The 71,070-nt window shown below is 43.9% G+C and overlaps 5 protein-coding genes, 1 long non-coding RNA gene, 1 other non-coding gene and 2 pseudogenes across 7 annotated transcripts; 5 read left to right on the plus strand and 4 right to left on the minus strand.

The window, feature by feature from the left end:
• Window positions 1–4,059: 4,059 nt before the first annotated feature.
• Window positions 4,060–12,528, minus strand: LOC117190955 (putative inorganic phosphate cotransporter). The gene is made up of 4 exons (XM_033395948.1): window positions 12,249–12,528; window positions 5,902–6,098; window positions 4,766–5,842; window positions 4,060–4,705 (listed from the first exon to the last, which is right to left on the minus strand). Exons 1-4 carry the CDS (start codon window positions 12,295–12,297, stop codon window positions 4,526–4,528), a joined length of 1,503 nt encoding a protein of 500 aa, XP_033251839.1. The 5' UTR covers window positions 12,298–12,528; the 3' UTR covers window positions 4,060–4,525.
• Window positions 12,529–15,131: 2,603 nt separating this feature from the next.
• LOC117191941 lies at window positions 15,132–16,041 on the plus strand. The gene is made up of 3 exons (XR_004474117.1): window positions 15,132–15,301; window positions 15,435–15,614; window positions 15,672–16,041. It is a non-coding gene; the product is annotated as an uncharacterized LOC117191941 (long non-coding RNA).
• A 10,530-nt stretch (window positions 16,042–26,571) lies between these two features.
• Window positions 26,572–31,546, plus strand: LOC108160161. The gene is made up of 5 exons (XM_017293980.2): window positions 26,572–26,979; window positions 27,063–27,251; window positions 27,374–27,567; window positions 30,465–30,746; window positions 30,829–31,546. Exons 3-5 carry the CDS (start codon window positions 27,487–27,489, stop codon window positions 31,303–31,305), a joined length of 840 nt encoding a protein of 279 aa, XP_017149469.2. The 5' UTR covers window positions 26,572–26,979; window positions 27,063–27,251; window positions 27,374–27,486; the 3' UTR covers window positions 31,306–31,546.
• A 2,169-nt stretch (window positions 31,547–33,715) lies between these two features.
• Window positions 33,716–33,799, plus strand: Trnas-uga. The gene has a single exon. It is a non-coding gene; the product is annotated as a tRNA-Ser (tRNA).
• A 183-nt stretch (window positions 33,800–33,982) lies between these two features.
• LOC117190613 (rRNA 2'-O-methyltransferase fibrillarin-like) lies at window positions 33,983–35,600 on the minus strand. The gene is made up of 3 exons (XM_033395664.1): window positions 35,485–35,600; window positions 34,940–35,361; window positions 33,983–34,673 (listed from the first exon to the last, which is right to left on the minus strand). The coding sequence occupies exons 1-3, from the start codon at window positions 35,495–35,497 to the stop codon at window positions 34,092–34,094; spliced, it is 1,017 nt and encodes a 338-aa protein (XP_033251555.1). The 5' UTR covers window positions 35,498–35,600; the 3' UTR covers window positions 33,983–34,091.
• A 1,608-nt stretch (window positions 35,601–37,208) lies between these two features.
• LOC117190873 lies at window positions 37,209–38,736 on the plus strand (annotated as a pseudogene).
• Window positions 38,720–42,253, minus strand: LOC117190872 (annotated as a pseudogene).
• A 1,305-nt stretch (window positions 42,254–43,558) lies between these two features.
• On the minus strand, window positions 43,559–43,889 carry LOC117190874. Its single transcript, XM_033395893.1, has one exon. It carries the CDS (start codon window positions 43,872–43,874, stop codon window positions 43,578–43,580), a length of 297 nt encoding a protein of 98 aa, XP_033251784.1. The 5' UTR covers window positions 43,875–43,889; the 3' UTR covers window positions 43,559–43,577.
• A 213-nt stretch (window positions 43,890–44,102) lies between these two features.
• Window positions 44,103–45,117, plus strand: LOC117191557 (putative gustatory receptor 59b). Its single transcript, XM_033396386.1, has 2 exons — window positions 44,103–44,883; window positions 44,947–45,117. The coding sequence occupies exons 1-2, from the start codon at window positions 44,767–44,769 to the stop codon at window positions 45,115–45,117; spliced, it is 288 nt and encodes a 95-aa protein (XP_033252277.1). The 5' UTR covers window positions 44,103–44,766.
• Window positions 45,118–71,070: the final 25,953 nt, after the last annotated feature.

A 71,070-nucleotide genomic window follows, 5' to 3' on the forward strand; every position in this document is an offset into this window, starting at 1 on the left:
TATACTTTATGGGGTCGGAAACGATTCCTTCTGGACGTTACACACATCCACTTTAACCACAAATCTAATATACCCCAATACTCATTTTGAGTATCGGGTATAAAAAAATAAAACCTATTTCGGCCGAATTGTCAGCCCCCTTTGATAGAGATTGCTGTTTCCTGATGCTTGCTGATGTTTACGTTTAATCGTGGTGTTTTTATCAAGAAATCAAGAAAACAATTTCATTTTTTCTCGCCCTGTCTCTCTCTAACACACACGTAGCATAGGCGGCTTTGCTTAGAGTAAAACATTAGCGCCTTGTTCCCAGAGACTATAAAAGCTAGAGCAACCAAATTTGGTATCCACACTCCTAATATATCGGACCGAGACGAGTTTGTTTCAAAATTTCGACACACCCCCTTCCGCCCCCGCAAAGGATGAAAATCTGGGGATTTTCAAAAATCTCAGAGACTATTAAGGCTAGAGTAACCAAATTTGGTATCCGCACTCCTGTTAGATCTTACTATAAAACGTTTATCTCAAAATTTCACCTTCTCCCTTTCCGCCCACACAAAGGACGAAAATCTGTTGCATCCACAATATTGCACATTCGAGGAAACTAAAAACGCAGAAGCATAGATAATGACCATATCTATCAGATTGCTGAATCTGGATCAGATCAGATTATTTTTATAGCCAATAGGAACAAATCAATTTGCAGTGGCTACGCAGCGCCCGACGTCACGCTCAGACTGATTTTCTGTCTCTCTCGCCCGCACTCTTGTCGTGTCGTTTAATATTAGCGGCGTCTGCCGGAGGAGAGCCATACTGACTTAGTATCGGGTATAACCGTAGAGTTGCGGTGTCCGCAGCAACTCACAACGTTCCCCCTCGTTATACCCGATACTCAAAATGAGTATTGGGGGATATTAGATTTGTGGTAAAAGTGGATGTGTGTAACGTCCAGAAGGAATCGTTTCCGACCCCATAAAGTATATATATTCTTGATCAGCATCAATAGCCGAGTCGATTGAGCCCTGTCTGTCTGTCCGTCTGTCCGTCCCCTTCAGCGCCTAGTGCTCAAAGACTATAAAAGCTAGAGCAACGAAGTTTTGGATCCAGACTTCTGTGATATGTCAGTGCTAGAAAAATATTTCAAAACTTCGCCCCGCCCACTTCCGCCCCCACAAAGGACGAAAATCTGTGGCATCCACAATTTTAAAGATATGAGTAAACCAAAAACGTAGAATTGTAGAGAATGACCATATCTTTAAGACTGCGGAATCTGAATTGGATCGTATTATTATTATAGCCAGCATCAAGAAAACAATTTCATTTTTTCTCGCCCTGTCTCTCTCTAACACACACGTAGCATAGGCGGCTTTGCTTAGAGTAAAACATTAGCGCCTAGATCTCAGAGACTACAAAAGCTAGAGCAACCAAATTTGGTATCCACACTCCTAATATATCGGACCGAGACGAGTTTGTTTCAAAATTTCGCCACACCCCCTTCCGTTCCCGCAAAGGACGAAAATCTGGGGCATCCACAAATCTCAGAGACTATTAAGGCTAGAGTAACCAAATTTGGTATCCGCACTTCTGTTAGATCTCACTATAAAACGTATATCTCAGAATTTCGCCCCACCCCCTTCCGCCCCCACAAAGAACGAAAATCTGTTGCATCCACAATATTGCACATTCGAGAAAACTCAAAACGCAGAATCATAGATAACGACCATATCTATCAGATTCCTGAATCTGGATCAGATCGGATCATTTTTGTAGCCAAAAGCAAGAAATCAATTTGCAGTGGCCGCGCAGCGCCCGACGTCACGCTCAGACTGATTTTCTGTCTCTCTCGCACGCACTCTTTGTCGTGTCGTTGAATATTAGCGGCGTCTGCCGGAGGAAAGCCATACTGACCTAGTATCGGGTATAACCGTAGAGTTGCGGTGTCCGCAGCAACTCACAACGTTCCCCCTCGTTATACCCGATACTCAAAATGAGTATTGGGGTATATTAGATTTGTGGTAAAAGTGGATGTGTGTAACGTCCAGAAGGAATCGTTTCCGACCCCATAAAGTATATATATTCTTGATCAGCATCAATAGCCGAGTCGATTGAGCCCTGTCTGTCTGTCCGTCCGTCCGTCCGTCCGTCCGTCCGTCCGTCCGTCCGTCCGTCCCCTTCAGCGCCTAGTGCTCAAAGACTATAGGAGCTAGAGCAACGATGTTTTGGATCCAGACATCTGTCACTGCTACAAAAATATTTCAAAACTTTGCCCGGCTCACTTCCGCCCCACAAAGGACGAAAATCTGTGGCATCCACATTTTTAAAGATACGATAAAACCAAAAATGCAGAATCGTAGAGGATGACTATATGTTCTAGAGTGTAAAACCTCAACCAGATCATATAATTATTATAGCCAGAATCAAGAAAACAATTTCATTCTTTCTCGCTCTGTCTCTCTCTAACACACAGGTTTCATGGTCGGCTTTGCCAATTGAAAAATATGAGTTCAAGGATCTCAGAACCTATAAGAGCCAGAGCAACCAAATTTGGTATCCACACTCCTGTGATATCTGACCTTGACCGTTTCTTGTCCAAATTTCGCCACACCCCCTTCCGCCCCCGCAAAGGACGAAAATCTGGGGCATCCACAAATCTCAGAGACTATTAAGGCTAGAGTAACCAAATTTGGTATCCGCACTTCTGTTAGATCTCACTATAAAACGTATATCTCAGAATTTCGCCCCACCCCCTTCCGCCCCCACAAAGAACGAAAATCTGTTGCATCCACAATATTGCACATTCGAGAAAACTAAAAACGCAGAATCATAGATAATGACTATATCTATCAGATTGCTGAATCTGGATCAGATCGGATCATTTTTGTAGCCAAAAGCAAGAAATCAATTTGCAGTGGCCACGCAGCGCCCGACGTCACGCTCAGACTGATTTTCTGTCTCTCTCGCACGCACTCTTTGTCGTGTGGTTCAATATTAGCGGCGTCTGCCGGAGGAGAGCCATACTGACTTAGTATCGGGTATAACTGTAGAGTTGCGGTGTACGCAGCAACTCACAACGTTCCCCCTCGTTTTTTTGTATGATCGTGATATTTTGTATAATTGTGGGTCGGACGGGTGTAGATGTGTGAAATGTGGTGATGTTATGTGATGTGTTATGAATGAGGGTATAGATGCGTGGGTTGTGTGTGGATGTGTGTGGATGAAGGTGGGTGTGTGTGAATCGTGTGTGTGTATTTCTGCCTTGAAGTCCGGATCCTCTCCCCGGGGGTGGTTGGTGTGTGGGGACAGAAACGTGTCTCCAGTCGGTGCTCCGCTGACGGTTCCGGAGCACCGGCACCAGTTTTCCGGCCAGGCCAGTACCGGGATGCTGCTGCCGATGTCCGCCGCTTCTGCTGATGTTGATGCCTGCCGCTGATGTCTTGGTGGGATCGTTATCTCCACGATCTCCAATTTTTCTTTCAGGGCACGTGCGGCCTCCACTATTCTCCACCCGGAAACTTTTTTTTTCTTCTTCCTCGCCCCGTTTCCTTTTCTCCCACGCAACTCTGCCACTGCTTCCCAGGATCCACTATAGATGCCGCTGTCTCTTTCTTCTCCAGCCCTGATACCTATCGGCTCTCTCCAAAACCGCCCATTACAATCTTTCACCTGAGCTGCGCTAAAATTATTAAATTTTCATTATTTTCGGTGGATTATTCAAATACACCGTTGGCTTATAATGGGTTAATCGTGCTCCGTCAAGGATTGGAAACCTTATTCCTCGATTATGATATTACGGCGAATATTACTAGGTAGATAGATCTCTCAGCCCTGCCAACATTATTTTATCCGATTAATTAACCTATTTTCTACTTTACTAGCTAATTTTAAACACTGGCATTTATTGGATTTCTATATACTTTGAAAATGAAATTTAATAGATTGATGAAACTGACATTACATACCGATATACCGTGGCTTTAACGGTCACACTTTGCTCATCTATCGATAATCAACAGTGGGCGCCCAATTCAAATTCGATTCAGTGTTTAAATGAAACAACATTAATTTCGGTATGATTTGACTTTGTTTCAGCTTCGACTTGAGCTGTTTTATTAAATGGCTTTGAATGTCTTCATTGATTTTTTTTGCCTTTTTAGTTCACTTTTCGTGCATCACAAGTTGGTATCAAGTTTATTCCTAGCTTAAATACTAAACATAACAATTTCTAGAGTTTGTTTTTAGCAGCAAATACAACTATGTTCTGGGCTACTTCCCTATTTACACTAAACTCTTTTTCTCGTGTTGCAAGTTTAATTGGATTTTAGCTTTAGATTATGTACATTATGGAAAAATACTGCAAACAATAATTTACGCCGCCTTAGAACTAAACAATTATCGTATAATATCGCTAATGGAAGCACTCGATCGTCATTATGGTCTTGTTCCTAACTAATTGACTACGACTAAAACTATGAAACAACAGCTATGACTTTATCATGCCATGCCCCTATCATGTGGTGGTTATCCAGATTTAGCGCTTGTCTTGGACATTCGGCGACAGTGGCACTCCCTGCTCCACATCGTCCACCGTCTGCTCTGGCGAGTCCCACCACTGGACCTCCGTTCGTCCGAAGACCACGAAGAGCAGGTTGCCGATGAAGTAGGCGGCGGCGGCCAGGAAAAACACCACACGCCAGTCATTTACATTTTTCTGTGGAAGATATCAGAGTTAGCGAGAAACTCGAGGAACATCTGCCAAGACTACACTTACCGGATCTTGGACGATCTGACCGACAACAAGAGGCGCAATGCCGCTCATGATGTTGGCCGCCCCATTCGTGAGGCCCATCAGGGTGCCGGCATAGTTGGGCGACAGATCGATGTGGTTTACCTGGAAGCCCAGGTAGGTGGCAGCGCTGATGCCCACGGTGAGGGTAAGCAGGACCACGGCCAGTAGGTTATCCTCCTTCGGCACGTAGCCCAGGGCAATGAGTGAGCACATGGGTATCCAATGGCCGATGCTGTTGAAGAACTTGCGGTTAAAGGACAGCGACAACGACTTGTTCCTCTGCAGCACCTTGGACAGCCAAACGAAGAAGAAGCTGAGCAGCAGCATCACAGCGTAGGGCAGGGAGGAGAGCAGAGCGCTCTCCTTGATGTCAATGCCATAGATGTTCTTCATGTAGCTGGGGATCTGGGTGAGCAGCGTCCAGAAGCCGAACATGTGCGTGCTGTGCACCACCAGCAGCGATAGGAACGGCATCGAGGTAAAGATGGGTATCCAGGGAGTCGGCGCCAGGTTATCTGCCGACTGCATCTTACCATCGCTGCGCGACTCCTCGATAAACTTGAGCTCCTCCGGCGAGATGAAGCGGTGCTCCTCCGGCGTGCTGGACGAGAACACGTACCAGAAGACGATCCACACGAAGCCGCAGGCTCCACCCAAGTAGAAGATACTCGGCCATCCCATGAAGGAGTCGGCAATGAATCCACTCGTGGCCAGCATCACCACCGCTCCGAATTGTGCGCCCGAATAGCAGATGGTTCCCAGCATGCCACGTTCGTTGGCCGGCGACCACTTTGAGAGCAGGGCATGCGTGGCCGGGTGCACTGCGCCCTGGGTAAGACCCATCGTGAAGCGAACCGCACACAGAGCCGTCCAGCCGCCGAGTTTGAGGGAGAGCGGTGAGATGATGGTCAGGATACCGGCGGCTGCCAGACCAGCGAGCAGCAGCATCTTGGCCCCATACCGCTGGGCAATGTAACCGCCAGGCACCTGGGTGACAATGTAGCCCCAGAAGAAGCTGCTAAGCATGTACGACTTCTGGCTTTCGGTGAACTGAAAGTACTGCAGGCGGAAGTGGGAGGGTAAGCGAGTGTCTGACTTGGCTGGTTCTCGTGTCTTACCTCAGCATCGAATAGGTCAAAATCGTCGCTATCGACGTCAGGCGTAGCGGTGGCAGTTTCAGTCTCAGTGGCATTCCTAGACTGCGGCTCGGTCATGGCCACCAGAGCCACGCTGAGGTTCACCCGCCAGGCGTAGCACATTGCCAGGCAGAAGAAGCAGAGGATGCATTGAACATGCCTCACGCCGAAGAATTTCTCTGCAAAAGAAAAGTGTTGGATTTGAGATTAGCTAAAGGTACACATACCCTGGAATGAATGATGAATGGGATGAATTTCGCTCTGATTAAGCACATGCGCCTGCGCAGACGCTCACTCTCCCAATCTTCCAATCTCCCACTCTCTCCCTCAACAGGTGAAAACGTGTGTGGCTATGCTCTTATCAATAGACGCCTCTCTCTTTTCGCTGCGGTTCTCTTTGCTGCTCCCAAAACTGGTAGCCATGTACATAAGTATGTGGGGCGCGTTTATTTATAAAAGACTTTGACTATGTCAAAATCTTGTTCGTGCACGCACAGACATGCACAGACACGCTCACTCTCGCTCGCACAGACCCCCACACACATGTACACACGCCCACTATGAACAGCGTTGGCTGCGAATATTAAGAGACGAGACCTGGGCGAATGCGAAGCATGCATGTCGTTGTAAGCGTATAAAATGCAACATAGGAATAACATGAATCTGCTGTACGGTGCTGTACATGTGGCCCAAAGCGCAACACTCTGAGTATCTCTGCGGCTGCCTTGTCACACTACCTGTTTGAGGCCGAACGGCAGTCGCCCGATCCTCACTTAACCAAACGAACACCTATGCCGATGCATCCCAGAGAAAACATGATTTGGTAGTTTATTTATTGGTTGCTTGCTCTACCTTACGCGGATTTTTGTAGCACCGCACCCCACCGAACCGCACACATTTTGCAACAGTGCAACAGGCAACCTTGCAACGCGGCCTTACAAGGCGTTTGGGTCTATTGAACTCCAGTTGGAACTCCAGTCCAGTCCGATGCCGATTCGGAGCCAGCTTAAAGTCCAAACTTATAATTGCTTGTTCTACCAAATAATTTTCCCCATTCGGATGGATGATTGTTCGATGACGTCCGAAACGCACAAACATATGTACATACAGGCGTCAGCCGAAGGAAAGGAGCAGAGGCTGTGGGCCTGCTCAATCCTTCCACTGTTCCAGCCAGCCAAAGTCGGAAAGGGCGCAGCCAAGGCCCCCAACAAGCGGCAACGCTCAGCGGAGGACCCCGCAAAATCACGAACCGGTCGTTCGCTGAGGTGGCGAGGGGCAAGACCCTGATCGGTGTCCTGGACAGGGGCGCCGAGGACGGCCATGTCCCTCGCGATAAGTGGCACCTGGTGGAGAACGAGCTCCAGGACCGGTTCCTACTGGAACTGGAGGAGAACGGCGGACCACCGCCAAAGTGTGATGACGCAGGGTGGCATCAAGGCAAGGTGAAAGCCATCGCCTGCCAAGACGCTCGCTCTGCGGCCCTCTACATGAAGGCGGTGGCGGCCCTAAAAGAGGTCTATCCAGGGGCGAAACTGGAGGCGGTGAAGGGGGAAGATGTCCCTAGTCGCCCGAGAGCCAGAGCGTGGGTCTCGGCTAAGCCTGCAGAGCATGAGAAGATCCTCAGGTTACTGCAGGTATGCAACCCCCACCTTCCTACAGCCGATTGGAAGGTGGCAAAGGTGGAGGATATCCAAGGGCAGAGGCGCCAGATTATCCTCGTCCTAAATGAGGAATCCATTGATCTCCTCGCAAAGTCGGACGGTGTAGTGGATTATGGCTACAAGAAGGTCACCATATCCCCTTACAAGTCCGATCGCAAGGGCAGGCAAGCGGAGGTCGAGCCAGACCCGGAGCTGCCGGAGATCCCGAAGGAGGGGGCCTCGTGCGAGTAAGACAACCCGGCGTCAAATGCGGCGTCCATGATGTCGGACGACATCTTGGACGACTACGCGTTCGACGAGAGCGACCTAGCCAGAGGTCTCAGCCACATCGTTGTCGGGGAGGAGCCGGAGTCCCCTGACAGCGATCTAGAAGCAACAATGGTGGAGGCGAGCCTCAGGAATGTCGTTGACGCTCCTGCAGATAAACCTCCACCATTGTAAGGCAGCATGCGCTGCTCTACTGCTCCACCTGGCCAATGGTGGAGCCGACATAGTCCTCATTCAGGAGCCCTGGATCCTCGGAAACAGGGTCTCCGGTCTGAGGACTTCTGACTACAAGCTATATGTAGCTGAAACCGCAGGTAAAATTCGTACCTGCATTCTTGCAAAAAGAGAGTTGCACTTATTTCTGCTCCCAAATTTCAGCAGTGAAGACCACACCGCAGTGAGCCTCGAAGGCCAGGAGCGCTCACTGAGGATCTGCTTTGCATACATGGGGCATGAACAACCAGACCCCCCTCCCCCCGCGCCTCTCCGGGCTCTAATCGCAGACTGCTCGGCCAAGGACATCGGCCTAATTGTGGGGTGCGATGCCAATGCACATCACTGTCAGTGGGGAAGCACTGACACAAACGAAAGGGGTGAGTACCTTTTCAGTTACTTACTGACCACTCAGATGGTCTTATTAAACCGGGGTAGTGATCCCACCTTTATCATTAAAAACCGCAAGGAGGTCCTGGACCTCACGCTTGCCTCTCATGAGATACAGCGTAACATTGTATCCTGGAGGGTCCTGGAAGAGCACTCCTTCTCGGTACGTGGAAACTGTCTTCTCCTTCTCAGTACCGAAGCCAGTCCGATTCCGGAACATCAGGCGGTCAAACTGGACTCGGTACTCTGATTACCTCTGTCGTGTTCTCCCTGAGCCCCCATCTGTGGAGGAGTTCTCCACGGAGGCCACGACTCGTCTTCTTAAGATCTTTACCGTCGCCTGCAATAAGGCGCTCGACAAAGCATGCCCCTCTGGCAAGAACAGAGGCCGGAAGAAACCTGAATGGTGGAATCCGAAACTGGGTGAGCTCCGGAAAGCCTCCCGGAGACTCTTCAATAAAGCTAAGGCTGAAAACGTTGAGCAAAACTGGGGCGAATACAAGGCCAGTCTGTCAACCTACAACAAAGAACTTATAAATGCCAAACGCGCCTCCTGGCGTAGGTTCTGCAGCGAAATCGAGAGTAACTCAGAAGCCTCACGCTTGCGCAGAGTTCTCTCGAAGACAACACCCTGGGCTACTTGAAGAACACCGACCAGTCGTGGACTACGTCCAGCGATGAGTCGCTAAATCTTCTCCTAAATACCCACTTCCCTGGATGCGATGAAAACAGACCCAACTACTTCGCGCCTCCTTCTGTCGCCTCAAATGCCATCCTGAGACTGCTAAGCCAGGAGAACATTTCCTGGGCGATCAGAAGCTTGAAACCCTACAAGTCCGCGGGGCCAGACGGCATTTTCCCTGCCCAACTGATTCACGCGGGACATAAAGCCATTAACTGGCTCAAAATAATTTACGAGGGAATCTTCTCCCACGGGTGCATTCCTGACACCTGACTTCAGACCAAAGTCGTGCCCAAGGCAGGCAAGCCCTCGCACACTGCCCCAAAAGATTTCAGCTCCTGGGCTCCTGGGGCTGATCTCAGACTCCCAGCATGCCTATCGGAAAGGAAGATCCACCGAAACGGCCCTACACTCGATCACATCGATCATCGAAGCGTCCCTTAATTTTAAGGAGTACACCCTAGTAGCCTTCCTCGACATAGAAGGCGCCTTTAACAACATCCTTCCGACCGCCATCACGGGCGCACTGACGGATCTGGGCGTTGACTCCAGGACGGTGAGCCTGATTGATCAGATTCTACAATGCAGGACGGTTGAGGCATCACTGGGGACGTCAACGTGTACCAGATTTGTCAGCAGAGGCACACCGCAGGGCGGAGTCCTCTCGCCCCTCCTATGGAACGTGGCAGTGAACACACTGCTGCAGGAGATAGAGGGGGGTGGCTGCCGTGTGGTGGCGTACGCGGACGATGTTGCCATAGCATTCTCCGGAAAATTTCCGCAGACGTTGTGTGAGTGCATGACAAGTACTCTCACGAAAATGTCGAAATGGTCAGACAAATGCGGGTTAGGCGTCAACCCGTCTAAAACGGAACTGGTGCTTTTCACTAGAAAGTACAAAGTTCCGGTACTGATTCCCCCAAGACTATGTGGGGAAACGCTAGTCTTCAGCAACAACGCCAAGTATCTTGGCCTAATCCTCGATAAAAAGCTCGAATGGAAATTGAGCATAGAGCATAGAGTAAAGAAGGCCACAGTGGCCCTCTATACTTGCAGGAAAGCCATCGGACTAAAATGGGGAATGACCCCCTCTATAGTTCGGTGGCTCTACACCGCCATCATACGACCAATCATGCTCTATGGAGTGGTGGTATGTTGGCCAGCCTTGGACAGAAGGACATGCCTCAATAAACTCAGCAGAGTTCAACGCATGGCAGAGCTATGCATAACTGGCGGGCTACGCACTACTCCAGGGGAAGCCCTGGATACTGTGCTGGACCTCCTCCCTGTGGATCTCATGGGAAAGAAGGTGGCAACACTTTCCGCCCTCAGAATGAGAGAAGCCAGACTGTGGAAAGCATCCGCGGTTGGGCACTCGGGAATCCTGATGAGACTCCCGCAATTACCAGAGAGGACAGATTACTGTATCCCTAGTGATCACCTCTCGACGCCCTTCCAGGTATCAATCCCACCTAGGGAGGACTGGGAGATGGGCGAACCAGGACCTGCAAATGCGGTCCACTTCTACACTGATGGCTCAAAGCTAGACGGCCGCGTGGGAGGCGGAGTCTACTGCAGCGAGCTGAACATCAGTCATTGCTTCAGGCTCCCGGATCACTGTAGTGTGTTCCAAGCGGAGGTTGAAGCCATCAAGGAGGCCATTTCGATCGTCTCCAAACTACTTCTAGATACGCACTTAGTGTGCGTCTTCTCGGACAGCCAAGCAGCTATCAAAGCTCTAGGCTCAATATCGTCGAACTCAGCGACTGTAAATGACTGCCGCAGGTCTCTGCACGAGATCGCAGAGAAGTTAGATCTCTTCCTTATATGGGTCCCCGGCCACAGGGACATCGAGGGGGTACTACGATTCCTCTCCTATCGGAGAGGGAGCAAGTAGCGATGCCCTTGGCTACGTGCAGGCTCCTAACGCACGAATTGTTCGAGCAAAATGCCAATTGGAGATGGCAGCAAACCGTTTCCTGTAAAGTCTCAAGATTGATATGGCCATATCGATCGAAGAAGCGCTCAGCAGAGCTGTATAAACTCAGCAGAGCACAGTGCTCTGCAGTTACTAGAGCCATTACGGGACACTGGCAGATCGGCACTCACGCCTCTAGACTGTCAATCCCTCATAAAGACTTCTGCAGGAGTTGTCGCGACGAGGAGGAGGAGGAATCGGTCCCCCACTTCTTCTGCCACTTCCCAGCCCTTGAAAATCGTCGTCTTCGTATTCTCTTTTTTTTTCATGTGTATTCTCGGGGCCGCTTTCCTCACGGACATTTCGGACCTGTCCGTAATCAAACCAGGGACCTTGTCCAAATACATCCAAGCCACCGGATGGGACTGCCCTTAACCTGCAGTAGTATGCTCTCACGGTTTGGGCAACGCGAAGGGGCACATGCCCATGCGGCAACACAACCGACCTTTTATAGGTCCAAGTGAGCTTGGGGGCGGGTGGCTCTTATCCCCCCCTCCCGGCTACCGCCTTAACCTAACCTAACCTACATATGTATGTATGTATGTACTTTGGGGTCTGCCCACTTTTACCACAAATCTAATATACCCCAATACTCATTTTGAGTATCGGGTATAAAAATAGTAAATACTTAATGAGGGAAAATCCGACATTTTTATAATATTTATTATTATATTTTAGAGTTGAGCGAAATGAGAGGGAAGTGCTCGGATTCTTTGTGCGAAGGATGGCGGTTGCAGTCGATCGCTGCAGTGGAGGTCGTCTATGTACATATATCTGACTGTATATGCAATATAAATATATACTCGTACTGCATAATTATATCTGAACTCAACGCGGGCAACGACGCTTCCAGTCATCTGCAGTCGAGAGATAGAAATGTATCTGGAAATGGCAATCCGCAACTTCTGTGGAGCGAACACGACAGCGATCAGATCGTGTGGGATTGAGTACGAGTATCTCCACGTCTGTTAGAGAACTAATTAAGCAATTTCCGGCAACAGGCCGCTGTCCGAGCTCGGAACATGCCAGGCGCCAGGCCCCAGGCCCGCCACACGAGCGACTTATATAAGACACGTGCCTGGAGATCTCAGTGGAAATAGGAATGGCAATGGGATCTGTATCGTTGGATTGCACTTACCGTTGGCGTATTTACCTCCTGTTTTCACCATTGTCAGAGCGGTGGTCATGGTGGTCACTGGAATTTTTGTAGTATTCTTTTTTTTTTTTATATATCACACAACGTGTTCCGGTTCCGTCATGAAGTTGGAATACACATGTGTGCTTATTTTATTTGAATTTTATTTAGACGCGAGTATACTCTCTCTTTCGGAGCTGTTTCCACGACTGTATATAACAGTAACAGGAGGTAGGTATCTTTTGAACGTTCTGGCGAACGGTGCGGATTGCGACTGCTTGAATAACTCACGGCGGTCGATTCTTTTATAAATATGATCGAAACGCTGCCGGACAGCGGGCCAGAGCAGAGACACGAGCCGAGCACTCTCTTGGTGGACAGACTGCGAGGAGGCGGAGAGAGAGAGAGATAGAGGCAGGGCAGTGAGAGCCAGAGTGTAAACATGTGTATCTGTATCGCGTGAATTCCATTCCGTTTTCGTGCGGCGCTGCTATCAGTAAAAATTAACACGCTGGCAAGCAACCAACACGCACACACTCACACACCACACCACTATCTCATTCTCTCTGCGATTGACACAAGTGCTGGTGTGGATTTCTCTCTGGTGGAACCGGCATGCATAAATATGGGAGTATGTAAACAACACCAACACATGGACAGTACAGTGTTCGGTTATTAGTGCACTCTTTGCCTGCTATTCCTCTGGTCTCCGCGCCACCACACCTTTTCATCCTCATCCTCCTCCTGCTCTTCCACTTTCCTCTTGTTGGTTTCTCAGTATTCGATTGTTTCTGTAACATCTACTCGGGCATTTTGGTGCTGTAAAATTAGTCACAGTGTTCGGATGCACTCTCTCTTGCAGTTAGTTGAGATGTTTCTGGCAACTGTGTCTCTCTTTGTCTCTTTCTGTCTAAGAGCTAGAGATGCAGTTAGATCTGGTATCTACCAGTTACTAAGGCTGGGCGTGAGCATGAATGAAATGGAATCCTTGCTGGAGATCATAGCCGTACTCGTACTATACACTTAAATGTAGATGTCTGATGCCTGTATGCCTGATGATAAGGGTAATAAAACACCAGTCGAGGTCATTTTTTCCATTGATAAGCCTAGATCAACCTCATCTCATTACCCATCTCAACTCTGTTGCTGAGTTCCTCCTCCAAGATCTCTCGCCGTTCCGTTCCCGCTCTCTGTTCTAAAAAATTACATAAAGCCTCGAGACTCTAGACGATCCATTACAATGCGGAGTGTGATCGATGGCGTGCCTGTCGGGTTTATTAACTTACATAAAAGCATCACCGTTGATCAATGCAATTTTCATTTCAATATGACAGCTTCTGCTATCCGAAAATCTCCATTTTATAGCGAAAATTTTCCTTAATTATTTTACTTGTCATTGGGTTTCCCTATCTTTTTCTTTTGTCGTTCGCCTCTCTCTCTCTCGCTCAACCGCTGGTTATCAATTATAATTTGTGAAAATAAAATGTTTTAAACAAATTATCAGTATTTCGGGGCACATTTCAGACTTTGATTCGCGCCTAAGTAAATGAGCCGAGGCGGGTTCGCCGTCGGTCGCTCGGGACACTGCAAATTCATTCTGATTTCGACAAACGCATAGGTGGGGTGGTACAGAGAGGAGGGTGGAGCCAGGAGTGGGGCTCTGTCAGTGGGCACTGACGACAGACGGAGTTTGATAAGGCCCCACCCGATTCCCGTTCTGATTTCGTCTTCGATTCCAATACCAAATCAATTTTGGCACATGGCACACACGTTTGGAGGCACGTTCACGGCGATCCACTGTCCGTTCCGTAAATAATGAGTTCTGGCAAATCTCGAGACGTTTCTTATCGAGTGGGGGACTCCACTCGATTAGCCCAGTCCCGTGGCACAATCCAATCCATTCAATAACCGGCTTATCATGTTCAGCTAAAGAATTAACCATCACCACGAATGGGACAGTTTCTATAAATGATTCGAGCGACTTTCGGATTTATGACTGGACTAAATTTAGAAAATATTGTAGAGTATTCCCGGCGATGGCAATCTAATCAGGCGACACGCCCACTTCAGAAGTGCCAGTGCCTCCTCCCCTGATGGATGGATGGATGTGATTGCGAATGCGAATCTGTTACACTAACAAGCCTTATCATCTGAGACAAATGGCAAACAGTCGAGCGATCTCCCGCCAGTCCGCTTGACGTCAGTGCACTGCGGGAGAGGAGGAGCGGCATGCGGGAGGGTATTCTGCCATATGGCTCACCCTTTTCCGTTTCGAGCTCAGTTTTAGTCTAATTAAAATGCATTCCGTTCTTACAAGCCACATAAACATCAGTCGAGCTGTCTATCAGTCAGATGCGTGTCGTTACGTATACGCCAGGTGTAACCAAACAAAAACGCTCTAAACAGGGCTAATTGTGTTCCGTGCAAGGGTGTCGCTGTCGCCCGTTTAGGCCAGAATACGATTTCGGCTCCTTTGGCCTGCGGTTTTTTCCGCTGTTAATCATGATGTACCCGCACGGACATTGTTTGAGGCGTGTTGGCGCCAACAACCTTTTAATACGGTCGGCAAATGTGTGTCTATGATTTGCATCTGATTCGACCCTATCTGGGAGGGTAAATCTACGTAGGGATGCAGCTTGCATCCAGCCTTTCCCGAAGAAATACCAGCACTAATGGTTATCCAACTATCCCTCCCATATAACACCGAATATGCTATTGTTTACTGATTGTCCACTTGATCTGCATTTGTTCTATTCATCACCCAATAAAAACCAATTTAAAAGAGTATCCGCAGTTCGCTCGCTCGCCCGCCGATTGTGGCGCATTCAAATTAGAAAATATATTGAAATTTATATTTGTGCTGTCTAAGCGTTTGGGCAAACGTCTCATTACAGCGAGGAATTGTGTGAATTTCGAAGGCATATTTGAGTTACCATCTGGAGACATAATTGAATTGCGTCCAATCAGCTCCAATTGTCCGCATTGTGGATCGATCGAATGGCAATTATCATGGCATCAGCACTGGAAACTTTATCGAACGATTCCCAGCGTTGTGGGTGTGTACAGGGGTCTGTTTCTGTTTCTGTCTCTGGGTCAGACACTTGGCAAACAGTCAAAGAGGAAGATGCGACACTAAAAATTTATATTTTCCTCGTATAATTCTGTTTTAATTGCGGCCACTAAGAATAGAACGTCTTCATTTGGACAAGGTGTGATGATCGCTCAGGAAGAGCCATTTCCGCCGGAGGTTATCCCCTGCACGGAGGCCTGCACCCGTATCCCGTCGAAAAAGATTGCCTTGAGTCACTCGACAAATCTGCGTGCGCGGGACGCACTGCGACTGCAGAATCTTATCTAGTGAAAGATTTGGTATAAAAAAAAGGTATAAGTATATAAGTAAGGATTGTGTAAGTTTTATCATTGCAGAGGCGTTCTGATTTATCATCCCCCAACTGTGACATCATTTTGCCGTACAAGAGATGGATTCCGAAGTGTTTTCTAGGAAGATCCAAAGATCATATTCGCAATACATACATATGTACATACATAGGTATCTTTCCATGACTGGCCATAATGGTTGGAAACAAGAATGGAGTTCGTTGTGAAATGGTAATTAAGTAATGGTAATGGTAATTGACGGAGGAGTGTCGTGGTGAATATAAATATCATTTGTGGAAAAACAACAAACAGCATTGAGTATTTGCGTTAACAGTGCGAAATGATTAACGCGATAACCTCCGCTGGGGCACACAGGCCCCAACCACAAGTGGCAAAGAGAGAAGAATAGAGAGCAAAAATCGATGGGTGGGAGGGAGTGAGAGAAAAGGGGGAGCCACAGAGAGAGAGAGAGAGAGAGAGAGAGAGAAAACAACAATGTTCGAGGCGGCGCCGTACTGTGTTAATTTTTGTTGCCATTTTGCAGCTTGACTTTTTGCACACAGGCAGGCCCCAATCCAACACACACATACAGTTATGTGCTCTCCAACAGAGCTTGCACTCTCTCTCTCCCTCTCTCTTTGTGTCTCTCTTGATCTTTGATCACGTTTCCCGCACACGACGGCACCCGAGTCGGGCACTCGGCGCAACGTTCACGTGATAACCATGTGCTCCGCTCCGGCTGCTCTGGCTGCTTCGCCTTTATTTACGATTGTATGAGTGGCTCGGTGGAGGCGACTAATGTTCTGGGCAAAAACGAGTCACAAAATGATATTGCTGTTTTTCTGCGAACGGAGTCGAATGCCTGCCCTCTCCGATGACGTAAAACCGCAGGCCCAAACCATGGAGTGTGGAGAGGGCAGCCGGGTGGAGCAATTTCATCATTGGAGTAGCTTCCTAACCTTAAAACCAACAATGGAAAAACTGTCGACTCACATTGAGTCGCCCGATAATCACGCATTTCTTTCTCCGACTCAGCCTCTGAGATTTGAGCAAATTTCGATCGGCTGATGGCCGAAACAAGGAGTCACACGAAATGGCAACTGCTCTTGCTGATAGCAGTGGCCTGTTAAAAGAGCTGTTAAAAGTTTTATTATGATTTGGCACTGGCAACTGTTTTATAAGATCTCTGATTTCGTATAAATAACTCTCCCTAAATTGCTTCTTAATGGATTTACTTCATTATTTCGAGCACTTTGGGGAGAGCAGCTCAATGGGGGATTTTGGTCGAAAAACCAGTGCACGTGTCTTGGTAATGGCAGCGGCTTTCCGTGGGATCTACTCACATAACTGGGACTCATATAAAAATTGTGTTGGCGCGACTCAAACACACTCGGGTTCTTGTCAGCCAACTATATATTCTCGCTTATATGTACATATGTATGTAAATACTGGCATATATAGCACTGCCCTTGTTCATATCGCGTGCTTGAAAGAAGAAAAAAGCTTTATTCAACTTCTGCTTACAAGTATTTTTCCCCATGTTCCCGGTTCCGCCTTCCCTAGCCAACTGCTTGCAGAGTTCAAAGCTATAAAATGTGCACGGAATTTGTTTAGGGCTAGAGATACGCTTAAAATGGGGATTAAGTGATTGCAGCAATTGATTTGCCAGCTCGGATCAGTGAGTGTGATCCCATTATCTGTGATAAGGGAGATAACTGTTAACTTCACATGACCAACATTCAATGTAACACTCATAGTCTAGACCCATTTGTCTGTTGGCCTTGAAAATCTTTAAGGAACTAGATAGATATATATTTATATTGGAAATATTGATATAAGATATAAGATTATCAGAGAAATATAATTCCGATGGTATTTGTCGGGGAACATAGACTAATTGGGTTGAAAGATTTCAATCCCGCGCTCCACTTAAATTGCCCGCGCATAGTGTGACCAGTGAGATTTATGTAAAACTCATGTACATTTTAGTGTAATTAGATGTAGAATTCATGTAAAAATTAAAAATTAAATTGATTAGTTGGTGTAACTGACAACACATGTCCGCTAGATCTGCACCATGTAAAAAATACTTTTAAGTTAACGTATTTAGTTTTAACCTTATTTTATAAAAAAAAAAACAGTTAATGGGAGCATTTTAAAGTGCCAGTCAAGTAGAAAATTGATTCACTAATCGAATAAAATTAAGTTGGCAAAGCTGAGAGATCTATATAGCTAGTAATATTCGACGGAAGATCAATTTGGCAATAACCGGTTCACAACAATGAGTGCACACTCATACCCTGGGGGAAATGAGTGTTATAGAACTGAGACTATGCTTGTCATCTAATTAATGCAGAAACTAGACAGTCTCTGTTTTAAAGATATTTAAAGATATTTCTTCTTAAAGAGACCATGAATTGGTACAAGGATCAGGACATACATATGTATGTACAGTATGTCAAGAAACTGTTTACACACTGAAAATAAATTAAGTTTTTTGACTTTGGATAAGAAAATTGTTATGATCCGCCTCTTTGCCACCCTGGCCTATCGTTCCCAGCTAGCTCACGGGGAAGTCAGGGGTGTTTCCGACCCGATAAGCCAGGGGACGGATTGAACAAAACAAAAACAAAAAAAACATACAAAAAAAACAAATCTAATTTATAGGACAGACTTGTCCTCGTTGGCACTTTCGTCAGCGGGGATAGTTGGTTTCATTATCCCTAGCAGGGTCCCACCCTTCCATGAGCGCCACCTTTTGAATTCGCTCCCTTTTCATATTGCTGGTGTATGGGGACAGAAACGTGTCTCCAGTCGGTGCTCCGCTGACGGTTCATTGGTGCCGGTGCTCCGCTGACGGTTCTCGCATCAGTTTTCCGGCCTGGCCAGTACCGGGATGCTGCTGCCGATGTCCGCCGCTTTTGCTGATGTTGATGCCTGCCGCTGATGTCTTGGTGGGATCGTCGTCTCCACGATCACCAATTTTGTTTCCTTTTTTTCTTTTAGGGCACGTGCGGCCTCTACTCTTCTCCACCGGAAACTCTCTTTTTCTTTCTTCCTCGCCCCGTTTCCTTTTCTCCCACGCAACTCTGCCACTGCTTCCCAGGATCCACTATAGATGCCGCTGTCTCTTTCTTCTCCAGCCCTGATACCTATCGGCTCTCTCCAAAACCGCCCATAACACCACACTACCGTTTCCAGGATTACTCCGCCGAAACGGGAGTGCCAAGCAGGCGGGCTTTTTCAATTAAGGGGCCCCAAACGTAGGCCATCGCCCACACCCTGAGATTGAGAGTCTCTGGCTCCATCGACTGAGATAGCCGGGCCACTGCTTCAGGTCCTTTGCGTGAAACACCCCAATACGTGAGCCTTGCAACTTCTCCAGCTCGTACTCTGTCCGACGAACTTGAAACTGCTGCTGGAGACCATATCTCAGATTCGGCCAGTCCGGCATTCCTACCGTCCGAACATGCATCCAGTACCAATCCCTTGCGTGGCCACTGACCAATGTGTGAAAGGCTTTCAACACCTCCGCCCACGGTACCTGGTACGACGTCTGTAGATGCTCCACCCGGAATATGAATTCCGCCACGGGCATCCCCTTTGGATAGCCGTCGAAGCTAAGTCCCCATCTTCGTATCTGCACTTGCTCCTGCCTAGCCTCTCCGAAACTCGGTCGATTCCTGTTAGGGTTTGCTCCTGCGCCCATCCCGTTGAACAGCCACTCCTCCACGGGTCTCTGATCGGCTTGGGTCCTCTGATCGGCCTCCAATGTTCGGTTGTCCACGAACAAGTGCGTTGGATGTGCTTGCTGGTTCGCGGGTGCTTCCTGCTGACCTCCTCCCAGACTGGTTGCACTTGATCCCCGATTCCTTCCATTCGCATCACTCGCCGTTCGCTCCGCTTTTAACGAACCCACCACCGCGTTGATCTCTCGCATGAGCTCTAGCATGTCTGCTTGCATTGACGATCTCAGCGCTTCCATTTGCTGCCCGAGCGACGCTCGGTAGGTCTCCTGTGCTTGGGCTAAGGCTGCGTTCACGGCTGAGCTTAACTTGGACGGTAACACCAGGTCCTTACGGGCTCGCTGTTGACCTCCTACCGCTCCGGCCTCTGGGTCCTCCTGGTGCAACCCCGCATGTACGTTTTCCGCCACTTGCGACGGCCCTTCCGGCCTACTGCCGGCTTTACCGTCCTGGGACCGAGTCGTCGGCATGTTATACGGCTGGTACCTGCGCTGTGCCTCTGGGCTGCGACTTGTCTTTCCCGACCCTTTAAAAATCTCCGGGTCACTCATCAACCAATTTTCCTAACGTACTCCTTTCCTTCGTCTAATCCCTATTTACTTAACTATCTTGGTGATAAATAAATTGGATTGTTTATTATCTGACTACCCTACTCCACTAAACACCTAGTTCCTGGCTAATTAATCCTCAATACCTTCAATCGTAACGAGAAAACAAATAAATAAATAGTGCAATAAATAAATAAGCGAATAATTAATTCCATGTTTAGATAACCAAATAAATAAATTTAAATACATAAATCGGTTAATTTAAATCAATAAATTGATAAATCTAAATATCTAAATTGATTCAATCAAATAAATAAACACCTACATCTACAATTAATCGCCTAATTAAATACAACACTAAATAACTAAATACTTCCTCTCCCAAACAAAAACTCTTTTTCCGATGACTTGCATAATGCCTACTTCTAAAATTGCTTCCAAACAATGCTAGCGAGAATCGTCAGTCCTCAACAAAAAATGATTTCCCTTTGGGTTTTCTTGCTTCGGCTTTCCAATAGTCTGCTAAATCACTAACAAAAAAAACATATAATTCCCAAACTGCTTCAGACAAAAATTCCCCTTTAATTTGTTTGGTGGGACGAGAGACAACTGCATTAATTGTTTTGCAGGTGAGCGGATCCCCTTCTTTTCCCCTTGCTATTTACCTTAGCTTACTTTTTCTGAGTGCCAACTCCCTTTGCTGTTTCCTCCCTCAGATCACCGTGGATCCCCCAAAATCGGACAACGACGTTAATGCCTCTGGACATAACCCGGACCACGACTCGACAGATCCTCCGGCACCTCTTCCTCTTTTCAGATCCAGACAGCGAGCTCCACGAGTCGGACAACGAGGCTACTACCACCTGGTAATACCTGGACCACAGCTCGGGACACACACTTCCTACCCTTCTACCTCCGATACATAACTACTATGTCCATTTTCCTCTCTTCTACTCCTCTCAGCGGCTACGACGGCTAGGATTAATTCCCGGCTCGCGGACCGGCTGTGTTTCGTTCTACCAGGGTTCTATTTTACACCGGGTCTTTAAGACTCGCGTTTAAAATCGATCCCTTCTAGTACCATTGGGCGCCATTTGTTATGATCCGCCTCTTTGCCACCCTGGCCTATCGTTCCCAGCTAGCTCACGGGGAACTAAGGAGTGTTTCCGCCCCGATAAGCCAGGGGACGGATTGAACAAAACAAAAACAAAAAAAACATACAAAAAAAACAAATCTAATTTATAGGACAGACTTGTCCTCGTTGGCTCTTTCGTCAGCGGGGATAGTTGGTTTCGTTATCCCTAGCAGGGTCCCACCCTTCCATGAGCGCCACCTTTTGAATTCGCTCCCTTTTCATATTCATATTCCCGCTCTTCTTCTCGCTCTCGTCCCACCCAACTACCGTTTTCTATTCACCCATGACTCTTTTCAAATTTTCCATTTTATATCCATTATATTTTCTTATTTATCTTGGACATTATTAATTAATAATCTAGGTTTATATAAAGGAAACAAATACTAACACAAAAATATTAACAACAAAATAAGCCCTATTTCGGCCGAATTGGCAGCCCCCTTTGATAGAAGTTGTTGCTTCCTGATGCTTGCTGATGTTTACGTTTAATCGTGGTGTTTTTTTATATGATCGTGATATATTGTTTAATTGTGTGTCGGACGGGTGTAGATGTGTGAAATGTGGTGATGTTATGTGATGTGTTATGAATGAGGGTATACATGCGTGGGTTGTGTGTGATGTGGGTGGATGAAGGTGGGTGTGTGTGAATCGTGTGTGTGTATTTCTGCTTTGAAGTCCGGATTCTTTCCCCGGGGGGGGCTGGTGTATGGGGACAGAAACGTGTCTCCAGTCGGTGCTCCGCTGACGGTTCATTGGTGCCGGTGCTCCGCTGACGGTTCTCGCATCAGTTTTCCGGCCTGGCCAGTACCGGGATGCTGCTGCCGATGTCCGCCGCTTTTGCTGATGTTGATGCCTGCCGCTGATGTCTTGGTGGGATCGTCGTCTCCACGATCACCAATTTTGTTTCCTTTTTCAATTAAGGGGCCCCAAACGTAGGCCATCGCCCACACCCTGCGATTGAGAGTCTCTGGCTCCATCGACTGAGATAGCCGGGCCACTGCTTCAGGTCCTTTGCGTGAAACACCCCAATACGTGAGCCTTGCAACTTCTCCAGCTCGTACTCTGTCCGACGAACTTGAAACTGCTGCTGGAGACCATATCTCAGATTCGGCCAGTCCGGCATTCCTACCGTCCGAACATGCATCCAGTACCAATCCCTTGCGTGGCCACTGACCAATGTGTGAAAGGCTTTCAACACCTCCGCCCACGGTACCTGGTACGACGTCTGTAGATGCTCCACCCGGAATATGAATTCCGCCACGGGCATCCCCTTTGGATAGCCGTCGAAGCTAAGTCCCCATCTTCGTATCTGCACTTGCTCCTGCCTAGCCTCTCCGAAACTCGGTCGATTCCTGTTAGGGTTTGCTCCTGCGCCCATCCCGTTGAACAGCCACTCCTCCACGGGTCTCTGATCGGCTTGGGGCCTCTGATCGGCCTCCAATGTTCGGTTGTCCACGAACAAGTGCGTTGGATGTGCTTGCTGGTTCGCGGGTGCTTCCTGCTGACCTCCTCCCAGACTGGTTGCACTTGATCCCCGATTCCTTCCATTCGCATCACTCGCCGTTCGCTCCGCTTTTAACGAACCCACCACCGCGTTGATCTCTCGCATGAGCTCTAGCATGTCTGCTTGCATTGACGATCTCAGCGCTTCCATTTGCTGCCCGAGCGACGCTCGGTAGGTCTCCTGTGCTTGGGCTAAGGCTGCGTTCACGGCTGAGCTTAACTTGGACTGTAACACCAGGTCCTTACGGGCTCGCTGTAGACCTCCTACCGCTCCGGCCTCTGGGTCCTCCTGGTGCAACCCCGCATGTACGTTTTCCGCCACTTGCGACGGCCCTTCCGGCCTACTGCCGGCTTTACCGTCCTGGGACCGAGTCGTCGGCATGTTATACGGCTGGTACCTGCGCTGTGCCTCTGGGCTACGCCTTGTCTTTCCCGACCCTTTAAAAATCTCCGGGTCACTCATCAACCAATTTTCCTAACGTACTCCTTTCCTTCGTCTATTCCCTATTTACTTAACTATCTTGGTGATAAATAAATTGGATTGTTTATTATCTGACTACCCTACTCCACTAAACACCTAGTTCCTTGCTAATTAATCCTCAATACCTTCAATCGTAACGAGAAAACAAATAAATAAATAGTGCAATAAATAAATAAGCGAATAATTAATTCCATGTTTAGATAACCAAATAAATAAATTTAAATACATAAATCGGTTAATTTAAATCAATAAATTGATAAATCTAAATATCTAAATTGATTCAATCAAATAAATAAACACCTACATCTACAATTAATCGCCTAATTAAATACAACACTAAATAACTAAATACTTCCTCTCCCAAACAAAAACTCTTTTTCCGATGACTTGCATAATGCCTACTTCTAAAATTGCTTCCAATGCTAGCGAGAATCGTCAGTCCTCAACAAAAAATGATTTCCCTTTGGGTTTTCTTGCTTCGGCTTTCCAATAGTCTGCTAAATCACTAACAAAAAAAACATATAATTCCCAAACTGCTTCAGACAAAAATTCCCCTTTAATTTGTTTGGTGGGACGAGAGACAACTGCATTAATTGTTTTGCAGGTGAGCGGACCCCCTTCTTTTCCGCTTGCTATTTACCTTCGCTTACTTTTTCTGAGTGCCAACTCCCTTTGCTGTTTCCTCCCTCAGATCACCGTGGATCCCCCAAAATCGGACAACGACGTTATTGCCTCTGGACATAACCCGGACCACGACTCGACAGATCCTCCGGCACCTCTTCCTCTTTTCAGATCCAGACAGTGAGCTCCACGAGTCGGACAACGAGGCTACTACCACCTGGTAATACCTGGACCACAGCTCGGGACACACACTTCCTACCCTTCTACCTCCGATACATAACTACTATGTCCATTTTCCTCTCTTCTACACCTCTCAGCGGCTACTACGGCTAGGATTAATTCCCGGCTCGCGGACCGGCTGAGTTTCGTTCTACCAGGGTTCCATTTTACACCGGGTCTTTAAGACTCGCGTTTAAAATCGATCCCTTCTATTACCATTGGGCGCCATTTGTTATGATCCGCCTTTTTGCCACCCTGGCCTATCGTTCCCAGCTAGCTCACGGGGAAGTCAGGGGTGTTTCCGACCCGATAAGCCAGGGGACGGATTGAACAAAACAAAAACAAAAAAAACATACAAAAAAAAACAAATCTAATTTATAGGACAGACTTGTCCTCGTTGGCACTTTCGTCAGCGGGGATAGTTGGTTTCGTTATCCCTAGCAGGGTCCCACCCTTCCATGAGCGCCACCTTTTGAATTCGCTCCCTTTTCATATTCATATTCCCGCTCTTCTTCTCGCTCTCGACCCACCCAACTACCGTTTTCTATTCACCCATGACTCTTTTCAAATTTTCCATTTTATATCCATTATATTTTCTTATTTATCTTGGACATTATTAATTAATAATCTAGGTTTATATTAAAGCAACAAATACTAACACAAAAATACTAACAACAAAATAATCCCTATTTCGGCCGAATTGGCAGCCCCCTTTGATAGAAGTTGTTGCTTCCTGATGCTTGCTGATGTTTACGTTTAATCGTGGTGTTTTTTTATATGATCGTGATATATTGTTTAATTGTGGGTCGGACGGGTGTAGATGTGTGAAATGTGGTGATGTTATGTGATGTGTTATGAATGAGGGTATACATGCGTGGGTTGTGTGTGATGTGGGTGGATGAAGGTGGGTGTGTGTGAATCGTGTGTGTGTATTTCTGCTTTGAAGTCCGGATTCTTTCCCCGGGGGGGGGGGCTGGTGTATGGGGACAGAAACGTGTATCCAGTCGGTGCTCCGCTGACGGTTCCTTGGTGCCGGTGCTCCGCTGACGGTTCTCGCATCAGTTTTCCGGCCTGGCCAGTACCGGGATGCTGCTGCCGATGTCCGCCGCTTTTGCTGATGTTGATGCCTGCCGCTGATGTCTTGGTGGGATCGTCGTCTCCACGATGACCAATTTTGTTTCCTTTTTTTCTTTTAGGGCACGTGCGGCCTCTACTCTTCTCCACCGGAAACTTTCTTTTTCTTTCTTCCTCGCCCCGTTTCCTTTTCTCCCACGCAACTCTGCCACTGCTTCCCAGGATCCACTATAGATGCCGCTGTCTCTTTCTTCTCCAGCCCTGATACCTATCTCTCCAAAACCGCCCATAACAAAATAATGGCCTTTGGTTCAAATTTATCAAATTTTTTTAATTTATAACCATTCAGGGGTTAATTATAAAGTAATTTGTGAAAAAAAAAATAACAAAACTATAAATAGTTAACTTAAAAAATAACAAAAACAATGATTACTCATTTTTGACACTGTCAAGAAAGTCTTGACACAAAATATTTTCATTTTATAAATTCAAAATTCTTCGTGATTATTTAATATATTTAACTTATTTTAATATTTGGTGTGTCCTCCCTTAGCATTGACTACATGCTGGAGACGTTTTTTCATTGAACTGATCAGTTTTTGTAGGTCATACTCAAAGGGAATCTTTTGCCACTCTTCCAGTATGAATTCTCTCAGCTGATTGTATATACAAGAAATTAATCAAATGCAGGAATAGGTAAAAAAATGCAATCTAAGACAAGGTCTTTATTAATTACGCTTGAAAGCAGCTTGGAGGAAAAATATGGTTAAAAAAGTTAAAATTTGCCCAGTATCTTTATATAATATTAACGGCTGACAAAAAATGAGTCTTCAAATACCAGCAACATTGACTTGACAACATTTCGTCTGTTTTTTTTTTTGTTGAACATATTCGTTTAAACCGTGTTTTAGACAAATTACAGTAAATGGCAGTACTTAAAAGTAGTTAATCTTGAACAAAATTTATTCATCAATCGTATAAAATGATGTGGGCATGGCTAAATGTTCTATATACATAGCTAGTAATATTGGACGGAATATCAAAATTGAACAATACGAACAACTATCCACTTTCGTTGTTTTTTGTTTGACCTTTTTCGCTAAAACCTTTGTCTAGGCAAAATCCAATAAAAGCAATAAGCCAGTCAAATAGAAAATAGGTCAATTAGTCGGATAAAATTATGTGGGCAGGGCTGAGCGTTATATCTAGTTAGTAATATCAAATCGAATATCATAATCGAGGAATATGGTTCCCCATCCTTGACGGAGCATGATTAGCCCATTGTAGACTAAGAGGGTATTTTAATATTCCATCGAAAAGAATGCAATTTTAATAATTTTAGCGCAGTTCAGGTGCAAGATATCGTGGGTTTTTGTATGCAAGGTTGAAGGATAAGATGGACCTACAAGAGTTATTACTATTATAATTATTATTTGTATCATTTTTCGCGGCTTAACTCAAGTTGTTATACAGGGGGCTTAAGAGGGTTAAGTTCGTTTTGATCGGCCACACTGCTGATGCGGAATTGAATAAATATAAAAAATATTTTAGTTTAAACAAAGTAAACACGGAGAGCTCGTCTGCAGCCGTAAGTGGCACCGCGATCGATTCTTAAGTGTACTTTCTCGAAGAGGAACGTTCAAGACACGAATCTCGTCGTTGGGCACAAACGAAATTTTTATCAATTTATAAATTGAAACCCGTCTGCAGCCAGCCAGCCGCAAATGCGCAGTGTACAAAGTTCGTTTCGTGTGCATTAGCCCGCTGTGTCTGTGTATTGTCTGTGGCTCTCCAACATGAATACGAAAATGCATGACCAAAAATTTCGGTGGACCGACGCGGGTATACCCTTACCGTTTCGGAGATTAAACTAGTTAAATACATTGATAATAGCGATGTGTTCCGTTTAAATTTGATGTTGAAGCTGCCTCGTTGAGAACAAAAGACTATAGATACATAGATGTGCGTTATTGCTATTACCTGGATGAAGCTGCCTTTCATTGTGCTTTACAAAACTATGTTGCTCCTCGTAAGGGTATTCATTCAGACTACACATACAAATGCATAAAGGAATTATCATGAATACTAATCTGAATGTGCCTGTTTTTGCAGTTTCTGTCCAACCGCTTCTTGTGCAAGTCGTTCACACCGATCTGATCTGATCCCCCTCTCACTCCACGGCCATAGCTGCGCACTTCCTTCGCACTGCATTTTACGCAACGGCAGCGAAAAAATCGATAAGTCTACCGTTCGCTGCCGGCCGGACAGCCGCAACGTTAGCTGTGGGCCTTTCCTTTGGTGGTAAATGTTTGAATGTATAATGCTGCTCTATTTGATGATGAAACCATTCAACTCACGTTTATTTATACATATTTATTTGTCTGTCCCCATCCCGAACCGCCATTCGCCCGCCTCATGTACAGCACAAAATAGCCGCAGCGCTGGCGCTGTCCCGTACGAGAATGTCTACGCGGACAATTTCTTCAGTGGGTGCGGGGGCACCATATCCACCGGCAGCAAGGGTCTGCTGCGACCGATGGCCGAGTACCGGGAGATCCAACGGCCGCTATCTCGCAATTTCTCGAGGTTGAGCATCGGCGGGCCGCAGGTGGCACATGTAAGCATTACATTACATATTCCATTATATCCGATACTCAAAATGAGTATTGGGGTATATTAGATTTGTGGTAAAAGTGGATGTGTGTAACGTCCAGAAGGAATCGTTTCCGACCCCATAAAGTATATATATTCTTGATCAGCATCAATAGCCGAGTCGATTGAGTCATGTCTGTCTGTCCGTCTGTCCGTCCGTCCGTCTGTCCATCTGTCCGTCCCCTTCAGCGCCTAGTGCTCAAAGACTATAAGAGCGAGAGCAACGATGTTTTGGATCCAGACTTCTGTGATATGTCACTGCTACAAGAATATTTTAAAACTTTGCCCCGCCCACTTCCGCCCCCACAAAGGGCGAAAATCTGTGGCATCCACAATTTCGACGATACGAGAAAACTAAAAACTCAGAATCGTAGAAGATGACTATATCTTCTAGAGTGCAAAATCTGAACCAGATCGTATAATTATTATAGCCAGAATCAAGAAAACAATTTCATTCTTTCTCGCTCTGTCTCTCTCTAACACACAGGTTTCATGGTCGGTTTTGCCAATTGCAAAATATGAGTTCAAGGATCTCAGAACCTATAAGAGCCAGAGCAACCAAATTTGGTATCCACACTCCTGTGATATCGGACCTTGACCATTTTGTGTCAAAATTTCGCCACACCCCCTTCCGCCCCCGCAAAGGACGAAAATCTGAGGCATCCACAAAGCTCAGAGACTATTAAGGCTAGAGTAACCAAATTTGGTATCCGCACTTCTGTTAGATCTCACTATAAAACGTATATCTCAGAATTTCGCCCCACCCTTTTCCGCCCCCACAAAGGACGAAAATCTGTTGCATCCACAATATTGCACATTCGAGAAAACTAAAAACTCAGAATCATAGATAACGACCATATCTATCAGATTGCTGAATCTGGACCAGATCAGATAATTTTTATAGCCAAAAAGAACAAATCAATTTGCACTGGCTACGCAGCGCCCGACGTCACGCTCAGACTAATTTCTGTCTCTCTCGCACGCACTCTTTGTCGTGTCGTTTAATATTAGCGGCGTCTGCCGGAGGAGAGCCATACTGACTTAGTATCGGGTATAACCGTAGAGTTGCGGTGTCCGCAGCAACTCACAACGTTCCCCCTCGTTCCCTTTGCTGTCTCGTCACTGACAAAACAGAAAAAGACCACGCAGACACGGTCTCTCACTGAGCAGAACACTTTTTGTCTTTTCGCTTGTGTTATGTGTTTCGTGTTTTCGGTTGAGCCCGACACACGATCGTGTCTCACAATAACAACTTAGAGAGACACTTTGGTCAAGCGCTCACAGAAAAAGTGTTTTTACATGAGCAGAACCAAAAAAGTGTCTGAGTAAAGTGTTTTTAGTTGTTTTCGGGTATATGTTTATTTATTCATGTTTTCCGCATCTTTGTATTGTAATATGTATATTTATTTGCAAAATTGGCAAACGAACATTTTCGTTTTGCTTTTCACGATTCATTTTAAACTCCAATAGTCAAACCGTATGTACATACATATATAATTCACAAAAATTGATCGTTGCCATAAGCATCACACGTACAAGCACGCATACAAATTTTAATTTTATTTCTTTCAATTTTTATTTTATTTTATTCGGTTTGAGATACGCGGTTAATTTCTCCCCCGAACCCCGAACTCCCCCCCAGCACTCCCGACGCTCACTGCTCGTTTTGCAACATTGTTGCGTACCCAAAACTCCGGTGTCGCTGGGCAACATCCCCTGTATAACGGCTGATCTTGTTTTTATATATTTTTTCGATCGATTGTGTTAACTTACATACGCAAAAGACACTTTGTTCGTTCACTCGCGACAAGATGCTCAGTGAAAAACAGAAACAAAAGAGAAGTGAAGAAATCGGTCTTTGCTTGAGCGAAGAGCGAGTTGAACAAAAACAGATTTGATCGGGTCTTTTCAGTCCCTTTTCTCAATGTGTCCGTCAATGAGAGGTTTTTATCAGACACGCCGAAAGTGTCAACCGTTATTTGCGAGGTCTGGGTATTACTGTAGAGTTGCGGTCTCCGCAGCAACTCACAACGTTCCCCCTCGTTGAATTTGCATGCATGAATTGATTTCCTCTGTACTTTGAACCGTGTATATGATTGCTCTCTCCCTCTATACTTCTTTCTCTGATTTTGTATACCGATTAGGTGGTATACATATATACATATATTTTAAAAATATTTTATTGGGTTTTTAATTGCCTGCAATTTGTTGAGGACCATTTAACGCTTGAAGTAACTGGAAAATGATGGCCATTGGAGAATGTCGATTGAATCCTTAGGATCCTTAGGAGAACTCTTGGAACCACCCTCGCCCAGCAAGCTTGGATCAAGCACGCTCAATTGGGGCCAGCAGCAGCAGTGGCAGCTTTTTCCATGATATACACACATCATAATGGCGCTCAATGCCAAGCTTTCGCCCAGAGCCCCCAAAGCGTGTGGCACTCTCATGAGTTCCAAGGCACATGTTGATTATACCTGGAATTTAATGGACACAGGGGTATATTGGGTTCTTGACTAATAAGTATTTGTAGTGTAGGCTCTGCGATTTATCAATAACTTGGTCTTATTTTCACGTGTAAAGTGGCATAATCAAGGTCAGATTTTGTAGCTTTATCAAATTTGCATGGATATATGTAGGTACATTACCCAATCCCACTCCATGCCCAATCTAATCACTCGATGAGATTCTAACCGATCAGGCCGCGCTGTCCACTCCTATATTATATTTCCTATCTAATCGGGCATTGATTGAACCAACAACTGGACCTATCCAAACTATGGTTTAAAAACTAAATACATAGATTACCCCATAACAACCATTGGGAAAATATATCCGACTACTATCTATACCGTGTGTTTTCAGAGCGCCATGGCACCGTTGACGAATCGCCGGTATATATCTTCCCAAGATATTACCAAAAACATGAGTCTCTATACCAGCAACAAAACGAATATTGAAGTGGATCCCAAGACGCTTGCGTTTAAGAACCCGACTGGCAATCCCCTGGTTCTGATGATGGCCTGGCTGATGGCCAAGCAGAAACATCTGAAGAAATATGCCCAGATCTACACAGAAATGGGATTCGATGTGATGGTGGTGCACATTACGCCCTGGCAGCTGTTGTGGCCCGTTAAGGGAACTCAGGTTAGAAAATCTATAACCATTCAACTACCACCTGTGCCAACAATCACAATTAGTCACTAAAGCATTCGATTGCAAATTCAAGGTGGTGGCCGCCGAGACTCTCAAGTTTCTCGAGAACAACGCATCGTATGAACCGATCGTCATGCATGGCTTCTCCGTTGGAGCATACCAGTTGGGCGAGATTATGCTGCAGATGTCGCGCGATATGGATCGCTATGGCAGTATCCTGGAGCGCTTCGGTTGCCAGATTTGGGACAGTGCTGCCGACATTACAGAGATTCCAGTAGGCGTGCCCAAGTCCATCTTCCCTAAGAACGAACGCATGCAGAGCGCCCAGAGGAACTACACCCTTTACCATATGAAGACATTCCACAACCAGGCCACGATTCATTATATGCGCTCCAGCCAAATGTTCCACTCCACCCTGCTCAAGGCCCCGGCGCTGTTCTTCGTCTCTGACAACGATCCGATTGGTCCACCTTCATCGAATCAAGCTGTCCGCGAGAACTGGGAGAGGGCCAACGTAAAGGTCACATTCAAGTGCTGGGAACGTTCATAGCACGCGGCCCACTACATGAAGCATCGGGATGAGTATCTGCAGACCTTGTTCCATCATCTGGAGAACTGTGGCGTACTCGAGGCCATTGGCGTCCCCAAGCGCGCCAAGTTGTAGCCCCTTAAGGCTGATGAATCGGTGATATACATTTAAAAAGATATTCAACAATCAATGCGATTATGATTTTACTTTAGTTTCTAAGATCTAACGTTTAACAAAAACAATTGTCCTACATCCGATTATCTATGTGCGTTTCCCAAGGTATAATCTAGAAACATATATTTGGCTGCGATCCCCCCGCAATGGTATCCACACCGGAATGCATGCGGAATACGTAGGCTGAGATAAAAGTCGTAGCAGAAAATTCTATTATCTATATTATCTTTTGAGATCGCCGCAAAACGGCTAAATAAAGTAAATTAACAGATAAATTATGCGACTATAAAAAAAACGAGGGGGAACGTTGTGAGTTGCTGCGGACACCGCAACTCTACGGTTATACCCGATACTAAGTCAGTATGGCTCTCCTCCGGCAGACGCCGCTAATATTAAACGACACGACAAGGAGTACGTGCGAGAGGGACAGAAAATCAGTCTGAGCGTGACGTCGTGGGCTGCGTAGCCAGTGCAAATTGATTTGTTCCTTTTGGCTATAAAAATGATCTGATCTGATCCAGATTCAGCAATCTGATAGATATGGTCATTATCTATGATTCTGCGTTTTTAGTTTTCTCGAATGTGCAATATTGTGGATGCAACAGATTTTCGTCCTTTGTGGGGGCGGAAAAGGGTGGGGCGAAATTCTGAGATATACGGTTTATAGTGAGATCTAACAGAAGTGCGGATACCAAATTTGGTTACTCTAGCCTTAATAGTCTCTGAGATTTGTGGATGCCCCAGATTTTCGTCCTTTGCGGGGCGGAAGGGGGTGTGGCAAAATTTGAACACGAAACGGTCAAGGTCCGATATCACAGAATTGTGGATACCAAATTTGGTTGCTCTGGCCCTTATAGGTTCTGAGATCCTTGAACTCATATTTTGCAATTGGCAAAGCCGACCATGAAACCTGTGTGTTAGAGAGAGACAGAGCGAGAAAGAATGAAATTGTTTTCTTGATTCTGGCTATAATAATTATACGATCTGGTTGAGATTTTACACTGTAGAACATATAGTCATCCTCTACGACTCTGCAGGCGCTGAAGGGGACGGACGGACGGACGGACGGACGGACAGACGGACAGACAGACAGGGCTCAATCGACTCGGCTATTGATGCTGATCAAGAATATATATACTTTATGGGGTCGGAAACGATTCCTTCTGGACGCCCTTCAGCGCCTAGTGCTCAAAGACTATAGGAGCTAGAGCAACGATGTTTTGGATCCAGACTTCTGTGATATGTCACTGCTACAAAAATATTTCAAAACTTTGCCCCGCCCACTTCCGCCCCCACAAAGGACGAAAATCTGTGGCATCCACAATATTAAAGATACGAGAAAACCAAAAACGCAGAATCGTAGAGGATGACTATATGTTCTAGAGTGCAAAATCTGAACCAGATCGTATAACTATTATAGCCAGAATCAAGAAAACAATTTCATTCTTTCTCGCTCTGTCTCTCTCTAACACACAGGTTTCATGGTCGGCTTTGCCAATTGCAAAATATGAGTTCAAGGATCTCAGAACCTATAAGAGCCAGAGCAACCAAATTTGGTATCCACACTCCTGTGATATCGGACCTTGACCATTTCGTGTCTAAATTTCGCCACACCCCCTTCCGCCCCCGCAAAGGACGAAAATCTGGGGCATCCACAAATCTCAGAGACTATTAAGGCTAGAGTAACCAAATTTGGTATCCGCACTTCTGTTAGATCTCACTATAAAACGTATATCTCAGAATTTCGCCCCACCCCCTTCCGCCCCCACAAAAGACGAAAATCTGTTGCATCCACAATATTGCACATTCGAGAAAACTAAAAACGCAGAATCATAGATAATGACCATATCTATCAGATTGCTGAATCTGGATCAGATCGGATCATTTTTGTATTCAAAAGCAAGAAATCAATTTTCAGTGGCTACGCAGCGCCCGACGTCACGCTCAGACTGATTTCTGTCTCTCTCGCACGCACTCTTTGTCGTGTCGTTTAATATTAGCGGCGTCTGCCGGAGGAGAGCCATACTGACTTAGTATGTATCGGTAAGTATCGGGTATAACTGTAGAGTTGCGGTCTCCGCAGCAACTCACAACGTTCCCCCTCGTCTTATATTTGAATTAAATTAATAATAGGTCCATTTGATCTATTTCCAGATATGTGCCAAGCTCGGGCTGAAACATCTGCAAGAATATCTCACAGGTAGCGCGTTTGTGCACCCAGGCCGAAGAAGCACTTCTGGCACGCGGGTATATATCAGCTGCGGTGTCCGAGTGGTTAAGGAGATGGACTTGAAATCCATTGGGTTCTCTACCCACACAGGTTCGAATCCTGTCCGCAGCGGCAGTTTCCTGACGTTCTTTTTTTCTCCACTTTTTCTTTTTTTTAATAACATTTTCTTCTTTTATTATATCTTTAAACGACCTCAATTAAATCATTCTGTGGCCTTGAAACGAGTCTGGTTTTGTGGCTTGCATTCTTTTATGTATTTGTACGTCTGCTACAAAAATAGTTTGCATTTTGATTTATCTTTACAACTATGGTTTATATTTAATAAGAAGAAACTTAATACAAAACGTCTGTATTAAAAGAAGTTATAACCTAAAATCTATCCACATTCGCCCCTGAACACTGTTCACTGCTTGCCCGGTGGTCGGTAGACGCCCGCGACGACAGCGTGATCACGTTCGTACGGCTCCAGCGTGAGCTGTTCCTGTGGCTTCAGTTTGTCCGCTTGCATCTTCTTGACCTCGGCGGCAAATACCGCCTCGGGCTGCGCCGTCGAGTCAATGCAGGATGCCTTAATCGAGATGACAAAGTGTCCTCCGTTCTTAAGGAAGTGCTGTGCGTTAAGGGCCACAATACGGCCCTGATCGGGCTGGGCGACGTCTGCGAAGATGTTGTCGACCATGCCTACCAGCATGCGGTATTTGTGGGGATGGCGAGCGTCTTCGATAATGGGTATGATGTTGGTGCGTTTCTTGGCCACATTTATCAGATCGCGACCCGAGCGATGTGAGAACTCCACGGCATAGACGAGACCCTCGGGCCCCACTACATCCGACACATGGGAAACTGTGGTACCAGAGGCGGCGCCCAGATACAAGACCTTCGAGCCAGGGGGCATGTGAATCTTCTCCACGCCACCCAGAATGGCAGCTGCCAGCTTGGAACGGAAGGGATTCCACACACGGTACTCAATCTTCTCGCCGCCGGTCTGTTAAGGAAGCAAGAAAATTGTGTGAAACGCTGGACATAGATGGATATTTGTATCTATTGGGTGCTGAGAGATTTTGCCTCAGTTGTGCATTGTTCTAAGCGACCCAAGCGCACCTGAAGCTGCTTCACGTGTACCTGAAGTGCACACAGCCACCGGTGAACGCAAGGGCCGCTCATGGCCACATAATGCCATGTTCTGTACCCCTGCACAACATCATCATCAGCAGAACTCTAGTCTACTGGAAGTGTGATGCGAAAACTAACCTCGACAGAAATTCGCTTCTCTCCGTAGACTTCGGATCCAGGCACAAAGTTGCGGGTGACCAGAGCATCTTCCTTGCCGCGTGCAATGAAAACTCCTTCGTGGCGATGTGGCTCGATTGTGACTGTTTTGCCACCCTTGAACCCGCCGGCTCCGCCTCCACGACCAGCTCCTCGCCCTCCACGACCGCGATCACCGCGTCCTCCAAATCCTCCGCGACCACGTCCCCCACCGCGATCTCCACCGCCGGGTCCACCAAAGCCTCGGCGATCGCCACCGCCACCGCGTCCTCCAAAACCTCCGCGGTTGCCACCGCGATCACCCCCGCCACGGCCACGGAACCCTCCGCCACCTCGTTCCTCGCCGCGCCCACGGAAACCTCCGCCTCCTCCTCTGCCTTCACCGCCACCGCGTGGACTGAAACCTGTAGGAAAACACCAGTACATCATTTGATCAATATTCACACCCATTAGGAGGTTAAGTTCTATGTTTTTCTCGGTTTCAGAGACTGCCTTCATTGGTTCATGGCAGTTTTCGCTTTCCTCACCTGGTTTTCCCATTTTTAAATGTTGTAGTTTAACTCTTTAATACAACTTAAGCGAAAATTGAATTGTCTGAGAAACACGCGGCCAGCAAAACGCTATACCAACACAAGAAAGAAAACACGTGTGAATCTACGGTCGTACTGAATACGGTCTCATATGGCGATAAAAAACGAACTTGGCCCACTTAAGCCCCCTTTATTTAAATTGGATAACAACTCGAGTTAAACCGCGAAAAATGATACAAATAATAATTATAATAGTAATAACTCTTATGTTCATCATATCCTTCATCTTTGCATACAAAAACCCACGATATCTTTCACCTGAACTGCCTTAAAATGATTAAATTTTTATTATTTTCGGTGGAATATTAAAATACCTCCTTGGTTTACAATGGGTTAATAGTTCTCCGTCAAGGATGGGAAACCATATTCCTCGATTATGATATTCGATTTGATATTACTAGCTAGATGGAACCCTCAGCCCTGCCCACATAATTTTATCCGATCAATTGACCTATTTTCTACTTGACTGGCTTATTTTAAACATATGCTTTTATTAGATTTTGCCTAAAAAAAGGTTTTAGCAAAAAGGTCAAACAAAAAACAACGAAAGTGGATAGTTGTTCCTCTTGTTCAATTTTGATATTCCGTCCAATATTACTAGCTATATAGAACATTTAGCCATGCGCACATCATTTTATACGATGTTCCACCCACAGCCGCAGCAGCAACGCCAACACCAACCGGGTCGGCAGCATCGGCAACAGCTACAGCATCGCGACCAACATCCCCAGCCACTGGCCGAGGGGCGCCAACACCAACGGGTCCTGCCGATGCAGCCGAAATGTTCAACAAAAAACCAGACGAAATGTTGATTGAAAAATAGTCCTGCCACCCTTTCGGCATTACGGTCGCACTTTTAAAAAGGTTGCCGTATCTTCGCTCAAAGCTTAAAAATTTAAATTTAAATACATACATAATATAAATGAATATCCGTTAAGATTCTGATGCTAATTAACCAACTGTAGTACTCATTATACGGCAAACACCTCACATTATTGTTTCATATCCAGAGCTGTGGTTACTATGTCAATGCCAATGCCATCAAAAATTTCCATACAAAACAGAGTCCTCTCAGAGTAGTCCTTGACAATGACCCAGCGCCTTGGAGATCTAGTGTTCTATAACAAAACAAACTTCAAACTTTGTTCAATCGATGTGAAAATTCTCGTACCTTTAATTCAGTCCATGATGCAATTATACAAGGTGGTCTCGTCGGCAAAAGTTAGTCCCTTAACGTATGCTAGCAATAAGTGCGAGTGAAGGGCACATAGTATAGTGAGTTTGAGTGAGACGGTATATGTTGATGTTGATTAACCCTTAGCAGCCCATGGGTTTTAAAATTGTAAAATAAAATGATTTTACTGATATATTAATATTTAAATTTTATGCAGCCATTAATAATTTTTCTTCAACATTTTTAGTTATATTAAAATGTTCTTTTACATAATATATAAAGATTACTTCTAATTCTGTGGTATTTTTTTATATGCTTTTTATAATTTTGTTGTTGTCGGGACATAAGGGTTAAGAATATATCAAAAAATTCGTCCGTGAACAACCTTCATCATCAACAAGCAAGCATGCACTGACGATAAGGGACAACACGAAGGAACTTCGGCTCCCGACGAGACCACCTTGTATAATTGCATCATGATTCAGTCCAAGTTATGAAGCGTTCCTGTTGTGAGAAAAAATAAATATTATTTTCGTTTATCATTTTCCTACATTTTATATCATCATGGGTTTCCATTCGGTGGTCACAATGGAGAAGCCGCTGCAGCATATCTCGCTGACGGATTGGCATGCTCGTGTTAGCCAGCTGCGGAATGTTGCAGATGCCCGTCGATCGGACGCCTTCGCCATACGACACGCATCGCGTTCGTTGCGGAACGAGACCAGGATCGAAGGCGACTGGGCCAACTATGAGACCAATGAAAGCCTAACAGACCGGTGAGAAGGGGTTGTAGTTCTACGGGCTAAGTTTGAATGCTGTCTCTGTTTCAGTATATCCGAGCTGAATCGTTGGCGCGACATCATATCGAAGACATTTGAGCGTATTCAGCGCGAGATTTACCTGCTCCAGGAGGAGAAAAATGCAACCGAACGCGAGCTGGAGACTCTGACTGGTTCCATATCGGTCATTGCCGAGTGCCTGACCATGCGTGATAGCCGTCTTGGCTCTGAGATGACCTACGATGAGGCCGACACGGAGATCAAGAACGAGCTGGCCATTTTGGAGAACAATCAACGATTTCTGGCCGACCGCTGCCAGAAGGCTTGGGAGAAGCTGACGCGCCTGGAGGAGGTGCGCTTTAAGATCGGCATGGAGATCGACAACAAACTGGAGGCAGTCGAGCTAGACAATTCACAATTGGCTTTGGACCGCAACGCCGCGAACATATCTTACAAGCCGGATCCCACCAGGAATCCAATGAAGTGAGTAGCCCTCAATCGTACGATTTTTGTGAACCACTGTGAGATGGTGATTCTTTGTAGCTCGTGTTCCTACGAGACCTGGTTGGAGCATGTGAAGAACATGAAGCAGCTGGCGGAGAATGCCCGCAACATGCTCCAGTCGCAGCAGGAGCGAGCCGAGCACACCATTCGCAAGCGCATCTTCGAGACCCAGCGCGCACGCAACAAACTCGAGTGGCAGAAGATGAAAATGAAGGACGAAATGGAGCAGGCGGTTTGTGAGATCAAGACGCTGGAGCAGGCGTTGCGTGACAAGTCCGACGGATTGAAGTTGGCCGAAACACGGCTGGAGAATCGTGCCCAACGCTCGGGCATGGAGCTGTGCATGGACCAGGCTCACGAGATGCTCTGTGTGGAGGTGGAGAAGCTCCGCGAGATCCGGCGTCTTCTGATTGCCAAGATTGAGGAAAGCCAACTACAACCTCATGGAGGAGCATGCCCAGAAGATCGATGTGGATCTGGAAAACAAGCAACATTCCTTGATGACTGACATACGGGCCCTCGACTTGCGCCAACGTCTCAAGGGGGGCGAGTTTGGCCTGAAGATCGCCAATCCGAATTCCCAGACAGACAGGAACATTGTGCTCACGCGCATGGAGGATGAGATTCCAAAGACATAAAATGTTAAGCTGATATTCGTCGTTTCAAAGTTTTCTGTTTCTTTTTTTAATTGTCCAAATTTATGTGAATTAATGAACATTTGTATGCGCTGTTCATCTCTTTTCTTGTGAAAAGCCAAAGTCCAGCTGGCCCAGCAATGGCTTGAAGTCTATACTCCACGCCACACGGCCGGAAAGTTCGGTGGGTTTCCTTGGAAAGTGCACGCCCTGGCGCACAAACATATCCCACTTGACAAACTCGCCTGGAACTACTGCTTTGCTGGGGCCGGTGCTTACGATGGACTTGGGATTGTTGGTCTTATCAAAGACTATACAATACCAAGATGTCGCATGAGCGACCAAAAAGCTGTTCTATGGCGGGTCCTAACATTAGGACCCAAAAATCACGAGGGAGCGCGGGGGTTTCAATTCCCTTTTCGCCTGTACTTCGTCTCTACCGCGACCCCGCTGCCCATCGGTTTCGTCTGTTCGGAAATGCCTTCACCGTCAAAGCGGTGGTCGCGGATCGCCGATGTCTTTGGAGCGGCACAGTGGGACCTTTGGCCGTCTCAGCTTGCTAAATTAGTTAGTTAGTCAATAAATATTTGCACACTGAAAAAATGTTAAACTTTGAGTGCTTATATCTCCTAAACTAAAACTATCTTGAAAATTCGATTGGAAAATTCCCTATTAGATGCGTATGTACATAAAATTTATCTAAAGCACTCATACAATTTTTTGACTTTTTCGGCTGAGTCCCCACTGTGCCGCGCCAAAGACATCAGCGACCACGCAGCCCTACGGTTTCGGCACGCAGCCACTGACATGCGCTTGTGTGTGAAGCTAAAAGCCGTATATGCTACGGGCGAAACCGGTTTATGGCCGTGCAGACCTAGGACATACACACATATACACAATATACAGGCTCGCTTCTTCACTTCTTGTTTAGCAATCATTGCAATCAGTTGTAAACAAATATGAGAGGAATAAGAAAAGGTGTTGCAAAGTCCGGCCGGCAATGCATTGTGAAGACATGCCAAAAATCAAGGCGTACCAATCCTCGTATAAAAATGTTTAATTTTCCGCCTGCAGACAGCATTTTTGGTCAAATTTGGCGCGAAAAATGTTGTGTTGCACTGGAGAATTATGAACAAAAACTGATTATATGCGATGATCATTTTTCTAGCGCATACAATATATAGGAAAGAAAAAGTTGAAAAGCGAAGCTATTCCAACTTTGAACTTAGAAATTGAACTGGAAAATAATTCTGTTGAATTTATTGAGCCCGAAATTGATGCAGAAAAAGAAGTATCTATTTGCGAAAAATGTAAAAAAAATTCTAAGTCTAATAACTTTTATAAAAAGAAATGCAACAGGCTTCTGGCAGAAATAAAAAAGTTAAAAAAAGAACCTAAGTCTAAAAAATATATTCCTAAAAATAAAAAAAGTATGTTGTCAGTCAGGTATTTTGTAGTCTTTGGTCTTATCCAAATGCCAGTCCACCCAATGGGCGATTCCATTGCAGACACCCGATCTGGAAAAAGAATATATAGGTCATGAGCTGATTACAGCCAGAGATTCCAATGGTTAAGACTTACTGCGTCAGCTCTATGCTTCCCTGGAGATGGTGCTCGACATTGAAGTTGGCAAAGTCAACGCTGAGAAGCTGCTGGGGCTCGGCTAGCGCGCGACTAGGATACTCCCACAATGGTTGCGCCTCCACCAGGGACACTGCCTGTTCAGCGGATCTCTGTAAATAATGCAATTCGTAAAAGTCTCACGGGAGTCAGCAAAATCCATCAAAATCACACTTACCTCGACCATTTCATCAAAGAGACTTGGTCGAACCCTTCGCAGCTCCCAACAGGAGCACGAATCTTGTGCAAATCCAAGAACTCCACGGGCAGGGCAAATATTCTCGCCTCACATGGCGAAATCTCCACATTCTCCGGTAGTTTATCCTTTAGTTTCATTAGCAATGTGCCAAAGTAAAAGTTATCCCAAGGCAGAATAGCATTGAGGAAGTAGGGTTCAGCAAAGACATGACTCAGAGCGACCAATTCAGTGTACTCCAGTTGCTCAACGTTCTCCACATACTTAACATTCTTCAATTCGTTGTGCTGCACAATTGAGTCGATCAGTCGGCGTGAGAATCGATGTGGCTCGTGAAGCTGAATCGAGGCTGCCCCAAGGGCCGCGCTAGCCAGCCCTAGCAGACAGCCATTTCCTAGGACCAGGACGTTCGATTGTTTTGGCACTATGGTCGCCTCCAGGTATCGCAGGTAACGATTGTTGCGTATGGCCTGATTTAGCTGGCCGATTCTGCTGCGGGAATAGGTCAAGTGCCGACGCACGGTTTTGGCCAGAGCCTCCAGCATAGCATCGAACCAGAGCGAGTACTCATCGTGGTGGCAGCTCAAGTAGAAGTCCTGACCAGCAGTGGCCAACTGCGGCGGTTTGGGCACGTAATAGATGGCCTGCATCCAGTGATCTCGCCAGGGCACTAGATTGGCCACAGGTAAGCGTTCTTCCTTGCTGGCAGACAACTCTTTGAGCTCCGGATGGGCCCAGTACGGAGCACAGCTGAGCAGGATTTCCCCTTGATCGTCCAGTTGTATGTCCCACCAGTAGAACACCAGCTCCGCGGCACCCGGCTGACTCGCCTGCAGCTGCACCAGTTTCTCCCTCTGCTTCCCTCTCTTTTCTCGATGGGCTCTGTCAGCAGGCGAAAGGTGCCGGCCGGCAGCTGCGAGAGCTGAACATCATGAAGAGCAGCCTCTCCCTTGCAGCTCTTCAAATGTTCTGGCGGACGGAGCAAGGCTTCACCATCCAGATTTGGGAGAATCTTTAGGCTGTTCCATTGCGAGGCCAGCGGCGACTGAGCCACCTGGGCGTAGCACCTGGCGCGGGCCGGTATTCACAGAGCGTCATCGGTGAGCAGCTCGGCATGGGCATGATTGTAGATGCTGATGGCGCCCTCGCCAATCAGCTCTGTGTCCAGCAGCTCAGCTACCAGGAGATTCGCTCGCTGTGGCATATCTAAGTCCGCACCAATTTTGATGTCTGTTGAGCGTTTTCGAATCAGCTGCACCTTGTCGGCGACCCCATTGTCGGAGAATATCTTGGCAGCACAATTTGCCATGGGCAGAAATGCCTCGCAGGCCGTAACGGAGTCCGCCCCAGCTTTTAAGGCCATCATTGAGAGTATGCCGGTCCCGGTGCCAATGTCCAGGACATGTAATTCCCTTCCTGCGGAACGCATTCCCTTAATGGTTTTCCTTAGAGCCGCGAGATACTTCTGATTCCTCTCCCAGTCGTGCAGCATGTCGCCGAAGCCGGCATTGGCCACCTCCTGATGGTAATCGTAGTCGTCCTCGCGCTCCAGCCATGAGTTCTCACCCGTTATGGTGTTCATCACGTGGGAAAAGCAGGACATCGTACGGATTGGCAATAAATGTGCTTTTTAAAAAATATTTTAACATTAAAACGCGACCTGCAACAGCTCTTCTTTCAGCGCTGCCACCTTCGTAAAAAAGCAAGCTATCTGGTAGTACTGACGATGAAGAATATCGATTGCAGAGCTGTGCGATGAATCACGATGTTAGAGGCGAGCACCGGCTGCGGCGCCAATTCTATGGAAACAAAGTCTTGGAGGTAAACTTGTACAATTTTTATACCCGATACTCAAAATGAGTATTGGGGTATATTAGATTTGTGGTGAAAATGGATGTGTGTAACGTCCAGAAGGAATCGTTTCCGACCCCATAAAGTATATATAGTCTTAATCAGCATCAATAGCCGAGTCGATTGAGCCCTGTCTGTCTGTCCGTCCGTCCGTCTGTCCGTCTGTCCGTCCCCTTCAGCGCCTAGTGCTCAAAGACTATAAGAGCTAGAGCAACGATGTTTTGGATCCAGACTTCTGTGATATGTCACTGCTACAAAAATATTTCAAAACTTCGCCCCGAATTGCTGAATCTGGATCAGATCGGATCATTTTTGTAGCCAAAAGCAAGAAATCAATTTTCAGTGGCTACGCAGCGCCCGACGTCACGCTCAGACTGATTTTCTGTCTCTCTCGCACGCACTCTTTGTCGTGTCGTTTAATATTAGCGGCGTCTGCCGGAGGAGAGCCATACTGACTTAGTATCGGGTATAACTGTAGAGTTGCGGTGTCCGCAGCAACTCACAACGTTCCCCCTCGTTATACCCGATACTTAAAATGAGTATTGGGGTATATTAGATTTGTGGTGAAAATGGGTGTGTAACGTCCAGAAGGAATCGTTTCCGACCCCATAAAGTATATATATTCTTGATCAGCATCAATAGCCGAGTCGATTGAGCCCTGTCTGTCTGTCCGTATGTCCGTCCGTCCGTCTGTCCGTCTGTCCGTCCCTATTAGCACCTAGTGCTCAAAGACTATAAGAGCTAGAGCAACGATGTTTTAGATCCAGACTTCTGTGATATGTCACTGCTACAAAAATATTTCAAAATTTCGAGATTCACAAATCTCAGAGACTATTAAGTCTAGAGTAACCAAATTTGGTATCCGCACTCCTGTTAGATCTCACTTTAAAACGTATATCTCAAAATTTCGCCCCACCCCTTCCGCCCCCACAAAGAACGAAAATCTGTTGCATCCACAATATTGAGGATACGAGAAAACTAAAAAACGCAGAATCATAGATAATGATCATATCTATCAGATTGCTGAATCTGGATCAGATAAGATCATTTGTATAGCCAAAAGGAACAAATCAATTTGCACTGGCTACGCAGCCCCCGACGTCACGATCAGACTGATTTTCTGTCTCTCTCGCACGCACTCTTTGTCGTGTCGTTCAAATTAGCGGCGTCTGCCGGAGTGGCTCTCTCTTCTACTGACTTAGTATCGGGTATAACTGTAGAGTTGCGGTGTCCGCTGCAACTCACAACGTTCCCCCTCGTTTTATTATGTGTTAGAAGTCCTGGTCGAGCCGCCGCTTAACTCCTGCCATCAGTTTGACACGATGGCGCAGTTGAAGGTGTCTCAAGCCGCAGATGCGTCCATTTGAAGTCTCGGCGTCCCATGTCCTATCGAAAAGTGAACTGCTTGCCAGACACCTGTTGACGCTGGTTATATAATTTGTACCAATTGCAGTGTTTCGATTGAGTTCAGACCAACAATTAAACATGTAATCCAGAAGAGAGATGACTAAAACAATCAGCATTAAACTTGCGGGATTTACTGGCAGATACGACAGAGAACTATCCATTGCGTGATGTAAACTTGACGGGCGTCCTGATTCGACTGATGTTAGGATTCTCCAGCCATCAAATATACATGCACAACAGGTAAGTTTTCATTTTGGTGGTGGCGGACATTGCAATTACCTGCCTATTCATACCTTTAGGGGGTAAAAGGGACCACATTTGCTTGGTAAACAAAACCATAAAGTGCTAATCTGTTTGTTTTTGATCGATTGAACAACTACCCTTACCTTTTTGTTACCTTCATATGTGTGGAAGTGATCAATTTATAATGTGCTGTGTATCGGAATCTTGGAATTTTCAATACCATAATTAGCTAATTGTTCCAATATTACACACACGAATTTAAGGAATTCCAGCAATTCAGTTGCACGGGAAGGCCCAACGAGAACAGTTCAAGAGGGACAGGACAATGGGGATACTCTTGATGCTGGACATCTTCCAATGTCGATGATAGATTTATGCAAACACGAATAGCCAGGGCTTACACTCTGATCCTCAATGTCATCACGGTGACAATGCTGCCGGTGGCTCTTATGTCGGCTGTTAAATTGTATTACGTGGCTGTTTGGCTGCCGCGATTCATGTGGATAACTCCATTCGTCCTTTATGTGGTGAACTACGTGGATATGATATGATGATATGAGGATATGATTTCGTGAACCAGCAACTGGAGGAGCTCATCTCCACACCCTCGCCGCTAACATCTGGTTACGCTGAGGAGATGCGAAGTCTATGGTCTTTTCACGCCAGCCTCAGCCAGACAGCGCACAAGATAAACAGGATCTACGGTCGTCAGATGTTACCATCCCGTTTCGACTATATTATATTCACTGTCATCAATGGCTATATTGGTATGATTTACACGAGCAGTGAACCCACGACTTTATTCGCAAAATGTTATGGAGGTCTTCTCTATTGGATACTGACGGTGGACTTTTTCATGACCGACTATATATGCGATTTGGTGGCTCAGTACCAGCGCATGCTAGCGAGGGCGTCATGACCAACGAGGTACTTCAATGAACACACCAGAACAACTAGAAACTACCTCCTAAGGTTCCATTTAATTTCCAGCTACGTTCGTATGTGATCTACCAAAACAGCATGAATCTTAATTTGAAGATTTGCGGCCTCTTCCCAGCCAATCGAAAACAGTGGCTTAACATGATGGCGGCTATTCTATGCCACTCCGTAATGCTTCTTCAGTACCAGTTGATGATGTCCGCTAAGCAACACAATCAATAAAAATACTAATAATGCACATTTCTATCGTTCCACTTATTGATTAGTTTCATCGAAAAGGTTCCAGATACGAATCCACTCCGCATCACCACTAGGCCTGCCATCGAGCACTTTATTTTAGTTCATTAACTAAGCAAATGGAATTCAGTTGAGCTTCGACTCTGGCGGACAGAGCATCCGGTCATGTCTCATTTGTTGGTGCAAATATATTTCGGATACGCGCTGGCTATACTTCGAATCGGATGGTAGGCTCAATCTTTAAGCAGACATGTTTCTCGAGATGTTATGCACTGGTCGTGAATATCGCAACCCTCGTGCTAACTCGACCACTTCTTTGAGAGTCACGGAATGGTTTTCGGGGATCTCATGCCTTCCCAAAACTTATTTTGATTACCTTCCTGGTACCTGGTCGCGTATGCGGTCATATTATATACGGTATTATCGCGCGGTTTTCGGGACAGAGCTCTAATGGAGGTGCAGCCCCTTCTCATCAAGTTAATGCACGAGGAAAAGCGTAATGGAAGGCAGAGGCTCAGACGATCCCTCCTGCTACCCCTCTACCTGAAGTTCTTCATGGCGATTTACATGTGCTTGACTATATGGATATTTGTAGTAGCCAGCACAAAAATATAGGGAATTGGTTATCTTCTTTCGTCTCGTGAGACCCCCTAGTGATCTTTCAAATGATCAAGCTTTAGCCGCTCTTAAGGTTGGATCCAAGCTTTAGCCGCTCTTAAGTCCGAACGCCCACGCACACATGCAAGCGACGGACAGTGGGAAGCATAGACGGCAATCGTACGATTGCACAGTTAAGCTATGCTGTGCATTAGACGATCGTCTAATGCTGCTCGAATGTTCTAGATCATACGATTGCACAGTTAGTAAAAAGCTCAAAAGCTCTGCTGCACAGGCTACTCAGTCCATCGTCTATTACTGCTTTGAACAAAAGAAGAAAGTTGATCGATCTGTAAAGACGTGATAATTCCCGAGTGCGAGCAACATACACAGTGCACACATATATATATATAGTGCTGTCCGGAAAATATATATATTTCCACATATATATGCTGGAAGCATATAATTATAAGTGCCGTACAGTCCAGTGGTCAGTGAATAAGAAGAATTTAGTGCAGATATATTTGGGGAAAAAGGTATGTTTTCATATTAATGCCGTGCACGTGCTGACATAACCTATGTTGCAGGGAAGTGTACCTAAGCTGCCCCATCGCGGTATAGTCTCGAGAAGACTACCCTGGGAGCTGGCTTAGGCGTACAGTTGTCGAGGTCTCTCCAACTCCAACCATAATTCATCTTTTCTGGATCTTATATTACCACCGAGTTCGGAATCTCCAAAGATCCAAGTGAACCAGATCAGCCTCAATCGCCAAGAATATTTAGTGCTGCTCAGTCATAAATAACTAAATATAGGCTTGGCGGAAGATTCGTCAGTACGGCCAGGAACCATATACATCGCACCTGTTGACCTCTAACCAACTTCAGGCGGGCAAGAGTCTACAAAGCAGCCGCACGGGATCGAGTTTTTTCCAATTTACATTTAATTCATTATCGAGTTCCAACGCATAAACATCAGCAGTTTAACGTAATGTAACTGAAATTTTATTAACACCCCTCTTTGATGTTACGCGCGTACATATCTACATACATATGTGCATATGCACACTAAATTCTCTTTCGTTTGTTACTTTTTGGTTCAATTTTCGCGATAGAGCATAACAATTAAATTTATGAAAACCAAAACAACTGGCTGATGACTATGCGACGGTGTTTGTAGCGTAATTGTATTGTATGCATTATATATTTATGATTTTCCATATTTTAAACAGCTGCGGTCAACATCTACGACATCATTGGGCCCAACGATCAGCGTAAGACAATAACGCCGGAGTGAGTAATTATGTACAGCGAAAAGTAGTTTGGTCAAAAGAGCCATTGGCTTGAAAGTGTAGATATGCATACAACGTATAATGATTCAAACCCGTCTGCTCAGTGTGTATAATGCACCCCAGTCTGATCTAGCTTTTGTTTACGATTTCGATTCTTATTCTCTCGTTTATATATATATATATATCTATACCCTAATAATTTTCATGCTTTAAAATAATGAATTTATAACTAAACTTATATGATAATTAGGATTAAGGGAATATTACCCACAAATTAGAACCTAAGTCAATTGTTGTGGTTCTACAACTGCAACGTAATGAATATTGAAATTGAAGTCTCCCATTATATTAAAATATGAATCGTTTTGAATTGAAATGAATCTTTAAAATCATTAAAATGGTCTGTCGAGTATCCGTGCCAGGATCTTATAAAATGTGGTAAATCTTAGTAAAGGATTCATCAAGGGACAATGCAAGAACTCGAACGCATTGTCATGGTAGGGTGGGTACAGAAGAGAGGGGCAATCAACACCTAGGTTCTCTCTAAATAGAAATGGTTCAGTAGGGCTTTTATTTGGCGTGTCGGCGCTATCAGTATTTCAGTTTACTTTGTTTTTGTATAATCACTTATAGTTTCCCGTAAAGTGCACTATTTAAATGTAGTGGAGTACGATAGTACAATTAGGTGAGGAAGAACCCCGACCATCCGGCGAGCTAGACCCGAGCCTAGCAAGAGTGCACACGACCAACCCTATTTGTACGCCGTCCTTAAGTTCAGTCATAGTCATCTGCTGATATCAAGGGCCTATATATCTGTTTACATATAGTTAAATATCCGCAACTCGAAATTTAGTTTTTAAAAAAGATTTTATTTTTAGTACTTAATTTCTTTATGTCACAAGATTGGTTGAATTCCCCGACTTAACTTTACGTCTGCTTGTCTCAAACGGAACTGATCTCTCTGCTGCTGGCTAGTTTCCATGAGCCCTTCTCTTGGAACTCCCGACTCTGGCTTCGGGCGTTGCTTTCCTCGGCTGCATCTTCGTGTCGGTGGCGTACGTGCCTGGATCGATATTTGGGGATGCGTCGGCTTTGATGAAAGGCATCCACTGCTGGCGATCGGTGTTGCATTACATGACGAAGCTAGGAATGTGATACTCCTTGGTTTTATGTCTAGCTTTGATTGGTCCTCATGAGTGGCGTGATTCTAAAGAATCGATTTCTCGAGAGTGGCGTGATTCTAATGTTGATGAAACAATGTGGTCCATTGTTTATATTATGGGGGCCCTAGCTTGGAGTATGGGAAGAAACAGTGATTGATTCTTGAGTGGGGTCCTGTTACTTGTGTGGATGGGGTGGATGAATTGTACATAAACATAATGTGTATGGGATGTGGGGAATTATGGATAGGTCACTCCCCCAACGTTTGTTATTAGCCTGTCCCTAGGCGATTACCCTCGGGTATAGTGACGGGGTGTCAAGTGCGGTGGCTGAGGTTGGTTCCTCTTCTGCTTCTATTATAGGGCTAATACATTCAACCGTGACTCTTTTAGAAGTTTTCTTAAATTTAACAGCTACATAACTTAGTAGTACTAATATAATTATGACAAATGAAATTAGTAGACTTATTTGTAATAGGTTACTATATTTGGTGTTTGCATAATTATTTCATTAGTTTGGACATACGACAGTGGTTTTATTTTAGTTATTTTGTTGTTGACATAAACATTCTGGGCAAAATCTAACATTGTGTTTGATATTGTAAATTCATTTAATTGGATTGAACAGTTGTAGATTTTTATAATGGTATTTCCTTCCGCTATGATTTCTTGGTTTACACAATTCTAGTTTAGCGTTGTTTTTGGAAGATTCCATGTGATTTGTATATTGGGTTCAATAAAGTTTATTTGAAAGTTTTGAAAAGTTTTGGAATATGGACATTTAGTGGGAATTTGCATTAAAATTCCTTTTATACAATTGTCATTGGTTTTCAGGCTAGTTTCTTTAAATTCAACGTAATTCTGAGTATCTAGGAGTTTCGTGATTGATTTAATAGCTTTGGTTATATTGTTAGAATTAATGATTTCTAAAAAGGCTTTTTGGAATGGAGGAAAATCTATTTCGTTATGGAAAAATATTGCGCTCTCTTTGGTGCATAGATATTCCTTTATTATATCCTTCGCTAAGGTGTTAGTCATTTCCTTATACGTGATCTTGATGATTAGCTTGTGAAAATAACGAATTGTTTCTACCTTATCTTCATTGCCTTTTATTAGCTCAATTTGCCGATTGTAATAGTTAATTGGTCTTTCCGTGATAGCAATGTGATTTAGATTGTCTTCCTGTGCGCTATGTACAGTTGCACCAACGCTATTGGAAGCTTCTCCAAGGAGATTTTCATTAATCTTTACCCTTGATAAGGCATCAGCTACATGATTTTCTTTGCCTGGTAGATATTTCATTTTAAAATCAAACTCATTCAGTTTTATTTTCCACCTTTGTAATTTCATATTTGGCTCCTTGAGGTTGTTCAACCAAATCAAGGGGTTATGATCGCTTTGTATCTCGAATGTTCTACCGAACAGGTATGAACGGAAATACTTGGTTGCCCATACGATCGCTAATAATTCCTTTTCGATGGCTGAATAGTTTATTTCATGTTCATTTAGGGTTCTGCTAGCGTAGCAGATCGGTTTGTGTTCTTGTGACAAAACCGCTCCCAATGCTATGTTACTAGCGTCCGTTGTTACCGTGAACATTTTGTCAAAGTCTGGGAACGCAAGGATAGGGTCTGAGGTGATGAGTACTTTTAGTCTCTCAAATGCCTCGACGTACTTTTCTTCCTTGGGGTCTATGACAGCTCCTTTCTTTAGTTTGAGTGTCATGGGTTTTGCTATGTTTGCAAAATTAGGAATGAATTTCCTGTAGAACCCGCACAGACCTAAGAATGACTTTATTTGTTTAGTCGTTTCTGGTATTGGAAATTTGACAATGGCAGAGATTTTGACTGGATTTGGTACTATTCCTTCAGTAGTGACTACATGACCTAGGAATTCAGTTTCCTTTTTCATGAATTCACATTTATCCATTTGTAGCTTCAAGTTGGCGTCTCTCAACTTTCCAAATACTCTCCTTAGTGACAACAAGTGTTCTTCCAATGAAGTGGAAAATATAATGATGTCATCTAAGTATACAAAGCAATCTTTGAAGATAAACTCTTCTAGCAGATTGTTCATACATCTTTGGAAGGTAGCTGGGGCAGTGGTTAGCCCAAAGGGCATACGAGTGAACTCGTAATGTCCATGCTTAGTGGAGAACGCAGTTTTGGGGATTGAGCTAGGTTCCATGGGTATTTGATAGAAACCTTTTGCTAAATCGATTGTCGTAAAATACTGACATTTACCTTGTTTGTCTAGGATTTCATCCATTCGTGGAGTTGGGAATTTGTCCTTAACTGTTATTTCATTTAGACTTCTATAGTCTACTACCATTCGATATTTTTGCTTTCCTGAAGCATCTATCTTCTTCGGAATCATAGATATGGGCGAGCAGTAAGGAGAATTCGACTTTCGAATTATTCCCTGCCTGATCATATCTTTGATTTGCTGGCTTACCTCCTGATCATGTATCTGGGCATATTTGTATGGTCGTCTGTAGACCGGGTCTTCATGTTGAGTTTTGATCTCGTGATTGATTGTATTTGTGAAAGTCAAATTGTCACCTTCTCTGTACTGCACATCCTTAAACTCATATAAGGCCTTCTTTAACTCTTCCCTCTCTTCGTCGTTTAAGTGTTCCAATCATAATTGATTACATTCCCTTAATTCACTGTCTAGAGCGGAAGCGAAGTATTGATCTCCCTCTGGAGATGGGTCAAGGCACTTAGGTGCGATCTTCTCTTCTTTTGTAGAGGGATCAGTGCACTTCTGTGCGGTCTTGCCGGCTTCAATAGCTTCTCCACTCTGAATGATTGGGTACGACCTAGCTACTAGTGTTACAGTGTCATTTCTGTAATCGATGGCGGCTTTACTTGCCATCAAGTATTCTCTTCCTAATAAAATATCATAATTTTCGGAAAAGTTATGTATGTAGAACTTTTGTTCGGACGGACATATTTTGTTCGCATTCCTCATTATACTCTTAGTTAAACGGACAGGTCCATTGATGGTATGGACCGTAAGGTTATCGTCTTTTATCTCGGAATCTGTATAATTTTCTTTCATGATGTTGATCGATGATCCCGAGTCAGCGATACACCTTAATATTCTTTTATTAATGGTAATGTTTATATAGGGTCCTCCTCGGTTTCTTCCGAGGCGCCTTGATGAAAATTTACGTCCATCTTCGTTTGGCCACTCTGGCTCTCCCTCCCTCTTTTAGTAGGTTGGTTGGGTCCACTCCCACTAGCTTGGTTTTGAGATATTTTTGAACTCATTGTATAATCCAGGATTTTGGGAATTTTGATTTTGATTTGTTCGATTAGTCTGACCTGTTCCAGATGAACTCTGAGTTTGATTGTGATAGTTAGTAGTATTATAATTTGGATAATAGTTTCCAACATTCTTTCGATTTGATTGAGACGATTTCGATTGATCTTTATTTGTACCTGAATCTGTTGTACTAGCTTCGTACAATCATTCTTCTTGTGCTGCCTTCTTAAGATTAGACAATGTGGTAATATCTTTTCTTGCTAAGGCCATGAGCATTCTGTCAGGAAGTTTTCGAGTAATGACATCTTTAATTGTGTTGTTCAAAGCGTTTTTATAAATGACATTATTTTCTGGTATGTTTTCTAAGTTTAGCTTATTGTTTATTAATAATGCTTTTATCTCTAATTCTTCTATAAACTTACGAAGACTGCCGTTGAATCTGGTGGTGTATAGTTGTCGTAAGAGTTCTTCATATGGTGTGTGATTTTTGAACTCGTTGATCAGCGCTGTCTTCAGTTCGAGCCACGTGTTGGGTTGTATCATTTGCGATATGCGTTGTGCCTCTCCTGACAGTTGGATCTCGGTCGCTCCAAATAGGATCCTTTGTTGGCGAAGATCTTCAGTTGGATATAATCCGCATACATATTCGATTCGTTTGATAAATGAGCTTAGCTGTCCAGATGAACCGTCATAGGCAGGTATTTGTCTGATCGACAGCAGTGCCTGGTTCAAGTGGATTTCGCTCAATGATAGTGGTGGTAACGCCATGTTGTTGGTGTTGATTGGGTTTTGTTTTGTTTTCAGTAGTTTTTAACTTTATTTTGGTTCACTTGTAAGTTTTTTGATTTTGTATTTAGTGTTTCATTGTTCTTGGTGGATCACCATCTCCGCTTACTTCAGTTCACTTAATTTTAGTTTTGCAAATCGTATGTGCTCTTTGGCGGATTTCACAATTTTATTAACGATTCCGGGATTACGTGATCACAGTAATTAGAAATTACACAAGCTGACCATTACCGAAATATAGGGGTTAATTTTAAACGAAATCCTACCGACTGCGCCAGTTAAATATCCGCAACTCGAAATTTAGTTTTTAAAAAAGATTTTATTTTTAGTACTTAATTTCTTTATGTCACAAGATTGGTTGAATTCCCCGACTTAACTTTACGTCTGCTTGTCTCAAACGGAACTGATCTCTCTGCTGCTGGCTAGTTTCCATGAGCCCTTCTCTTGGAACTCCCGACTCTGGCTTCGGGCGTTGCTTTCCTCGGCTGCATCTTCGTGTCGGTGGCGTACGTGCCTGGATCGATATTTGGGGATGCGTCGGCTTTGATGAAAGGCATCCACTGCTGGCGATCGGTGTTGCATTACATGACGGAGCTAGGAATGTGATACTCCTTGGTTTTATGTCTAGCTTTGATTGGTCCTCATGAGTGGCGTGATTCTAAAGAATCGATTTCTCGAGAGTGGCGTGATTCTAATGTTGATGAAACAATGTGGTCCATTGTTTATATTATGGGGGGCCCTAGCTTTGAGTATGGGAAGAAACAGTGATTGATTCTCGAGTGGGGTCCTGTTACTTGTGTGGATGGGGTGGATGAATTGTACATAAACATAATGTGTATGGGATGTGGGGAATTATGGATATGTCACTCCCCCAACGTTTGTTATTAGCCTGTCCCTAGGCGATTACCCTCGGGTATAGTGACGGGGTGTCAAGTGCGGTGGCTGAGGTTGGTTCCTCTTCTGCTTCTATTATAGGGTTAATACATTTAACCGTGACTCTTTTAGAAGTTTTCTTAAATTTAACAGCTACATAACTTAGTAGTACTAATATAATTATGACAAATGAAATTGGTAGACTTATTTGTAATAGGTTACTATATTTGGTGTATTGCATAATTATTTCATTAGTTTGGACATACGACAGTGGTTTTATTTTAGTTATTTTGTTGTTGACATAAACATTCTGGGCAAAATCTAACATTGTGTTTGATATTGTAAATTCATTTAATTGGATTGAACAGTTGTAGATTTTTATAATGGTATTTCCTTCCGCTATGATTTCTTGGTTTACACAATTCTAGTTTAGCGTTGTTTTTGGAAGATTCCATGTGATTAGTATATTGGGTTCAATAAAGTTTATTTGAAAGTTTTGAAAAGTTTTGGAATATGGACATTTAGTGGGAATTTGCATTAAAATTCCTTTTATACAATTGTCATTGGTTTTCAAGCTAGTTTCTTTAAATTCAGCGTAATTCTGAGTATCTAGGAGTTTCGTGATTGATTTAATAGCTTTGGTTATATTGTTAGAATTAATGATTTCTAAAAAGGCTTTTTGGAATGGAGGAAAATCTATTTCGTTATGGAAAAATATTGCGCTCTCTTTGGTGCATAGATATTCCTTTATTATATCCTTCGCTAAGGTGTTAGTCATTTCCTTATACGTGATCTTGATGATTAGCTTGTGAAAATAACGAATTGTTTCTACCTTATCTTCATTGCCTTTTATTAGCTCAATTTGCCGATTGTAATAGTTAATTGGTCTTTCCGTGATAGCAATGTGATTTAGATTGTCTTCCTGTGCGCCATGTACAGTTGCACCAACGCTATTGGAAGCTTCTCCAAGGAGATTTTCATTAATCTTTACCCTTGATAAGGCATCAGCTACATGATTTTCTTTGCCTGGTAGATATTTCATTTTAAAATCAAACTCATTCAGTTTTATTTTCCACCTTTGTAATTTCATATTTGGCTCCTTGAGGTTGTTCAACCAAATCAAGGGTTTATGATCGCTTTGTATCTCGAATGTTCTACCGAACAGGTATGAACGGAAATACTTGGTTGCCCATACGATCGCTAATAATTCCTTTTCGATGGCTGAATAGTTTATTTCATGTTCATTTAGGGTTCTGCTAGCGTAGCAGATCGGTTTGTGTTCTTGTGACAAAACCGCTCCCAATGCTATGTTACTAGCGTCCGTTGTTACCGTGAGCATATTGTCAAAGTCTGGGAACGCAAGGATAGGGTCTGAGGTGATGAGTACTTTTAGTCTCTCAAATGCCTCGACGTACTTTTCTTCCTTGGGGTCTATGACAGCTCCTTTCTTTAGTTTGAGTGTCATGGGTTTTGCTATGTTTGCAAAATTAGGAATGAATTTCCTGTAGAGCCCGCACAGACCTAAGAATGACTTTATTTGTTTAGTCGTTTCTGGTATTGGAAATTTGACAATGGCAGAGATTTTGACTGGATTTGGTACTATTCCTTCAGTAGTGACTACATGACCTAGGAATTCAGTTTCCTTTTTCATGAATTCACATTTATCCATTTGTAGCTTCAAGTTGGCGTCTCTCAACTTTCCAAATACTCTCCTTAGTGACAACAAGTGTTCTTCCAATGAAGTGGAAAATATAATGATGTCATCTAAGTATACAAAGCAATCTTTGAAGATAAACTCTTCTAGCAGATCGTTCATACATCTTTGGAAGGTAGCTGGGGCAGTGGTTAGCCCAAAGGGCATACGAGTGAACTCGTAATGTCCATGCTTAGTGGAGAACGCAGTTTTGGGGATTGAGCTAGGTTCGATGGGTATTTGATAGAAACCTTTTGCTAAATCGATTGTCGTAAAATACTGACATTTACCTAGTTTGTCTAGGATTTCATCCATTCGTGGAGTTGGGAATTTGTCCTTAACTGTTATTTCATTTAGACTTCTATAGTCTACTACCATTCGATATTTTTGCTTTCCTGAAGCATCTATCTTCTTCGGAATCATAGATATGGGCGAGCAGTAAGGAGAATTCGACTTTCGAATTATTCCCTGCCTGATCATATCTTTGATTTGCTGGCTTACCTCCTGATCATGTATCTGAGCATATTTGTATGGTCGTCTGTAGACCGGGTCTTCATGTTGAGTTTTGATCTCGTGATTGATTGTATTTGTGAAAGTCAAATTGTCACCTTCTCTGTACTGCACATCCTTAAACTCATATAAGACCTTCTTTAACTCTTCCCTCTCTTCGTCGTTTAAGTGTTCCAATCATAATTGATTACATTCCCTTAATTCACTGTCTAGAGCGGAAGCGAAGTATTGATCTCCCTCTGGAGATGGGTCAAGGCACTTAGGTGCGATCTTCTCTTCTTTTGTAGAGGGATCAGTGCACTTCTGTGCGGTCTTGCCGGCTTCAATAGCTTCTCCACTCTGAATGATTGGGTACGACCTAGCTCCTAGTGTTACAGTGTCATTTCTGTAATCGATGACGGCTTTACTTGACATCAAGTATTCTCTTCCTAATAAAATATCATAATTTTCGGAAAAGTTATGTATGTAGAACTTTTGTTCGGACGGACATGTTTTGTTCGCATTCCTCATTATACTCTTAGTTAAACGGACAGGTCCATTGATGGTATGGACCGTAAGGTTATCGTCTTTTATCTCGGAATCTGTATAATTTTCTTTCATGATGTTGATCGATGATCCCGAGTCAGCGATACACCTTAATATTCTTTTATTAATGGTAATGTTTATATAGGGTCCTCCTCGGTTTCTTCCGAGGCGCCTTGATGAAAATTTACGTCCATCTTCGTTTGGCCACTCTGGCTCTCCCTCCCACTTTTAGTAGGTTGGTTGGGTCCACTCCCACTAGCTTGGTTTTGAGATATTTTTGAACTCATTGTATAATCCAGGATTTTGGGAATTTTGATTTTGATTTGTTCGATTAGTCTGACCTGTTCCAGATGAACTCTGAGTTTGATTGTGATAGTTAGTAGTATTATAATTTGGATAATAGTTTCCAACATTCTTTCGATATGATTGAGACGATTTCGATTGATCTTTATTTGTACCTGAATCTGTTGTACTAGCTTCGTACAATCATTCTTCTTGTGCTGCCTTCTTAAGATTAGACAATGTGGTAATATCTTTTCTTGCTAAGGTCATGAACATTCTGTCAGGAAGTTTTCGAGTAATGACATCTTTAATTGTGTTGTTCAAAGCGTTTTTATAAATGACATTATTTTCTGGTATGTTTTCTAAGTTTAGCTTATTGTTTATTAATAATGCTTTTATCTCTAATTCTTCTATAAACTTACGAAGACTGCCGTTGAATCTGGTGGTGTATAGTTGTCGTAAGAGTTCTTCATATGGTGTGTGATTTTTGAACTCGTTGATCAGCGCTGTCTTCAGTTCGAGCCACGTGTTGGGTTGTATCATTTGCGATATGCGTTGTGCCTCTCCTGACAGTTGGATCTCGGTCGCTCCAAATAGGATCCTTTGTTGGCGAAGATCTTCAGTTGGATATAATCCGCATACATATTCGATTCGTTTGATAAATGAGCTTAGCTGTCCAGATGAACCGTCATAGGCAGGTATTTGTCTGATCGACAGCAGTGCCTGGTTCAAGTGGATTTCGCTCAATGATAGTGGTGGTAACGCCATGTTGTTGGTGTTGATTGGGTTTTGTTTTGTTTTCAGTAGTTTTTAACTTTATTTTGGTTCACTTGTAAGTTTTTTGATTTTGTATTTAGTGTTTCATTGATCTTGGTGGATCACCATCTCCGCTTACTTCAGTTCACTTTATTTTAGTTTTGCAAATCGTATGTGCTCTTTGGCGGATTTCACAATTTTATTAACGATTCCGGGATTACGTGATCACAGTAATTAGAAATTACACAAGCTGACCATTACCGAAATATAGGGGTTAATTTTAAACGAAATCCTACCGACTGCGCCAGTTAAATATCCGCAACTCGAAATTTAGTTTTTAAAAAAGATTTTATTTTTAGTACTTAATTTCTTTATGTCACAAGATTGGTTGAATTCCCCGACTTAACTTTACGTCTGCTTGTCTCAAACGGAACTGATCTCTCTGCTGCTGGCTAGTTTCCATGAGCCCTTCTCTTGGAACTCCCGACTCTGGCTTCGGGCGTTGCTTTCCTCGGCTGCATCTTCGTGTCGGTGGCGGCCGTGCCTGGATCGATATTTGGGGATGCGTCGGCTTTGATGAAAGGCATCCACTGCTGGCGATCGGGGTTGCATTACATGACGGAGCTAGGAATGTGATACTCCTTGGTTTTATGTCTAGCTTTGATTGGTCCTCATGAGTGGCGTGATTCTAAAGAATCGATTTTTCGAGAGTGGCGTGATTCTAATGTTGATGAAACAATGTGGTCCATTGTTTATATTATGGGGGGCCCTAGCTTGGAGTATGGGAAGAAACAGTGATTGATTCTTGAGTGGGGTCCTGTTACTTGTGTGGATGGGGTGGATGAATTGTACATAAACATAATGTGTATGGGATGTGGGGAATTATGGATATGTCACTATATATATATATTTAAACTCTGGTACACTAAACATTTATGGCGCCCAACGTGGGGCCAGGCAACTTGCCTTAGAATCTAAAACCAATTAAGAGCCGATATTAAAATTTGGATTTATAGTGTCTTACTATATAGGCTGTTTATTTTAATAAGACAAGCAAATCTTGCCTTGGTTCTACAAGCTCAACCGGTAATACATCAAAATTTCAGCGACACATTGTAATGTGCCAGAAATTCATATTCGTAGAGGTGTGAGATTGTATGTACGGATGGAGGTTGTACATACTTTTTTTGACGGTCAGACACCAATAGTATAGCAGGATTTCGGAACGTGTACCCTTAGCTATGCTCTAACTAGCTCGCCGGAATGTCGTGGGATCTTTCCTACTCTCCTATCTGCTATACGAACACATTCGCAAAGATGTTTTAGGTACACTTGATTTAATGTTCAAAAGGAACTCTACAAAAGAAATCAAAAAGAAAAGAATGTGAATTTTAACTAACTGGTTAATCGACTACCGACAAATAGTCAGGCTATATTCCGTCGGTCTTGGGGAAATCAGATGACTTTGACCCTTCTCTACCCTCCCTACCTTTGTATGCCGTTTAATCGACAGCATAACCCTAATCGAGCGCATCTCTATTTGATCATCGGACTTCCTCAGGCTCTACTCAGGACAAACACGAAAGGTTTAATGTTCCATTATTATCTACTAATTATTATTTAATAATTCAAAATTTAAGGGTTTGGACTTCATGGTTTTCCAGATAAGTATAAACTTAGCATAAAGTAATTAAATAAAGAAGGAGGAAATAGTATCCAGTTATACCTAGTTATATGTGTATATGTATATAGGACTTATGTGTAGAGAATATGGCGTAAAAGAAATTAAATTGGAAAGAAGAGAAAAATATGATAATTATATAACTAGAAGGCAAACGTGAAAGAAAAATTAGTAGCCGATCCGCTTTAAATTATGGCACGGATATGGTTGTTTTATATACCGGAATAGAAGTTTTATAAGACAGATATATATTTCGAAAATACTCGAGAATTCCGTTTAAGGAAGTTTCGTAACTCACTCATACTTTATACGAATTATCCGGCGTGTCCGTTGAGCTCAAGGGGCGACGTAGGAACATATTCTGAGGAAGGGAGAAAAATTATGAATATACAGGTCTTCACTTCTAATTCGGATGAAACACCGATTTTCTTTCCATTTCCATACCCGTACGACGACGATTTGCCACTCAACGGCGGATCTTAAAAAAATGTGGTTTTCATTTGCGCTATTTTCTAATTATGGGTAATTATATACATTATTGTTTTTTTTTTTTTTTCTTTTTAAATCTAGACAATACAAAAATAGTTAGTGCGTAGCCTAATCTTTAATAAATGGAAAATCTCATGACGAGACTCAAAACTAATACTTTGGTACATTTTCACACGACGACTATTAAACGGCAGTGTGGATCGCCGCAGAATAATGTTTTATTTTCACAGTTTGAGAGCCACTCCACACATTGCGAAGAACTACATGCGAAAGCCTTAGCCGCGCGCTTAATTCATAAGCGAGAAGGGTGACGAGTGCGGCATATTAGTTTCTCCGAATTCGCAAGAAAACCATTCTTCTCGTCTTACTCCAAAATGTACTTCAGCTCAAGTATGCCTCCACATAACTTCGGGTTTCACTCTAGTATATCTTCGGACGGCTCTTTCTGGTTTATTTGGTTGTAGTTATCGTTGGTTTATGTAGATGCTGGTTCCTGGGAAATCCGAGGTCTTTCCCAGATCTACTAAGAAATCGATGGACTTTGACGACCTCGTTCTTGGAGGTGTCGAACGTAGTAAGATTTCCAGCCCTATGATACGAGACTGTTAAAGCTGTGTCACTATTGTAAGGTCCAAATACCTTTTATTTTTCTTAATCCAAAAGGAATAATGTAGTCCACCAGAACTTCAATTTACTTGGCACGTGTTTGATTGCACAACGTTTTCAAATTCACTTGTATATATATATTTGTATAAAAAGACACATCCGAATTCGCACAGCTTCACTATAGCAATGATCTAGCCAGAAGTTCTATTACTTGCATTAGCCCTTACGATCGGAACTTTACCTTCCACAACCAACGGGGTAATCGTACGATCTTAGACAAAGCTTACACCTTGCTTCCCTAGATAACGGAGTAATCGTACGATGCTAAGCAAAGCTTACACATAGCTTCCACGACTAACGGAGTAATCGTATGATTTCTAGTAAAGCTTTAAAACATAACTCCCACAAATCCACGCTGCTTCTCTAAATTAGACATTAAGCTCTTCAATGGAAGCTTTAACTACAGCTCTCTTGTAATTGATCTCTTATCTTGTTTTTGTAAAGAGCAGAGTTAATGTTAAACGCGAGGGCCGTACTTCCCAAGCTGTTCTCTGGAGTTTTAGAGTCACAACTGGCCACTACACCACAGTTGAGGAAGCGCTAGTTTTAACTGGCGAAGCCTAAACGGAAAAAGGACAGTTGCCTAGTGTTTCACTTGTATGTCTTTGAGGTGAAATATTCCTAAGTTTTTACCCTGTTCGTTCTTCAGTTGATAATAGGATGAGCCAACTCGTCTAGATACCACGGCTGAAATAAAAACCGGCGCTAACTTTGCATTGAACTTTTTAATAGCATTGCTTTGGCAGAAATTGCGGGCAAGTACTGGCTCTCCAACCTTAAACTCTACTTTCCGACAGCGTAGATTATATCGCCTAGCATTTTGTTCATGTGACTCTTTCACCTTTTTCTTTGCCGATTCGCGAATAATTTGTAGTGCTTCCGGATAACTAATGCGGCTATCCTCCGATAAGAGTCTTAAGCGGCGAAGCAACTCATAGTCTTTGCCATTCAGAATCATATTTTGTCCAAAGGTTAGGAAATAGGGCGAGTACCCGGTGCTTTGGTGAATGTTGGATCTGAGAGCAGCACTGATTTCCGGTAATTTGGTATCCCAAGTGGAATGATCCCGGCTTATGTAAGCTCTCATAGCTGCTAACACCGATCTGTTGAGTCTCTCACTGGCATTCGCCTGTGGTGAATATATCGCCGTACGAATATGTTGTATCCCAAAGCGGGTTAGAAAAGCCTGAAAGGCTCCAGAAACGAATTGAGATCCGTTATCTGTTAATATCACCTCGGGGACTCCAAATGTACAGAACAAATAATTTTCGAGGTAATCGCACACCCGATTGGAAGTAAACACCCTAAGGGGGCATAGGAAATGAAATTTTGTGAAGTGATCTACGATAATAAGTAAACCAATATGCCCTTTCTTGGATCGGGGATATGGACCCAGCAAATCCATATAAAGCTTTTGAAACGGACGATCAGACACCATTGGTTTTCCCATGGGTGGTTTCAACACGGTGTTCGGGTGTTTGGTGTGACGACACACTTCACAATGAGTTACATACTCACGTATTTGCTTGTTCATTTTTGGCCAAAACAAATATCTTTTAATCTTTTCGATGGTTTTCCCTACTCCACTGTGAGCGGCATTGGGCGGATCATGGGCCCGCGAGATTACACCTTGGTGAGTTCCCTAGGAGTCCACAATTTCCAAGATAGATTATCTACACCATTATTTCCCTGATCAGGTTCGGTTCTTTTGTAGACAAAATCATTGAGAATCTTTAAGTCTGGTAATTTGTCTTGCTTAGCGCGAATATTATCAATTAAGGTCATATATTCTGGTGATTTGAATTCTGCGGCAGATAGATCAACTATCGGACCCTGCTCTTCCATTTCAGAAACAGTAATTTCCTCTTTACGCGATAGGGCATCCGCTACCACGTTTAGTGAGCCCTTCCGGTGCGTTATCTCAAAAGAGAATCCCTGTAGTTTTATGGCCCATCGAGCTAATCTACCAGACAACTCCTTCTGACGCATAAGCCATTGTAATGAGGCATGATCGGTTATCACCTCGAATGCCTGACCTTCTACATAAGCACGAAACTTTTTAACTCCCTTTATCACCGCTAAACATTCTAATTCCGTGACTGAGTAGTTTTTCTGAGCTTTAGATAGCTTCTCGGACATGAGTTACTTCTCGGTAATTCTTCTCCTTCTTCGTTTTTCTGAGCTAACACACAACCAATTCCTACAGTACTAGCATCACATAACAGCAAAAAGGGTTTTGAGAAATCAGGAGTAGACAAAATGGGAGCTGACGTCAAGCACTGTTTAAGTTTTTCAAATGCCTGATTGGCCAAAGGGTTCCACGCATACGCTTTCGGTTTCTTTAATAGTTCTGTGAGGGCGCAACTTACCGTTGCATAATTGTCGACGAAACGACGGTACCACCCAGCAAGACCAAGGAATCGTCGCACTTTTTTTACCGTCTTGGGAACGGGGAATTCTTTAATAGCTTCAATTTTACTCGGATCCGTCTTTACCTGTCCGTATCCAATGATGAACCCCAGATACTTAATCTCACGCATGCAAAAGTGCGACTTGGCAATGTTTATCGTAAGATTAGCCTTTCGTAGGTGTACTGCAACTTCTCTCAGTAACATTAAATGGGATTCGAAATCGTCTGATAAAATTAGTAAGTCATCGAGGTAAACAAACACTCTCGTACGCAAGTTAGCAGGTATTACCTTATCCATTAAACGACAGAGGGTTTGTGAGGAATTGGTTAGACCAAAAGGCATAACTTTGTATTGATACAGCGGTCGGTTAGGTATGGTAAACGCGGTGTATTGGCGTGAAGACTCCTCTAGGGGAATTTGCCAATAAGCATGCTTCATATCGAGTCCCGTTATGTATTTGGCAGGTGGCAATCGACTGAGTATCCCATCTATATGGGGAAGGGGGTATGCATCTTTTCGGGTATATTTGTTGATCTCTCGAGAATCAAGGCATAACCTATTCTTGTTCCCTTTCTTTACTAGGACGCAATTGCTACTCCATGGACTATTTGAAGGTTCTATCACGCCCAGCTTAATCATCTTCTCTACTTCTTCGAACATCACTTTCTCTTTCGCGGGGGAAATGGGCCAATGTCGTTGTTTGACGGGTACTTCGGCATTGATTACCATAGAATGTTGTATTAGGTGTGTACGACCTAGTCCGTCGCATTCATATGACGGGAAGGTTCTTATTACCGCATCTAATTGGTTCCTTTGTTCTTCATTTAGGGAATGCATTTTAGGCGTTTCCTTCATAATCGTGTCGTCTCTATTCTCCAAACAGCTCACAGTTCCTTCTCGGGTCAATAATTGGGATAGAAGACCGAAGTGTTTCCAAAAGTCAACTCCTAAATAAACATCTTGCTTTAAATCTGGTATGATAAAGAACTCTACTTCCTTAACTATTTTACGGAATTCAATCGGGACCACCAATTTGGACACTACGGTACAAGCTTCGTTGCTGGCAGTGCGTATGGTTCCCAAACACTTCTGAGATTGTGGGTGATGTGCTAAAAAGGTTGCTGCTCTCCCACCCAAACAACTAATGGTTGCTCCTGAATCCAGCAAAGCCTTATAAGTTTGCCCTTCGATCATTACCTCCGTATACAATCGGTTATCTGAACTCAGAATAACTGCTGAGACTAAACGTTTTCGAACAGATTGGACCTTTTTCCAGAACGCTCGTCTCCGGACCGTCGATCGTTTGGGCTTAACTATTAATTTAAACCACGTATTCACATTTTCTGAATCTAACTCTTTGCTCTCCATCGTTTGAGTCGCTACATCTATACCTGTACAAATTTGGTGTAGTATCATATCCGGTTTTACGTCAACTACCCCTTCGGAAAGCCCTCTTAAGGTAGTTGGTTTACTTTCGTTTAGTTGCTGTTCTTGGTCGGATGTACTGACTGGGCTCCGGTCGGTACATCCCGTTTCAAGTTTTTCGATGGGTTACATTTGACGCATCGAGGTTTATAAATATCCTTAGCACCACACCCATAGCAGAAAATTCGCCTTTCTCCTAAACAATCTTCAAAACGATGCCCTTCCTGGTCGCAGTTCCAGCATACCAGTTTCTTACGATAAATCTGCGAAACGTCTTCTTCCTCCATATCTTCATTGTCCGTAAGTATTTCTGCTACATTCGGTTTGCTGAATTTACCTCGTGGAAAAGGGTTATGGTTGTCTTTACAGAAGTTTTCATGCTTGCGAACTTCTTCTCTCAGGCCAGTTCGATCGCTGATTTTGAGATGCAAGAGTTCATATCTGAGGGCCGTTTTTGCGTTACGTTTTAAAATGTCTACTAACTTATTTTCGCTAACCTCGTGTGAGAGCCTGGACACTAATTCTTCGACGGCCGTCTGGTAATCGTCAAACGATTCACCCTCTCTCTGACGTCGTTTTCTAATCAACTCCCACAAGTCGAAATCATCTTTAGCATCATCGAATCGTTGTCTAAATGAGGCAGAAAAAGTTTGCCAAGAAACCTGTGGGTTCTTTCTATGGAAGTTCCAAAACCAATCGCTGGCTTTAGACGAGAAAAGCAGATGCATATTGTCACAGAGTAATTCGTAATCGTTATTTAAAGTGGAGGATGTGAGTGAACGAACCCTGTACAGGAATTCGTCGACGTGCATAGCGTCTTTGGATCCGTCAAACTTTAGTCGCCAACTGGCTAAGATATTAGCGGCCTTCCCAGGAGCTATTGCCCTGTTAGAGACATTTGGATGTGGTAATCCCCTTTCCCTTCCATTTTCTGAAGACAATGAGTTTCCTGTTATATTAGGCTCGTGATTTTGCCTTGTCGCTTGCACAGGCGTGCTATCTGAAGCTAAAGTCATCCTACCTAATTGTCCGCGTAGGTTTTCTTCGATCAAATTCTTAACGAATGAACTTAGCTCCACCATCATATCTTTCTACTCACCTTTTATCAGGGCTTGTATAACCTCAATGGTTCTTTCCGGCATATCTCCTTCGCCCGACCTATGGCTGATACTGCCCAAAGAATTATCCCGAAATTGTTGAGACTGCAACCTAGTATGCATCCCTCTGCGCGATGTAGTTCCCCATCCCTGTTTAGGCCTAGCCCCTCTTGACTTTTGATGTCCTCTCTCTGAAGCGTTTGACTCCGGGTTGGATCCCCCTTCTAACGGCACTATACCCGAACCCATTTCGGGTGGTAATTCGGCTGCTAGAGTATTCTCATCAAACGAAAGTTCCTCCGGATTCAACTCCGCCCTACATACGGGGCAATTTCTGCTATTTTTCACGAATTCTTTCATGCAAGTATCATGATACCTGTGCCCACAAGATGCAGTACATATTAGTTGAATTCTTCTTATGGCTTCTTGACATATACCACAGATCTGGGCGTCCACGTCACCCGACGCCTTGCCCCCTGGGGTACGTTGTACTGGTGACATGTTAAGGTAACCCAGTAATACGAGTTCTGATCACTAAATGTGGAAATCCCTAATTATAGGACCAAAGCTTCAATAAATTCTACAAAATTTTCCTAAATACCCAATATTGGTCCTTTTCGGGCTTGACTCCGTCCGATATACGCTTTCTCTTGTCGCCGGAATATAACCTCAATGAAATCTAATTTGGTCTTTGGTATGTTTATGTGGTCAGTAACCTTGGCAATGGCTAATTTCCAAATCTATATCTAGAAAATTAGACTTCCGAAAGCCATCGATACTCTTCCCTCATAAACTCTTTTGGGGTTATCCTATTATAATTTGGCCGACCTATCCGCCTTTGTGAATAGCTGTCGTATATTCGCAAATTAATTCTGGAAACAAAAAAAAATATCAGTTTCCATCCCTTGCTACCTGGCGGATTCTATTTGGTTAGGTATTCCGAAACTCAGAATCTTAAACCCAAAATTCCATCAATATCCTCCGTTACAGTAGTTGGACGGGAAGTATTAATTTTAATGTGGAATTTAAAATTGCAACGAGCAAAGTTTTTGGGGGTTTTAACCAGTAGTAACTCGTACTCTGGCCCCACGTTGGGCGCCAATCTATTGTAATGTGCCAGAAATTCATATTAGTAGAGGTGTGAGATTGTATGTACGGATGGAGGTTGTACATTCTTTTTTTGACGGTCAGACACCAATAGTATAGCAGGATTTCGGAACGTGTACCTTTAGCTATGCTCTAACTAGCTCGCCGGAACGTCGTGGGATCTTTCCTACTCTCCTATCTGCTATACGAACACATTCGCAAAGATGTTTTAGGTACACTTGATTTAATGTTCAAAAGGAACTCTACAAAAGAAATCAAAAAGAAAAGAATGTGAATTTTAACTAACTGGTTAATCGACTACCGACAAATAGTCAGGCTATATTCCGTCGGTCTTGGGGAAATCAGATGACTTTGACCCCTTCTCTACCCTCCCTACCTTTGTATGCCGTTTAATCGACAGCATAACCCTAATCGAGCGCATCTCTATTTGATCATCGGACTTCCTCAGGCTCTACTCAGGACAAACACGAAAGGTTTAATGTTCCATTATTATCTACTAATTATTATTTAATAATTCAAAATTTAAGGGTTTGGACTTCATGGTTTTCCAGATAAGTATAAACTTAGCATAAAGTAATTAAATAAAGAAGGAAGAAATAGTATCCAGTTATACCTAGTTATATGTGTATATGTATATAGGACTTATGTGTAGAGAATATGGCGTAAAAGAAATTAAATTGGAAAGAAGAGAAAAATATGATAATTATATAACTAGAAGGCAAACGTGAAAGAAAAATTAGTAGCCGATCCGCTTTAAATTATGGCACGGATATGGTTGTTTTATATACCGGAATAGAAGTTTTATAAGACAGATATATATTTCGAAAATACTCGAGAATTCCGTTTAAGGAAGTTTCGTAACTCACTCATACTTTATACGAATTATCCGGCGTGTCCGTTGAGCTCAAGGGGCGACGTAGGAACATATTCTGAGGAAGGGAGAAAAATTATGAATATACAGGTCTTCACTTCTAATTCGGATGAAACACCGATTTTCTTTCCATTTCCATACCCGTACGACGACGATTTGCCACTCAACGGCGGATCTTAAAAAAATGTGGTTTTCATTTGCGCTATTTTCTAATTATGGGTAATTATATACATTATTGTTTTTTTTTTTTTTCTTTTTAAATCTAGACAATACAAAAATAGTTAGTGCGTAGCCTATTCTTTAATAAATGGAAAATCTCATGACGAGACTCAAAACTAATACTTTGGTACATTTTCACACGACGACTATTAAACGGCAGTGTGGATCGCCGCAGAATAATGTTTTATTTTCAAAGTTTGAGAGCCACTCCACACATTGCGAAGAACTACATGCGAAAGCCTTAGCCGCGCGCTTAATTCATAAGCGAGAAGGGTGACGAGTGCGGCATATTAGTTTCTCCGAATTCGCAAGAAAACCATTCTTCTCGTCTTACTCCAAAATGTACTTCAGCTCAAGTATGCCTCCACATAACTTCGGGTTTCACTCTAGTATATCTTCGGACGGCTCTTTCTGGTTTATTTGGTTGTAGTTATCGTTGGTTTATGTAGATGCTGGTTCCTGGGAAATCCGAGGTCTTTCCCAGATCTACTAAGAAATCGATGGACTTTGACGACCTCGTTCTTGGAGGTGTCGAACGTAGTAAGATTTCCAGCCCTATGATACGAGACTGTTAAAGCTGTGTCACTATTGTAAGGTCCAAATACCTTTTATTTTTCTTAATCCAAAAGGAATAATGTAGTCCACCAGAACTTCAATTTACTTGGCACGTGTTTGATTGCACAACGTTTTCAAATTCACTTGTATATATATATTTGTATAAAAAGACACATCCGAATTCGCACAGCTTCACTATAGCAATGATCTAGCCAGAAGTTCTATTACTTGCATTAGCCCTTACGATCGGAACTTTACCTTCCACAACCAACGGGGTAATCGTACGATCTTAGACAAAGCTTACACCTTGCTTCCCTAGATAACGGAGTAATCGTACGATGCTAAGCAAAGCTTACACAAAGCTTCCACGACTAACGGAGTAATCGTATGATTTCTAGTAAAGCTTTAAAACATAACTCCCACAAATCCACGCTGCTTCTCTAAATTAGACATTAAGCTCTTCAATGGAAGCTTTAACTACAGCTCTCTTGTAATTGATCTCTTATCTTGTTTTTGTAAAGAGCAGAGTTAATGTTAAACGCGAGGGCCGTACTTCCCAAGCTGTTCTCTGGAGTTTTAGAGTCACAACTGGCCACTACACCACAGTTGAGGAAGCGCTAGTTTTAACTGGCGAAGCCTAAACGGAAAAAGGACAGTTGCCTAGTGTTTCACTTGTATGTCTTTGAGGTGAAATATTCCTAAGTTTTTACCCTGTTCGTTCTTCAGTTGATAATAGGATGAGCCAACTCGTCTAGATACCACGGCTGAAATAAAAACCGGCGCTAACTTTGCATTGAACTTTTTAATAGCATTGCTTTGGCAGAAATTGCGGGCAAGTACTGGCTCTCCAACCTTAAACTCTACTTTCCGACAGCGTAGATTATATCGCCTAGCATTTTGTTCATGTGACTCTTTCACCTTTTTCTTTGCCGATTCGCGAATAATTTGTAGTGCTTCCGGATAACTAATGCGGCTATCCTCCGATAAGAGTCTTAAGCGGCGAAGCAACTCATAGTCTTTGCCATTCAGAATCATATTTTGTCCAAAGGTTAGGAAATAGGGCGAGTACCCGGTGCTTTGGTGAATGTTGGATCTGAGAGCAGCACTGATTTCCGGTAATTTGGTATCCCAAGTGGAATGATCCCGGCTTATGTAAGCTCTCATAGCTGCTAACACCGATCTGTTGAGTCTCTCACTGGCATTCGCCTGTGGTGAATATATCGCCGTACGAATATGTTGTATCCCAAAGCGGGTTAGAAAAGCCTGAAAGGCTCCAGAAACGAATTGAGATCCGTTATCTGTTAATATCACCTCGGGGACTCCAAATGTACAGAACAAATAATTTTCGAGGTAATCGCACACCCGATTGGAAGTAAACACCCTAAGGGGTCATAGGAAATGAAATTTTGTGAAGTGATCTACGATAATAAGTAACCAATATGCCCTTTCTTGGATCGGGGATATGGACCCAGCAAATCCATATAAAGCTTTTGAAACGGACGATCAGACACCATTGGTTTTCCCATGGGTGGTTTCAACACGGTGTTCGGGTGTTTGGTGTGACGACACACTTCACAATGAGTTACATACTCACGTATTTGCTTGTTCATTTTTGGCCAAAACAAATATCTTTTAATCTTTTCGATGGTTTTCCCTACTCCACTGTGAGCGGCATTGGGCGGATCATGGGCCCGCGAGATTACACCTTGGGTGAGTTCCCTAGGAGTCCACAATTTCCAAGATAGATTATCTACACCATTATTTCCCTGATCAGGTTCGGTTCTTTTGTAGACAAAATCATTGAGAATCTTTAAGTCTGGTAATTTGTCTTGCTTAGCGCGAATATTATCAATTAAGGTCATATATTCTGGTGATTTAAATTCTGCGGCAGATAGATCAACTATCGGACCCTGCTCTTCCATTTCAGAAACAGTAATTTCCTCTTTACGCGATAGGGCATCCGCTACCACGTTTAGTGAGCCCTTCCGGTGCGTTATCTCAAAAGAGAATCCCTGTAGTTTTATGGCCCATCGAGCTAATCTACCAGACAACTCCTTCTGACGCATAAGCCATTGTAATGAGGCATGATCGGTTATCACCTCGAATGCCTGACCTTCTACATAAGCACGAAACTTTTTAACTCCCTTTATCACCGCTAAACATTCTAATTCCGTGACTGAGTAGTTTTTCTGAGCTTTAGATAGCTTCTCGGACATGAGTTACTTCTCGGTAATTCTTCTCCTTCTTCGTTTTTCTGAGCTAACACACAACCAATTCCTACAGTACTAGCATCACATAACAGCAAAAAGGGTTTTGAGAAATCAGGAGTAGACAAAATGGGAGCTGACGTCAAGCACTGTTTAAGTTTTTCAAATGCCTGATTGGCCAAAGGGTTCCACGCATACGCTTTCGGTTTCTTTAATAGTTCTGTGAGGGCGCAACTTACCGTTGCATAATTGTCGACGAAACGACGGTACCACCCAGCAAGACCAAGGAATCGTCGCAATTGTTTTACCGTCTTGGGAACGGGGAATTCTTTAATAGCTTCAATTTTACTCGGATCCGTCTTTACCTGTCCGTATCCAATGATGAACCCCAGATACTTAATCTCACGCATGCAAAAGTGCGACTTGGCAATGTTTATCGTAAGATTAGCCTTTCGTAGGTGTACTGCAACTTCTCTCGGTAACATTAAATGGGATTCGAAATCGTCTGATAAAATTAGTAAGTCATCGAGGTAAACAAACACTCTCGTACGCAAGTTAGCAGGTATTACCTTATCCATTAAACGACAGAGGGTTTGTGAGGCATTGGTTAGACCAAAAGGCATAACTTTGTATTGATACAGCGGTCGGTTAGGTATGGTAAACGCGGTGTATTGGCGTGAAGACTCCTCTAGGGGAATTTGCCAATAAGCATGCTTCATATCGAGTCCCGTTATGTATTTGGCAGGTGGCAATCGACTGAGTATCCCATCTATATGGGGAAGGGGGTATGCATCTTTTCGGGTATATTTGTTGATCTCTCGAGAATCAAGGCATAACCTATTCTTGTTCCCTTTCTTTACTAGGACGCAATTGCTACTCCATGGACTATTTGAAGGTTCTATCACGCCCAGCTTAATCATCTTCTCTACTTCTTCGAACATCACTTTCTCTTTCGCGGGGGAAATGGGCCAATGTCGTTGTTTGACGGGTACTTCGGCATTGATTACCATAGAATGTTGTATTAGGTGTGTACGACCTAGTCCGTCGCATTCATATGACGGGAAGGTTCTTATTACCGCATCTAATTGGTTCCTTTGTTCTTCATTTAGGGAATGCATTTTAGGCGTTTCCTTCATAATCGTGTCGTCTCTATTCTCCAAACAGCTCACAGTTCCTTCTCGGGTCAATAATTGGGATAGAAGACCGAAGTGTTTCCAAAAGTCAACTCCTAAATAAACATCTTGCTTTAAATCTGGTATGATAAAGAACTCTACTTCCTTAACTATTTTACGGAATTCAATCGGGACCACCAATTTGGACACTACGGTACAAGCTTCGTTGCTGGCAGTGCGTATGGTTCCCAAACACTTCTGAGATTGTGGGTGATGTGCTAAAAAGGTTGCTGCTCTCCCACCCAAACAACTAATGGTTGCTCCTGAATCCAGCAAAGCCTTATAAGTTTGCCCTTC

The sequence above is a fragment of the Drosophila miranda genome (genome assembly GCF_003369915.1).
Source record: "Drosophila miranda strain MSH22 chromosome Y unlocalized genomic scaffold, D.miranda_PacBio2.1 Contig_Y1_pilon, whole genome shotgun sequence".
NCBI lineage: Eukaryota > Metazoa > Arthropoda > Insecta > Diptera > Drosophilidae > Drosophila > Drosophila miranda.

Bases quoted from the DNA above. Each gene is read 5' to 3' on its own strand.
- LOC117191557 (XM_033396386.1), top strand. From the start codon at position 44,767: ATGTTATGGAGGTCTTCTCTATTGGATACTGACGGTGGACTTTTTCAT. The intron at 44,884-44,946 runs GTACTTCAATGA...TTTAATTTCCAG, and splicing joins AGGGCGTCATGACCAACGAG to CTACGTTCGTATGTGATCTA.
- LOC117190874 (XM_033395893.1), bottom strand. From the start codon at position 43,874: ATGGATAGTTCTCTGTCGTATCTGCCAGTAAATCCCGCAAGTTTAATG.
- LOC117190613 (XM_033395664.1), bottom strand. The intron at 34,674-34,939 runs GTTAGTTTTCGC...CTTCCTTAACAG, and splicing joins AGAAGCGAATTTCTGTCGAG to ACCGGCGGCGAGAAGATTGA.
- LOC108160161 (XM_017293980.2), top strand. From the start codon at position 27,487: ATGGCCGAGTACCGGGAGATCCAACGGCCGCTATCTCGCAATTTCTCG. The intron at 27,568-30,464 runs GTAAGCATTACA...GTGTGTTTTCAG, and splicing joins GCGGGCCGCAGGTGGCACAT to AGCGCCATGGCACCGTTGAC. The intron at 30,747-30,828 runs GTTAGAAAATCT...TGCAAATTCAAG, and splicing joins GGCCCGTTAAGGGAACTCAG to GTGGTGGCCGCCGAGACTCT.
- LOC117190955 (XM_033395948.1), bottom strand. From the start codon at position 12,297: ATGACCACCGCTCTGACAATGGTGAAAACAGGAGGTAAATACGCCAAC. The intron at 6,099-12,248 runs GTAAGTGCAATC...TTTCTTTTGCAG, and splicing joins AGGAGGTAAATACGCCAACG to AGAAATTCTTCGGCGTGAGG. The intron at 4,706-4,765 runs GTAAGTGTAGTC...TATCTTCCACAG, and splicing joins GTCAGATCGTCCAAGATCCG to AAAAATGTAAATGACTGGCG.